This window comes from Taurulus bubalis (genome assembly GCF_910589615.1).
Source record: "Taurulus bubalis genome assembly, chromosome: 7".
In the NCBI taxonomy this organism is placed as follows: domain Eukaryota; kingdom Metazoa; phylum Chordata; class Actinopteri; order Perciformes; family Cottidae; genus Taurulus; species Taurulus bubalis.
This window is the reverse complement of record NC_136595.1, coordinates 21,426,141-21,484,404: the sequence shown is the minus strand read 5'-3', so window position 1 is coordinate 21,484,404 and position 58,264 is coordinate 21,426,141. Positions and strand designations below refer to the sequence as shown.

Genomic DNA, 58,264 nt, shown 5'->3' with positions numbered 1-58,264 from the left:
ATACTGATAATTGTATGCTGTTGTTTTTTTGAAGCATTACCAAGGCATTCAATGTGGGGCTTTGTTAAATCCATGTCTATGAAATTGTATTACATAGTGAAACGTGAAATATTGAACGTCAATCATAGTGTAAGACAAACATATTAGTAACTCTGGTGTTGTGAATAATGTTGTTGAGTTGTTGTAAATAGTGGCTTTAAGTGATTTTGATTGTACGCTAATCTGCATTATCATTGTTCCAACCGAATACCATCCATCGCTGGCCATAGTGCATAAACAAAAAGTGGCTGATAGCAGGACTGTGTCAGTTCTGTGTCTACTGCTGTGTGGCTGCAAAGCCTCATTAAGGTGCTTCCACTCAGAACTTGCTGAGGGTCGGCAGCGCCCCCGCCTTCACCAGCACAGCTGAGAGCAGGTCTGCCGGCCCGGAGGGCTGCGGCACAGTCGTGGCTGAGGGATCTCCATGCTTGTGGTCAGAGTTGATGGGTGCGGGAACCTTCCCTCTATTCAGCGTGGTCTTGCCAGCCCCACTGCCGCCTCCTACACTGGTCTTGCTGTTCTCCACTGTGGGGATGGCCGTGCCCAGATTGAGGTTTCCCGCCACGGGAGTCCCAGTGTGCTCCATGCTGGTCTGACAGCAGCACAGCAGCCTGAAGAAAGCCGCCCTCATTTCCCTGCTGGACAGCGTGTATATCAAAGGGTTGAGGGCAGAGTTGAGCACGGCCAGGGCTATAAACCAGTCCACCTGGTAGAGCACAGGGCACATATCTGGGCTGCAACCAACATCCAGCAGCAGCAGAAGGAAGAGGGGGGTCCAGCACATGACAAACACCCCAAGAACAATGACCACTGTCCGCAGCAGGGCCAGCGAGCGCTCTGAAGGCCGGCTGCTCACCCTGCGGCCGCTAGAGGTCACCAGGCGGTAAATCCTGATGTAGAGGATGATGATGGCCACCAACAGGGCGCTGAACACACTGATGCAGAAGGCCACATAACTCTTAGCATAGAGCGGCAGCACTGTGGAGCAGGAGGCCTTGTTGTCCAGGCAGTTCCAGCCAAGGCTAGGCAGGGCACTGAGCAGCACCGACACAAGCCAGCAAGCTGCCAGCAGTCCGAGAAGTCTCCCCCGACCGGCTGTCTCGCACGGACGCAAACGCACCATAGTCATGTGCCTCTCGATCCCGATGGCCAGGAGGCTGAACGTGGACGCGCTGAGGGCCACGAACATGCTGCCTTCTCTGGCCAGCCACTGCACCGGCGTCAGGAAGTAGGTGTTTCTTCCTGAGGTGAAGATGTTGACCACATAGGCCACGCCGGCCAGCAGGTCCGACAGCGCCAGGTTCCCAATGAGGAAGTACATGCGGCTGTGGAAGCGCTTGTTCCTCCAGAGAGCGAGCAGGACCGTAACGTTCTCCAGAACAATCAGCACGCAGATGAAGAGCAGCAGGGCCATCTTACAGGCCCCGCTGCTGCGAGGCCGGTCCCACTTCCCTGAGTGGTTGTAGTGGCTGACGATGACGGCGTTCATCCCTTCCTCCCACCTGGTTCCCATTCTGCCTGTCCTTCCTGGCCTTCCTCGGTCAAACAGCAGAGGGCGCCCCAGCACTGGACACAGCAGAGGGAGGCGAGGCTGCTCAACCAGGCAGGGTCACGACTGGCATCGTAGAGCCTCCTAAAGGACCTGTTAATAAGAGATCAAATACATGTTTTAAAGTTATATTTAACACTTTAAAGAATAATGTTTACAGGGGGAAACAACTCTAGGACTCCTGGACAATGAAAGTAATTTTAAGGTGGAACATAGAATACAGCAAACTGAAAATATGTTAAATATTAGGCCTACCTAATTCATAATAATGTATCTAACCAGTGAAGTGCATTACTGAGTGTGTCCTAGCCAAGGTAGCAAATTACATATAACACAAAATAAAACAATATGAAGAAATTGAAATAAATAAACACAAGAAGAAGCAGCAGTTGTAACTGAGGAAGTTAACAAGGTAATACTTAACAAACAGCTGTGGTGATTACTGTTGTTCATAAATCACGTGCCATAAATGTTATAATTTCTAGGGAGAGTACTGTGACTTGTAAATGAACGTTGATGCAAAAATATTCCAAAAGTAATCCTTATTAAATTATAGGGTACATTGTAATTATGAAGTTGAGGGAACAGGGTTCTCTCAAAATTAAACTCAATCGTGTGGAGCCCAAATAAATAACACTGTAAAAAATAATAATACAAATATTACAAACACATTTATAAGCTAGTCTAATAATCAAAATAAAATCGTTGGCGACGTTTTTCCAGTATGTCAGTTGACGCAATACGTTTACTCCTGGAGGTCGACCAACTTTCCAGTTTTTTTGGAAAAGTTACTCAAAGTTAAAAGGAGTGCTCATTTGGAAACTAGACCTCGGGTAACCTCGGCAAAATAAAGTGTCCGCCACAGTACAGTCCAGTATTCCTCCTCCACAGTAACGTACCTGTCGGAGTTACTGCTCTCATCTAAACATCCCGGTGGTTGTGGTGAGATTTGAAGGTATTTTGGAAGGTGTGTTTCTCTCTCCTGCGTAACGATGCGCTCGTGTCAAAATACGCGGTTGCCAAAAACGGGTGATCTCCGTCGTGAAGTCAAAAGTCCATCCATGTGTTTACCTCGCCCGTATACAAGTTTCCAATCACAGAAGTATTCGCCTCCAAACGTCCACTTTGTGTTGCGTCCTGAACTTCATCCTTGTGGCGTCCTCCTCGCTCACTGTGACTCCAGCTCGGACAGTCTCGCTCTCCTCACCCCTCCCATCCCGGGGCGGGGTCTCCCCTCACCTCTCCGTTTGGTCAGGATGGAGGTCAGAGTCACGCCATGTGTCGTGGTGCCAGACTAAAATGTTGTTAGGTTGGGTCACTTTGTGTCTATAAAGCCGCTTTGCATTCAAACGAGCAGCCAGAGTGGGTTTGGATTTTAAAGTGTAGTTCAAGGAGTTTTTAGTTTTTGCCTGAGAGCAGCCGACTGTTTCAGACAAGAACACTTAATTTGTCTGTGTCATAAAATTGCTGCACTTACATGTACCAACACATGTGACAGTGTTTTTCCTCAAGGCCTTAAGCGCTAAATTAAGTTGTGTCATCGTCTAATGGATAGATGGTCTACTCTTCTGCTTTGGTTGCATATTTTCAGGGTTGATGATAATGATGGATTCTCAACCAACTATGTCCCCCTTAATTCATTTTGTTGGAGCACAGAAAGCTGAATCCAGATTATGTCATCATTATCTAAACGTTGACCGCAGATTCGTTGCCTTTCTGGGAATGCACCCCCTCCACTGACGGGCCAAGAAGTTGCAACCCGTTGTATGACTCACTGTTTTTCATGTTCAAATAAAAGATGACTCCGAAGGATGACTCCGAAGGAGTGTGAGATAGGTCAAACCTCTCCCATTCGAGCCAATAATGGACGGGAAGGCAAAAGTCACACTTACTTCTCCTTTTATGCACTTACTTAGTGTTATTTGGAAGAAATATGTCGGCGATAAGAACAAGATGGGCGCTAGGAGCACCAGAAGTGCCATATCATTGCATAATCTAAATGAGCAGAAATGGTGATGGACAAATAATATACCGTAGACCCTTTTTTTTAAAAGTGCATACAATGAGATTGGGTGTGATGTGCACAAACATGCACTAAAAGGACGCACGCCCGTCCCGGCTTTGTCAACATAGCAAAGAGAAGCTCAGGTTAACAACACACACCGAGGGAGAGCGCCTTCAGTCTCTGCTCGGGCATTACTCTGCTATATCTTCACTTAGAAAATAGTTGTATGCTGCTTATTAAAACGCTGAATGTCGCTTATCATTCCTTTTAAGTTAAATGCCGTATCCCTGTGGTTAAATGAGGCTTTTCCTACGGCAACTTCCTGCTGCTATGTAACTTGAGAAACTGACGGGTGAAAACACAATGACCACAGCTGAATGTGCATGTATGGAGCTTACTGCGGACCATGTCGGACCCGCTCCCTCCTCCTCTTCACCTCTGCTACTCCAGCACCAACACCCCCCTGCCCCTCTCTGAGCTGGATCTGTTATGTGTTTAAAAAAAACCCAGAACGGAACACATTCCCATCAATTCCCAAAAGCTATTCCAACCTCTGAATGTTGCAATGGGTGGAAACAGATGGGTAGGGGCTGTTACTTCTCATTGTTTATGTGATTTTTACAGTTTTCCCACATGACGGTCACTGGCTTTGGGCACCGTGATTTCCCATTAAGCCTGTGCGATTGAGAAAGAGAGACAGACGACAAAAGAGGGGTCAAAGGACATCTGACCAGGAGCAGAGCAAAAGCAGCTCCAGGGGAACGTTTCAGAGGATAGGCAAAAGAGCGGCAGAGCAGGAGAGAAATGAGGCTACAATTTAGAGGGTCAGCTGTAGGTGCACGTTTTCTCCATGAGTATTTCAAAGGTTAAGTTAATTCTTGACCTATGGAAGAGGTACACCTGGGCTGCTCCATCTGCTGAGGAACATTATGTGACACAAAAGCAGAGTAGCCATTGAATGAACAACATGCTTTTACTTTGAAGCCAAAACTGTCGGTTTTGTGCACATCTTTTATTTATATATAGCAGTACCTCTTCCATGGGTCAAGAATGAACTTTTAATCTAAATTTTTTTCAAACCAACATTGAAGACCTTTGAAATACTCAGACAAAATGGAAAATTGTCTTAAGAACACCTGAATAACTCCATTTTGTTGAGAAACATGTTATAATGATTGGAATCTTAAAAGTAGCTATAGTGGACCTTTTTATGGTGTGATTGTGTCAAAGGTTAAAATGATACCTCGTTGATTACTGCTTGAGGACATAAAAGACAAACGCCCATGCATATACTAATATTTTAGAGAAGAGAGCAGGCTATTGGATGTTTGTATTGATTTAACTCAGTGGTGCTCAATAAAAAGGTGATAGCAAGGTGACCATCTGATCGCATGCTTCAAAATGGCAAATTGTGACTGTGACGTGGTGATTGTGTTTTCTTTCCTCTTTGCTCATGTTTGCTTCGTTTTTCAAACTGTCCATCTCTTCTGTTTTTTGTTTGTTTTCGTGCTCTTTGTTTTTGCTGGATCCAATGGGCTGAAATAGCGTAGAACAGCTATGAGACTATGATGGATGACGGTGCAGGCTAACGGGGACCGACGACATAACAAATGTTAATAAAAAGAAGGCGAGATGGAAAGAGACAAGAACGAGCAGGAGACTAAGGAGCGGTGGCTGACAGTCTCTCTCTCTCTCTTTCTCTCTCCCTCCCTCCCTCCCTCTCCCTCTCTCTCTCTACCTCTCCGTCCCACCGGTATCACCGATTGTGAGAGGTTACAGGCAGTCTGGCCCTCTTGCACATGTCAGCCCAGGCATTGCAGATTAATGAATGACCCCCAGAGCTGTTGACTTTACCCTGAGCAGCAAGAGATGTGCAGGCGTTCTGACAACCCATTTATAACCATATGAAAATACCCCTTGGCTCTGTGTTGTTGCACACTGGATGCAGACTTCCTGGATGTTTGGTGCTGTGGTGGAAAGAGGAAATGTTGCTACAGGTCACCAGATCATAAAAAAAAGCCTTGTTGCCAAGTCCTGTAGAAGTTAGTTGTTTCTGCATCTTTTTGTGTGAGGCTGCTGTGTGTTTGTGTGTACTGTTTACGTGTGCAGCCACATTGTGAGTCAGAGCACACTGACGTAGGCTCGGGTGGTGAGTTCGATGTTCGGGAATGTAAAGTGTGGTGGGAACGAAGGAGAAGCTGCAGCGGTGGAAAAGCAAGGCCTCTCGGGCCGTCACCCCACTGCCCTCCACTCCTGCAGTTTGCCCACACCCGCTGAACAAGATGAAGAATGTTTGCTCAGCTCTACGAGCTGCAGCAGCGGTTCAATATGACATAGATATAGATATACAGTATGTAGATGTACAGAAGATTTACAGTACAGAAGATATACAGTATGTAGATGTACAGTACGTAGATGTACAATATGTAGATTTACAGTAGATATACAGTACAGAAGATATACAGTATGTAGATGTGCAGTATGTAGATGTACAGAAGATGTACAGTATGTAGATGTACAATAGATATACAGTATGTAGATGTACAGTACAGAAGATGTACAATACGTAGATGTACAGTATGTAGATATACAGTACGTAGATGTACAGTACAGAAGATGTACAGTATGTACAGTACAGAAGATGTACAGTACAGAAGATGTACAGTATGTAGATGTACAGTACAGAAGATGTACAGTATGTAGATGTACAGTATGTAGATGTACAGTATGTAGATGTACAGTACAGAAGATGTACAGTATGTAGATGTACAGTACGTAGATGTACAGTACAGAAGATGTACAGTATGTAGATGTACAGTATGTAGATGTACAGTATGTAGATGTACAGTACGTAGCTGTACAGTACAGAAGATGTACAGTATGTAGATGTACAGTATGTAGATGTACAGTATGTAGCTGTACAGTATGTAGCTGTACAGTATGTAGATGTACAGTATGAAGATGTGCAGTAGATGTACAGTATGTAGATGTACAGTATGAAGATGTACAGTAGATATACACTATGTAGATGTACAGGAAGTTTGGGCCAAACAATGTTTGGCTCAACAGTATTTATTGAGACTAGTTTATGAACCTCACAAATGAGCAACGAATGCTCCACTCTATCACTAAGTCCTGATGCTGCTGAGCACAAATTCTATAGGCGCGGGTTCCTCGCAATGATTTGATTCGATGGCCCTGGAACATGTCAAGGAGTATAAATATTTGATGTGCCAAAGATGCTGTTGTTTTAGAGAGACCCAAACTAAAAATAGTGTGCCTGGTGGAACAGAAAAGTGCAAATGAACAAACACATCATCACTGAATGTAGTTGCATCTTGCATACGAGAGAGAAACGGAGAGAAGCTTCATTTCATAAAGATGATTTTTCTGTATATCTCATGTTGGTAACCGTTTTATATATACGGGATTCAATGCATTCATATCGCAGAGCAGAGAATGAAGTTGCTCCTGCTCTTTTTGTGTTGTAATCCCAGTTTATCTGTGCTTTGTTTACATCAAAATAGTTTTAGTGCACATGAGTCTCTTTGTTGTGTCCCACTGGCTAGCTAATAGCTGTGGCTCTGCACTGCTGGTTACCACTGATATCACCGCCTAGGCCAACAGTGTAGTCACGGAAGTGTAGTTTAATCTACAGTACATCTCAGTGTTGTTGTGCATAGTAGGACCTATACAGTTAAAGAAAAGAACTGGTCTTTATAACAGTTACAGAATAACTCTGGATCCAGATCTGTTCATGCCTATCCACTTCATTTCATTCAATGAAATGTAAAAAAAAACAGTCTTGACAAGAGTCAACAAATTCCTCGTCACTTTTACTTCTTTTTTTTCACAGTATGAATCCAATATTCCTGTTCTTCAAGCATAGTTGATATTTTTGTACACAGATAATTATTATAATTGTTATTTGCATTGATGACATTATATAAAAGGTACAAGTTTTGGGTGGACTCCCTGTCACAGTTCTGGATTTGGCAACTAGAGAGTACCTAACACAACTAAATTGTTCTGTTCATAAAAAAACTAATATTTCAATCCTGGAAGAACATGGCACCTGTCTCCAATTCTACATGGTTGCACAGTAACTGTTCATTGGTTTGGGACTAAAGTGGATGGTGATGATGCATTTTCTGTGAAATGAATTGCATTACACTTTAATCAAATGTACTATATAAATCCAGTTGTGTTATTATTCAATAATAATCTCTGCAGGATATTCCAAGAAAATAAAAAAACATTATCTCTATCTCAAGGCCCATCACATATTTTCTTGCATGCAACATGGAGTATGTCTCTGTTGGAGGTCGTGAGTGGAGCTCTGCGGGCTGATAGTGTATCTGGAGCGGTGGAGCTGCTGGTGGGTTATCAGTGGAGCTCTGAGGTCTTTAAGGGCACAAGGTGACTGCCTGTCTAAAGGAACAGCCTTGCTGGTTCTTTTAGATAACCTTTTTTTATCTGCATCCCGCTCAAAATAGAAACATCAAAGGGTGCACAGATAGAAGGATGGATGGATGGATGGAAGACAGATAGATGTACAATGTTTTTGCATGGTAAATTGGCCTTTTTGTTCACTATTTTGTGCATAATACGTATGTTTTCATTCTTTCTCTTTTTCTTTCTTTTTTTTTAGACATGGAAGGCAAAGATTTCTCAATTCCTTAAGCAGTTGTCAGGCGGGACAAAAAGAGCGAAGTTATTAGCAAGGAAGGGGGTGATGTTGATATCTTTATTCTGTATCTTTAATTAAACCAAAATCTAGCGGCCCTAAATGAATAGTCTGGCTTCTCCGCCTCACAACCTTTTGACAGTGTAATTTGGAAATGATTAGAAATGAGAGACAGGATGTCAGATCACTCATGTTGCAATATTTATGTTGAAAGGCTTCATGGCTGGTGATTTAGGCCTTGCAGTAAAACACAGTGAAAACAACATAACGTGCTTGTAAACATGGCTCCATATCTGAATTCTTCATCATGGCTCCTTCATCTTCAACATGTTACCATGTCTGTTCTCAAACAATCACTCTGGAACTTTTTGAAGTCAATATCTTTATGGCGTCATCTATTTTCTTTACAATAGGGGGCCTGGATCACGAAATAGACTTCAAGCCTTTGCTTTGCCAAAATATGTTAAAAATAACTTTGACCTCAGTCATGTAAACAATCATGCCCGATTTTCTCAGAACTGCTTCTCCAATGTCTGGGAACGCTAGAATAAGATTATGTGAGTGTGCGTGTGCACGCTGGTGAATGCAAGTTAATTTGTGCAGAGAATGATTTGCTTTGGGCACGTATTTGTGTTTGTGTGATCGTATCTCCTTCGCACCAGAACCACGACTTAAACATTATGGGGTAGGCCGCCACACAAAGAAGAAAACATGCATCCTTTACGTGCAGGAACTATGCATACTATTTCTGGAAGTTTGTCTTTCTTGGCTATCTTTACTTTGTCTGTCTGCTCTTTTTCTATGAAAGGGTCGAAGGGTTATTTCCCTTGAGACGAGGACGAGTGGTCACATAGTCCACATGTTCCACTGACCCCCAAACTTAAACCCTCTACCGGCCCCAACACCCACCTCCAGTCTCTCGACGCCCACAGACCCCTTGCCCCAACCTCCTCAGCTCCCCAAAGAAATGCAGCAGGAGCCTGAGAAAGAAATAACCCAACGCTGACAGAAGCAGACCAGACTGTGTCTCCAAATAGAATAGTCCACATTTAGAATCAAAAGACAAGCACATGTATTGGTTCTGCCTTAGTGTCTTTATGGCTTAAAAATATTGGTACAACCTGATTCAAGGACAACAGGACCTCACAAAAATACCAAAACCTAAAATTAGACGAATACATACTACATATATATCATACACATATAGCCTACTTATTAAGTGTTGTATACCTACTTCAACATGAACTCATAGGAAGGCGTTTAAAGCAATGTTTAGGCCATTTTGCGTGTCATGTCAAGCATTCTAAGCTTTTTGTGTCATTTAACGCACTTCTCATTCCCAACTCGTCACATACAGTACAGGCACACTTGTTTTAAACGTTGCAGTTTATAACTCGTGGCTAACGTTTTGAATTCAAACAAAACTATTGCTTAGGTACAGGGGAAAGATGATAGTTCGGGGTGTGTGTTATGTTAATTAAGCTACGTACAGATGTTAAGAAGTTTCACACTGGACACGAACACCAGCCTACTTTGACCCAACTGCCTCGTCCAACTCTCTTATGTCTCTCTCTTATACTACGCCACTGGACCTCTGGAGCACTCGTTTATTGCAGTGACGAGGAATCCCAAATGTAGAGCAAAACATTTGTAACACAGCAAATTACTTTAGAAATTGGTGTGCTAATCATACGCCCAGACCAGGCCTACGTACTGTATATCTGCTGAATGCTTACTCACACATATACAAATATGCATGAATACTGTATGGTAACTTGTACTGGAGGCTCCCTTCGAGAAGAAACATATTTTGTTTGTTTGTTTTTTGATTTTGGATCATACATTTCTTGCTACGGGTAATAGGAGTTTATCCATATCAGTTTCCTGTCTGCATGCTACCACCAGCAGTCAGTTAGCTTAAGTTAATGTGCGCGGCCACAACCACAACATGATGTTGCTAAACTGTGCAGATGTACCAATCTATAATGATTTAGGGAGCAATTTATTTAATTAAGTAATTGGTGAGCTTTAAAGGTGCTGGTAGGTAGATTTGTTACCTTTTAGGCTAGCTAGTGTCCCCTCTAGTGCTAAACTCTGCTGGCTGCTGGCTGTCGCCTCATCTTCACCGTACAAACACGAGAGTGCTTTCAACCTGCTCACCTAACTCTTGGCAAAGAGAAACTCAATGAAACGTGTAAATACTCTGCGCTGAGCCCAGAGACGGTGAGAGAATGTTGGCATAAATGCTCAGAGGTATTTTCCCAGCATGTGACCCCTGCCATAGTGGCTGTGTGAAATGAATGGTGGAGGCTATGTTTGTGAATGAATTACTGTGTGAATGGCAATCAGTCACAGCCGGGCTAACAGCCTCTCACTGACAGTGGGCTCTGTGGCCTGTGTGACGCGGCGATGCTCAACAAAAAGAAAGGCTCGATAGAGATCTGCAGAGGTGGTAAAGGCTACCATGGTGACCGCTGAACCAGCAACCACAATAAGACAGGCCAGCCATCGGACGCGGACATCCTAAAGCTCCCTGGCTCCAGAGGCACGCTGGACAAAATAAAGGCTAAAAACACAAACTTCACATTTCATTAGAGCGGGCCACTGTGACAGCTGACGGTCCACTCCACTAAGTATACCCAACAATACGTATAGAAATTATAAAAATAATAATTTTCTATACAGAACTTTAACTTGTAAGAGAATATTTTTTATGTTGTGTTATAAGGCAGGAGAGTCAAATATAACCAGCCCACCAAGGGGTCTATCTGGCCCACTAGAGGACTTTAGTAATAGCAACAGGCCCGATGCTGAATACTATTAGAGATTTCATGTGACCACGTAACGGTTTACGTTAACAACACATTCTCATTCCAGCTCATCACAATCTGACGTTTTGTCAGACCCCTCGGCGTCACTTTCTAACGCACTGGGTAGCCCAGCGCACGGTTGCAGTAAACACGTGGTTATTGTGAATACAAAATACAAAACACTTGTTTAGGCAACAAAACCACTGAGTTGATTTAGGAAAAACATCGGGATTGAGCTTAAACTAACTGCATAAACTGAGTAGAACGTAAGCAACGGAAAGTCACGGAAAATGCTTTACAAACTCTCAAGCTCTAATATTCGGTGACCCCATGAAAGTCATCGTTTCTAAAAAAATACAAGAACTTGCAAAGACAACTGAGAATAGAGAAGATAAATGAATTGTTGGCAGGTTCAAAGAAACAACAGCAATTTGGGTTTTAGTCGTCGCCGAGAGATTAGTGAGACATCTCAGTCTTTTCATCATCTGTTTTTCATCAATTTTTGTAAATTAATTGTTCATAAAAGGAGCAATATACGACATTCAAAGCATTTATATAGAAGCAAACCACTATTTGCTCTGCTTCCTGAGCAGAGAACGAAGTCGCTCTCCCTCTGTCTGTCTGTGTGTGTGTGTGTGTTGCTATGCCAGCTTCTTTTTGCTTTGTTGACATAGCCGGGCCAGTGTAGCGTGCTTTTAGTGCAGGTTCGTGAGCGTACCCCAGTGGTTCGCTCAGGGCCGCCTCTCTGCACTGCTCTCTAACCATACGCTCTCATACGTTTACAGCTGAGAACGCTGTCCTGACCAACAGTGTTTTACTGGTCCAGCATATGCATGTGGCCCATAAAACTAAAATGAACTTGACGCCCCGGAACTTAAAAGAAGGATCTGAGTCCCTCTTTAATCCTATTGAAATAAACTCTTTGTCACTGAGGGATGATCTCAGTCTCTGGACAAGTGCTCCCTGTATGGAATTATCTTCTGCACAAGGCACACGCAGCCATCCAACTCTTTTCAACCACTGTGCACTGTATTTTGGAGCGGCACAGGGGACCTCCGGGGCATATGCTGGTGCAGTGGCGTCACACACACACACACACACACACACACACACACACACACACACACACACACAGACACAGGAGTCCCTGGCCAGCAGGGCTGCGGTCCACCTGTGTTTATAAGTCCAACACATGACGGTCTAGCACATTGCTGCAGTCTCCTCCGCCTCCCAGCCAAACCAGTCATCCCACATCTGTCCTCCTGTTGCTGTCGGTGTTGCCGAAGGGGGTCCAACGGCAGCATGCTTCAACGGGGAACGAGAAAGGGTAACTGTGATGGTCATGGTCTGTTTATTGATGGAGTGTGAAGTGAACAAGGGAGAAGAGAGAGGGGTGGAAGAGGTGAATGAGGGGTTACATAGAGGGAATGTGGTGTGGAAATAAACAAAGAGGTCAGCAAACAGAGGAGCCAACAATGGCGTGTCAGATCCAGGTCTGTCTAAGGTTTATGAGTACTTTGTATAAACACCCCAAATGTGTCTGCTTTATGAGATCATCCTTTCCAACGGTTTGGCCTTTGGGTTGAACCATCACAAACTCAATATCTTCACATCTTTCCAGCAGAGCTAAAGTAAATCTTAGATGCTTAACTTACATTGCTACTGATGAAATGTTCGTTATTGTGCCATTGTACACCTACTGACACACACACACACACACACACACACACACACACACACACACACACACACACACACACACACACACACACACACACTCCTATAACCTTGCTCTTGTGGTCCTCTGGACTGTATTCCCTGGAGTCTAAACCAACACAATCAAACCACCAACACAGGAAAGTGAACATATGTTTCCAAGCCTTTACAAGCCACAACCGATGCCTAAAAACTACTCTGACACACAAACATTTCTCCAACATAGCCCAAGTTCTGGTTTTTATCTTTGAAATATTTTGACATGCAAGATCTGGCAAATTAGATCTTATCTTGTGCATTTAGCTACGTGTTTGGCTACGGCACATATATTTCAACTTCCCCCTGTTACACTGTGACATTCCCCGGGTCCTTCTTCTCATCACCAGGACAACGTTTTATTAAGATGGAGTGAACATAAATATATTTAAACTTGTATTTCAGGCTTTCACCCTGATGGATTGTTTTCCATGGATGCAGACCAAAAGATAAAGGCGTGACCTCTCGGTGGACTGCCGGCTGTATGAGACCGTCACCATGAAGGCACTCGCTCACTTGACATTCTGGCTGCCAAGGAAAATGTCTGTTTAAATATAGCGGGTTGAAAGAGGAACTTTGTGGAAAATTAACAAATAAGTATTGTTGAAAATTATAACTCAGGAAGGCACAGCGTACAGAAGGTTGTTTTTCTTACTTTATAATAAATTACCTCTGGCCAGATCCTCCGTCAATTGATTCAACATCAATAGCCCTTGCACCGCTTTTGTTGTTTGTTAGTCACTGTACATAATTATATACACTTCATATTCTGCATATACTTTGCATTTTTTGACTTTATTGTTTAATTTCCTAAATGACTATGCTCTGCTAATTTGCTGTATATATTGAGTATTTTCATTCCTGATATTTGTTCTATGTAACCTTGCTTGCAACTGTGACAAACAACTTTCACGTTGGGGATGAACAAAGTATACATCTATCTATATATCTATCTATCTTACAATGAGCTTAAAATGTACTATTAACGAATGGTGATGCACTTCAAGAACAAATTGGCCTCATGACTACGAGAGACAAGAGTCATTAGGAAATCAGGCAGTTGCAAAGCATGTGAGCAACATGTACAGCATGTTAAGACCATATGACTTTTGTGATTCAGAGCATCGAAAACCAGTGACCGTTAGTGATGTAACATTTCAAACCGCCCGTATCCACTCTCCACTGTGTGTGTGTGTGTGTGTGTGTGTGTGTGTGTGTGTGTGTGTGTGTGTGTGTGTGTGTGTGTGTGTGTGTGTGTGTGTGTGTGTGTGTGTGTGTGTGCGTGTGTGTGTGTGTGTGTGCGCAGGTAAAAGGGGGCTGGTTATGATCGCAGAATAACCGTGGATTTAAACAGTAGACTGGTTGTGCGCTGTATCTATGTCACGTGTGTGTGTGTGTGCACACACACCGGTGAGTTTTGGGTGTGAAAGGCTCATGTGTCTGGGCGTCACTAACTTAATGACACCACTTACTGGCCTAGTTCACACTCAGGTTCTTGTGCATTTTTGAAAAAAGCCCAACATGGGAGGAAATCCCTCCAACAGAGAATCTGTTGTGTCCGTCAGATTGGAGGTGGACACTTTTCGGGTTTGATGCTTCCTAATTATGGCTATCCTTTCATCCGGCAGACATTGCTTGGCATGCTTTCACATCGGCAACTTGAAAAGTGACACCTTTCAAATACCCAACTTTGCTCTTGAGCTACTTATGTCGTGAATTGGGGCCAAAATTGTAAATATTATGAAAGGAGTGTTTTGGCCGGAGCTTCAGTAACGTCAGAGAGAGAGAGAGAGAGAGTGATACAGGGGTTGGAGGGCGGAGAGAGAGGCTAAAACAGGACAGGACAGGGCAGGGCAGAACCACACACATCTTTCCACTCCTGTGTTTTTATTTGAGCTCATTTTGTCTCACAGGAAATGCCCTCCACTGTGTCCGTGAAAACATGTTCTTCTTCTATGGTAAAACTAAAAGTCAAGGTGACTATTAATAAAAACAGAGAACAAAACAGAACACACTGTTCAGAGAGGGCTTTTCCTGCTGTTGTTTTGTCTTGATCATTCACACAAAAGGGATTTTGCAGTGTTTGGTTATCACTATAATTTATCAAATAATTCTCTGCCAGAACTGAGAAAAAGTCCCACGTTTACTTCTCAGTGCAACTTATTTTTCTCCGACTGCATACAGCACCAAATTGTTCTTTGATACCTCACACTTGCGACATTGTTTTGCAGTGAAACAACTCGTACTCATGATTCAGATCCTGTGCTCCACAAACCACTGCCCAGTCCGCCATCTGATATTAGCTGTGGTGAGTTCACACGCACAGCGGTACAATACACGGAAGCCCAAGTCTCCTGAGTCTCATGATATCACCTTTGAATGTAACTATCATTGTAGCCTGAATTATTAGGCACCATAAAGCACAGCGCTTGGTTCCTCTTGTCTGACAATTATTGCCAATGCATCAGCGGGCACATAAACACATCAGCTCTCATTTTGAGAAGTGGGACACTCAGAGATTTATCTGGTCTCTTCCTTCATATTGTCCCATTCAAGTATCGTCCTGTGCATGTGGGGCTAAGAACCCAATTTGAAATCAAATCATGGAGTGAGGCTTCACTGTTGAGGCAACAGCGGCCCAGGGGGAAGCGCGCCGCTGGCTGCATGACCTCCTGTGTTTTGCCGTCTCTTGTGCGGTGTTGGTTTAGTGGGGAATCCGAATGGAAGCCCTAAATCCCTCTTAATCTGTCACAGCGCTGGGAGAACTGGGCCCTCCAAAGCCACGCTATCTGGTCATCAGCTTTGTACTAGTCTGCTGCCGACAGACCCGCCGAGACACAAACATCCTGTTTAGAGAGGGAGTGGGAGAAACGGAGAGAGAGAAATACCAGTGTAAATGGTCAGTCGATGGTCAAGAAAGGGTTGCAACGTCTGGTAAAAAAAAATAAGCAATGAAAGACCCACAGGTACACACTCACAGTTTGTTTACTCACCCAGTTAAAAAAACTATTTTCTTTCAAAGCCGAATGTGCAAAGAGTAGACAGGAGGGTGTGATGAGTCATATATTAGTATGCATGCAGAAACTGGAGAGCAAACATTGCAGCCAGCAGACTGAAATGTACCCCAATTATGAATCCATTAATCTCTTATGCCATCTGAGCCAGCCAGGCGCAGAAACACAGACGTCAAATATGGAACTAACAAAGGAATGCTCTCAGAATAAAATAACATGACCTTAGTTGGCACTATTTTGACACTTGATTTCAGTGTGCGCCTGGCAAAGTTATTGAAAGAGATGAAGGATGTTGAAGTTTTCAATTCCTGAATCAACCCATGCACAGGACAGCATTGCCCCCTTGTGGTATGGTAGTTATAAAGTTGGAACATTTAATTATGTAAAGTTATACTTTAATTGGATACCGTTTAAAACAGAGGTGCAGTTTTGAGAGTTTGGGCTATTTTGCTTCCATGACAAACAAACAAAACATTCAAAATACACATTTAAGTGTGTATTTTACTATACTTTGGCTATTTGTGTCCGATTGAACATGAACATTTTAGAAAACTTGTAATACAAAAAAATATTATCTTAATGTAAGTAATCAACTGGGAAAGTGTAATGGTGAAATCTATTTAAAGTAGTAACATAAATGTTTTACCCTATTGAGAGATATCTTCACATCCAGACCTATTTTAACTCAGAAAGATGCTGAAATTGCACTTATGCTTTTATTACCAGTCGTTTAGACTATTATTGGTATTGTATAAATCTTTGGTGCAAATCATATTTTTCTTCTTCTATATTTACAAGACAAATTACTAATTTTGGATAAAAGCAATAAGTAAGATAGACAAAAAAACAACAAATAAAATAAAATAGTTGTTCCTATAGGTGCATTTTGTTATTCTACCAGCATGTTAAAGAATGTGTGCAGTTCACACTACTTTCATTGAAATTGCAACCTTTAGATTGTTTTTGAGTGTATATTTTGGCTCGTAGAGTGTTTGTGCGAGTACATTTTAATCTTAAATTGTGAACACAATAAACAACTGTGGCCATCCATAACAAAAGGAACTCTTGCATGTTCTCATGTCATTTGTCATTCTAACATCATGGATGAGCTGCTGTGGGTCGTCTTAGTCCTCTAATGTGAGGAACATGTGCTCTGTGACAAAATTAAAGAGAAAGTAGTGCCAATCACTGAAATTGCACAGTCATTTCCAGGAAGTAACTTGACGAATGAGGAACTAACTCCTGCTATTCTTTTCCAACAAGTTGGTCAAATAAGGAATTACATTATATTATATGTTGTATCATTTTTGATTAATATGGCTGAGCATTTCCCTGCCAAGTCCATTACCCATTTCTTATACTTCTAAAGTCATGAAACAATTATATGAAGTGTCACATGGCGGCATGTCCCGTGATAGCACATTCTTTCGTGACATATGGATGATATTTTGTGGCATGGGTTATTGTGACAGCTCTGTGGTTGCCGTGTTGACTCGTGAACATTCGGGAAGTCAGACATGGATGGATCCTGGAAAAGCTTCCTGCTCCTGGATCTGCCACAGTCCACAAGTCTCTATCCTCTTTTCAAATGCTCACACAATGAAGAGTGATGGAAGCAAATAAAAAGCATGCTTGTTAAAGCATAACAAAACAGGGTGAACCTTCGCACACACTAATGAACAGTTTAAAGTCTGATTGTTTACAGGAGCCGGTTGTATTGTCTTCAGTGTTTCCTCTGTCTATCTGCATTCCTCTCCATTCTTTCTGCTCTATCTTAAGCAAAGAAAGTCCATGAGGCACTGGAATGTAACTATCACTGAGTCTAAGCCATGAACCACAGGCTGAATAATGGAGGCAACCATGATGGAATGTGTTGTGGCTTCTCACATACAGTAACGGCAAAACAGCCGATACTGCAGAACGTACGCGTCACAGGAAATATGCCATGAAGAGAGAAAACTACCATCAGCCATGAGGCATAATCTCAGTTTCACATCTGCTTTTAATCGCTGTACAGGTAGTGCTCTCTGTCACAGCAGGGTGTTATGGGCCGTTGTTCAATGCCCAGTTTCCCATGATGCACTGCCAATTATTCTCTAATATCACAACGTCTGGAACAAATCCATTGTGCACAGTCACATAAAATCAAGATTTGCTCCAGGGAAAAGATTTGCATACTTTGCACGACAGACTAAACCAAGCCTTATATTCATATCAGAATGATAGAAAAGCATGCAAAGTTTTCACTGACAGGTCCTTAAATAAGCGCTCCATGTTTGTGTCATTATGCTCCAGTCTCCTGGGCAGCTGTTACTGCTTACACCGAGTGCATGTCTTCTCCTCGGTGATCTATCGTTTCATATACTGCAAAAGAACAGTGTGTCTGAAGAACTCTTCAAGCAGACCTCTTGCTTCACTAAAGGCCTCACCAACAGATGCTACACTGCTGTATGATGCCAGGACAAATTCACAACACACAGCCCCCTCCCCATGCACACAAACACCGAGGCAAATACATACTGAATGTATGTGGGATGGGGCAACTGTATTTGCTTAATCCCCCATGGTATCTTCAGTAAATTCCTCATTTTACATCACATTGAATAAAGAAGGTAGCACTTTAGTAGCACTTAAATGGCACTTACTTATAGCACTCTGTAGTTTTGCTTTCCTGAAGAAATTGTGCTTTCTTGATTCTTGTTGTTCTGAGTTTGTACTCATGGTTGAATGCACTTATTGTAAGTTACTTTGGATAAAAGCATCAGCTAAATGTAATGTAATCATGTAATTTAATCATACAGCATACCTATGTCATATATTCCTTAATAACCTTCTTTAATGAACCTCTTACTCACTTAATAACAATCTATCCAAAATGACGGTTCACTTACTTGCTTCATCTTGAGCTCTCAACCACAGCACGCAGTTAATCAGTGGTGCTAGATTTTTCACATTTCAGCTGGTATGTCAACCAAATATCTGTATTGTAAAATGTTTGAATGCTCTGGTTAGAAAAGGTTAGACTTTGGTACTATTTTTCAAAAACTATTATGTCCAAGGTCAAGAATGAACGGATGTTAAAGGCCAACATAAACAAAAAGTCTTGAAAGCACTCAAGTGCTATCTTCAGATTTCTTCAAACAACGGAGCAAACTCAAGCCAACAAGTGGACCTTGAGTTGGGTTTGTTTTATTAAAGTTTTTTCCCTCAACTTTTTAAGTATGTTGTAATTTTCAAATAAATGAGACCATAGTTGCAGTATAACTTTCTCAAAATGTCAGTACTCCATTTTTCCAAGTTTTGCATCTCTTGTCTTCTGTCCGAGCCGTCTTCTTTGCTTGTACTGTCCATAATTGTATTGGCAGGTATACTGGGAAGCATTTCATTGGTACCCCATATGTAAAACTAAATGCCATTACATTTCTGGGCTGAAATGTAAAGTAAAACACACAGTACATGCCACCAACAAAGCCTTACAATAAACACCCAAGTGCTCTTTTTGTGAACAGCTTTTCTTATTCACACTAAACACACAAACAGAGTTAAAGACCCTGAAGAAACGGGGGACACAACGGTCCCCTAACCCACTAAAACCCTTTTAACTGAGGGTCATTAAAGAGAGGAGAGGTCTCTCAGATAGGAAAGGAGCTGCCAGTTGAAGAGCACCTTCAATACTGTCACATGTTCTCAGATGCAGATTGATTAAAGAAGCAGATATGTGGCGCATGTCCTCGTATCGAAATCTGCTGTAGGTGAAGCAGCACTGCAACTGACAGTTTGTGTTATGTAAAAAGTCCATGCGTGTCTCTCCAAGTCTACACAGGTCAGCAACTTTTTGTTTTCCTGTCAGCTACACACTGTGACAATTGTGTAGCTCTGAATTGATTTCCAGTAGGTTTGTTCCTATTGTTCTCCACAGTACATCCTGTTTATCCTTTGGTGTTGAAATCCTTATTGCGCAAAACCGACTACCCGGTTACAATTCCTTAAACCCATTCAACTGCATCAAGGAATGAAAGCAGCACAGCTCACCTCTAAACTGACCTGTTGCTGCCCTACACAGAAACGCACCCAAAACGACTTTCTCAGGTGGCGTAAACCTTCTCATGACATTCATTAATACAAAATGTCTACACACTAAAAGTAGACCAAACCAATGTGGTCACAATAACAAATGTGCTTTGTTGTGTTTTTCCTGTGTTGTTTAGTCTTTTGTTGAACACAAAACACAGTTCTTTTCTCTGCAATAAGCTACCTTTTGACACATATTGACTGAGGTGATGTTGACAGCTGGAAAGTTGGAAAACACAGAGTTACAACTGGTTTGATTTCCCTCGAATAAGCCCACCATACAACTGCTTTAAATGTGTGATTCACACTTTGAATACATTAAACACAAGAACATACACAGACACAACAAAAAGCAAACGATCCTCTTTGTGACAAGTGGGTGGGTGTTTTGAAAATGATTTGAAGTTATTTTACAAAGTTACACAGCGTCCTTTTTTCCGTCATGCATTAGAACTTCTTAAGTGAGCCGCTATTACTTTACTTGAATGTCCAGACAAACCCTTTAAAGCCAATAAAATCATGTTGAAGTAGAAGTACATACATGGATATTTCAACACATTTCACGTCAGGCCAGTATGACCCATATAGGGCTAAAAAAAACAAAAATACTGTATCTGTTAAATAAGATCCAGATGTGGAAAAATGAATGAGACCAGTGTGAATGCCTTTTCTCTTTCCTTCAAAATAGATTTAGATATAAATCAGCAAACCTACATATGACTTTGACCAGTCGTCATAAGGATAGGATAGGATATATACTGTATTCATCCCCAAGGAGACATTTGGTTGTGGCAGCAGCAAACAGGGTTACATATAAGACATTTAAGAAAATTAAATAATAAAAGAGCAAAAAATGCAAAGTATATGAATGGTGTAAATAATACATATAATATATACAGTGAAAGTGTTGCTAGGGTTGTTAATGTTGATGTTGCTGATTCAATTGACGGAGGATCTGGCCAGGGGTGATTTATCATACAGTCTTATTGCAGTAGAAAGAAAAAAGCCCAGAAAAAAAGATCCATAATATTGGTTTATTATACAGTAAAACACAATTACAGTGGGTCACTAGTCACAAATGTCAGCGGCCTATATCAGTGAAAGACTTAGAAAAAGAAATACCGACCGACTTATATTCATTTTACATTCACTGTGCTGTCTTTCCCGCTTATTTATGTTAATTTGATAGCTAAACTTAATTGTAGCCTGCACTTTACATATGATAGATTAACTCATCATATGATCTACTTTGTTTATTGTGCCTGCATCGTGTCACATGTTGTCAACCTACACATTAACCCTGCCTCTCCTATCTCTTGAGCGCTGTAAGCTGTCACGGGCCGAGGAAAGACACTTATATCTTTATCTGCTCTGAGCACGTCAAGTCCCCTCCCTCATTGAGCTCGAGCCTATAGTCATGTGTGGACCATATGGGCGAGATGACATTTAAATATAACTTCCATATCGTATTGCCGTACATTATGTTGTTTAAACAAACAAAAAAGGGACAACAAGCGGGTCAATATTTTTATAAATATGTTTATATCAAAGTGATAGGGTATTTATTAAACATTAGTTGTACGTTCTTTTGAAGTATGTTTTTTAAAACATTGCACAAGAGCAGACTTTTTTTTTTGAGTTGATACCGAAAGTGGGAGGGAGATTTAATAAAAAATAACTAGCGGGGGAATTATTTAATGCCGAGACAAAAATAGCCGAATTACTCGGAAATATAGTCAATACTCGAGTCTGCACCTAACTAACTAACAGTCGCTGTTGCTGAATCGTTGCGGCAATAAACGGAGCTGCTGTACAGAGGAGCAGACCTACAACATCCGGGCAATAGTCAGCTTGCGCAGAAACGGAATGGCGGAGGTAAGTGAGAGAAAAAACGAGGAATGTAACGACTCGAATGGTAGAAAAACGGGACCGAATTCGAGACTCGTGTCGCGCCGTACGGTGCACGAGAGCGTCGACGGTTCGGTCGGCCGGTTAACGCCGGCGGAAAGAGGGCTACGGGGGCATTTTAACTGGGAGAGAAATGGAGAACCTCCCCGGCGTATCGCCTCTCTCTCGCTCTCTCTCTCTCTCCGCGTTCTTAGCGTTAAAGACCCATTCCCTCCGCCTTGATAGTAAACCCGTAGAAAACAATAGAGGAGCCGCGGCGGGCTCGAACACGGTGGTGCTGAACTATTTCAGGTGCGGAGTGGATTGAGTGGGCAAAAAGTTTTTTGGGGGGGAGATGTCACGACTTGGCGGGCGGCGGCAAACTCACGACCGTCTCTTTTTCTGGAAATATTGAGAACTACTTATTTCCTTCTCGTGCGACTCGCAGCGAGCTGGGGAGAGGAAGAGACGTTCAGCACCAAGTCACAGGAAAGCGCCCCATGTCAGACAGACAGCACCCGATGGGTTGAGAGAGGCACGCCGCGTGCGCGTTTAGCTTTTCACGGGACTTTTACAACTTCTTCACCCAGGAAGGGTGTGTTGGAGAAGTAGCGTATAATCTAATTCAATGAGTGGGGGGCACTGGATGTGGGCTTGTGTCGGATACATCCCCTCTCACCCCAGAACTATGAAAGTTGTTTTCCACTAAACTCTATTGTGGCCTTAACTGGAATAGCTTCATCAAATACATATGTCCCACTTTAATATTTTATTTCCCCCCCAAAAAAACTATATTGGAAAACATGTTGACACCAAATGTGCTGTCACACTACGTGAAAACAACTATTGGCTGATGTGTTTTGATTTGAGTTTATATTACATTATATCTAAACAAAAACAAATCTGTCAAGTTGTCTGATTGTTCTGTTTAGATTTAGAAAGATTTAAATTACGAATTCTTTGAATGATACTTGTATCCCGACTGCAGGTATCATACATTAAATACATACTAATATAGTTAGTAGCACTTAAATGGCACTTATAGCACTTTGTAGTTTGGCTTTCTTGAAGTAATGGTACTTTCTTTATTCTTGCTGTTCTGAATTTGTACTCATAGTTGAATGCACTTATTTTGAGTCGCTTTGGATAAAAGCGTCAGCGAAATGTAATGTAATGTAAAATACAAAGTTAGGAGTCAGCTGATCTGTACGGGTATGAGCCGGGGATCAGCGGCTACTAGCACTGTGTTTGTTTGCGTCTGCAGGTGGGTGAAGAGACCGTGAGGAGAAGCAGTGTGGCCTAGTGGAGAGTGGATGAGGCACAGTGATGAAGGCCCTCAGCGGGAGAAGCAGAAGAAGTCTTCCCGGGCCGTAAAGGAGTTGGAGGAGAACCTTCGCCCCATGAAGATGGCAGCACAGTCCCACACTGTACGGGTCAGCCATGTCCTTATACGTTAAAGTTGTTGCTGTATGAAAGCCACAGTCTCTTCAACAAAATAATTTTCTTTTGATTACGTGAACCTAACCGCCACAGATCTCCCTGCATCACTCACACACCCACTGTCACAGTATTCTTATTTCTGCTTTGATTTAAACTACAGTGCATTGTTTTTTTGCGATGTACTCCTTCCATTTACAGCATATATTCAAAAACCACCTGACAATGCATCTAGTTTGTTAGCGTTAGACATCTCTGTGTCAGAGCCCACAGTGACACCTGTTGACAGGAGCTACATGTACACACTCAAAAACAGCTCCACATAGTGTCACTGTCTTCCTTTTCTGTCATATAGCACTTATGTGGAGAAGTGTGCAAACGAAACATGGTCTAATCAGCAGCAGCAGATACAGATAATAATTTTGCTTTATACACGTTCCTATGTCCATTGCCACAAAATGCAAAGCAAAGAAAGATCGCATCCTTTTCATCTCGGCAAACGTGGCTAAAAAGCACATTTAAGTAGAGCTGCAACATTTAGTGGACTAAACTATTGGTCAATTGACAAAAACTGTTTCGAGAATTGATTTAATTGTTCAGTAATTTTCCTGCATAAATGGCAGAAAATGCTGTTTTCATTCTCCTTTTCCTGGTTTTAAATGTTTTATATTGTATATAACTGAACATATTTATGGTGGATTGACATGAAAAGCCATCAATTTGGATTTTTGAGAATACCAAAGGATTAATCTAGAACATAATCCACAGATCAATAAAAAATGAAGCGTTCTTTGCAGCCCTACATTTAAGACAGTTGAAACTGTTCGTCCTCTTTCCAAGTTTAATGGATCCAAACAAACGTCCTCTGAACACCCAGCTCTGGAAATGATATAAAACAATCCGCTATTGATGATCACATCTGCAGTCCGCTGTCTCCCTCTGCATCTCTGTGTTTGTAGGCCGGTGAGCTTCCTTTGGAGAAGCTGCTGGCTCTGTGCGGCTACACGGTGTCCGATCCAGAGAAGGAGAGCTGTCACACGGCTGCCGGCCTGCCCGACATGACACTGGACAAGGTGAGATACAACGCTGAGAATTGTTCGTTTACGACATATTATTAGTGCATGCTGTGTAATTGTTTACTGTGCTTTGCTCTACTTTGCTGCTCTATTGCTCTCTTAATTTGTGTTGCACAGGATCAGATAACTGAGGATATCTTTCCTGTGGAGGAGGAAGACGAATCCTTAGCTGATGATCTCACCCCCTCAGTCACCTCAAACACCTCAGATCTACTCCGCCGCCTCCAAGGTAACGCACACATAGACGTCTATTTACACATTACTATATGGCATTTTCAAAGCTTAAAACCATATGTACACTCTGAGCCTTTTTCTTCTGACAAAACTGTACAGTTGCACTGAAAGAAAAGAACATCCCTGGATCCCCTCATTCAATTTAAAATCATTGCTTTGCTGAGACTGCAGCATGTTACTTACAGCGAGGCGGTACATTTCAATACCATGACATGTCAGAGTTTATGATGTCAGGAAATTACATGAACGCTGTGATTTGTTTATTTCTGTGTAATGTGATATGGGAACTTTCTGGTATGGCAGAATGCTCTGCTTTCTGTGTCTGTCTCCCTGTGACTCAATGATGTTAAAGACACTCTAACATTTCTGAACTGAAGGAGTTTAAATATATTCAAACAGCCTTCCCCTGATCTTCACTGCTTTATTCTGAATTTTATTTGATATTGAATTGGATATATTGCATTTTTGTTTTTATTATATAACTTCCATTGCTTCCCATTGCTGTCTTGGGTGGTTTTTAATAATAACAAAAAAACACACACAAAAAAGAAATACAAATCTTTCAAAGTTTCAGAAATATTGTTTGAAGTTACTGTGATGTGTCAGCAGAAATATATGCCAAAAATCTTTAGAAGTGCAGAATGTGTACAGTGTTTCAAAGGATTGGCTGAAACTCGTCTCTGATGTTTTGTCTTTCAGGTGGAGACAAAGACACATTAGTCAGCTCATCAGATGAGGACTCTGACGATACATCTATTCCCTCCAATGAAGAGCACAAGGTAGACCCCCAACACACATCTCACGATCAGTGGGGCCTTTTTGAAACATACACAAGTTGAATTTGTGGGGGTTGTGTCTGAGGTTCTTATACATAGTCGATGTATGACGGTTGGCAACTAAATGTGTTGCAGCCGCAGGAACCCCGGACCCCCCGTTTAATATAGTCAATTCAAGGAACAATTCTGGACCTCAATGTCTAAATTCTGGCTACAGTCTTGTATATTTCCCATTTGAGAGCTGTGGCAGACTTTGTCTTTGATTTCATTCTCAGGAGATCATGGTTGGCTCTTTGTATCAGGCAAAAATCCCTCCACTCGGTTCACATACCTACCAGGAGAGAGGTAAGCAAACTTTTTTTATAAAATCTTCCAAGCACCAAGTCATTTCAGATGATTAAAGCACCTCTGTGTATAATTAGACAAATATAAAGCTGCCTTTTGGGTTGGAGGAATTAATGAAGACAACTGCCTGACACATCTCTATCTACCTTCCCTGTCTCTTAATCAGTTTTCTCTGCCGCCTCCTCTGCATTTACCCTTATTATCTCTCTCTTTTCTTTGATCCTCCAGCCTGCAGCAGCGAGGACCAGTGTCTGTGGAGGCCTGGAGTTCTGCCAATGCAGGAAGTGGAAGAGTTCTTGCTGACCGCACAGAAACCGTATGGCCAGGAGGGGGCAGCAAGCACTGTCCGAGACAACCAACAGGTATGGTCACTTTACATTGTATCCCAGAAGACACGGTCAAGTAGTGTATTCCAGCTGTGCCGCTAGTTACATACTACCTGCTGTCTGAAGATGTGTCGTTTCGATATTCAGTTGTACTGCTTTTGTCACAAAACATGTCCCAATTGTCTCAAGGCTTGAAGAAGTGGTCTTATTTAACCACATCTCCCCTAAATGATTCACCTATTACAACTAAATGCAGTTGATGGAGGATCATGGTTTGTTCAATGTTGAGTGTGTGAATATGAGTTATTCTGTGTGTAAACCTAGAGATCAGATTTGTGTGTTTTCTTTTGTAAAAGTATTAACCTTTTCGGCTCATCCTCCTGTTTTTCTCCTGATTCTCAGGCACTGTATGAACTAGTGAAATGCAACTTCAATGCAGACGAGGCACTGAGACGATTACGCTTCAATGTGAAAGTGTTCAGTGGTAAGAACCTTCCCATTGTCCTACAGTACTTGATATTATACAGATTAATATTCCACTCTGGCAGTGATGAAAACTGATTAAAAAATGTAATTTAAGTTGCTAATGTAGTAGTATATATTTCCCAATATTATTTAGAGTTGGGGTTTGGGTGGACGATATTTAATTGTGCGTCCAACTATTTCTTCAGAAAGAAACTACAAAACTGTTGTTTGGTAGAAGAGTCACTCCCTCCAACAAAGGGAGGCTACCAACAACACAACAAGGGGAATCAATCCTGCCTGCATCTATTGATATAGTTTCAAGCTGCATTTTATGTAAACAACATTTTTTAAGAGCAGTTTATCAACAAGATCAGAAACCAACATTTTGCTCTGCAGATGAATACAATAAGTGACGGTAACAAAGGCTGTTTTTTGATACCATTGTCAGATTTGTTGATGTAGATGCTATGAAGGAGGATTACAGTGGGTTTTAATTTATTCCACTTCATTGAAAGAAGCAGACCTGAACTTGGAGGACTCAGTGGGGATCAGCACATACAGGGTTTAGGCAATAGATAAGAAATTAGGGGATTCTGGGGGACTCTTAAATGCTCAAGTGGATTTCTCCCACAGTACCGAACAGTACTGTATACTGATGGTGTAAAGAGAGGCGCTGCATCCAAGTCCTGTCTCGTAAGAGTCCTATTGCCAAACTGTATGATGAGATCCTAAGCTCCTTGGAAAAGGAGGGAATGCAATTTCCCACAAGTTTTAAAGATAACAACATCCTCAAGAAGTGACATGTTTCAGGAACTCAAAGAACTGAATTGCAGTTGCAACACAATCCTTCTACAGCATGTAGAATCACATCCTTTACAAAGAAAGGAGAAGGTACTGATTCAAAAGTGGAGAATGTATCTTTATTTGGGCTCCTGAAATCAATCATTGAGTTCCATAAACTGCAGAACACAAGGGAATTTTTCCCCACATGGGAAAACCAATATTTTAGGTCTACGAAAGCATTACCGCTGGAGGATCCTACAGAGTATGACTGTATCTGGTACCTTGTCAGTGCAACACCAGCTGCTGACTCCGACACTGCAGAAGAGAAACAGTTCACCTCGTCAACTCTTACTCAGCAGCGAGGCTCCAGTTCAAGTCCAAGACCTCTGTTGTAGTTTGGAGTGAAAAAGAAAACGACCCACTGCGAAGCCAGAGAGCCATACTGATACATTCTGACATATTCCGTACTGGTTGTTCTGCAGCTGGCTTGATTAAGTCAAAACCGGACATAGAGTGGTGACATCATTTTATTTTTTACAGTTTTCATAGGTGATTCAGATTAGAAATCTGCAGAAGGCTTATTTGCTCAATTCATAAAAAAACAATGTTTAAATGGTGTGGTGGAGAATTCTGCGGGTGCAGATTCCGTCTGGTGGAAATCTGCAGCGTAAAGTTGTGATTGCATTGCATTCATACTTTTTTGTAATGTAAATTATGCAAACTATGAATAAAAAGTAGTGCTGAAATACTCCCCGGTGCTTTTCTCTCTCTTTAGAAGAGCTTTGTTCCTGGAGTGAGGAGGAGTGTAGGAGCTTTGAGCAAGGCTATCGGGTTTACGGGAAAAACTTCAACCTCATTCAGGGTAACAAGGTGAGTGCTCAGGAGACAAAATGTTGACATTTTATGTTGAATCTTTCCTGGAGTTTGATGTTGAAACCTGACCTGCTTTAGGCTCATTTTGGCTATTTGATGGGACTTTCTTTTTTTTTTTACTCAAATCAAAAACGTTTTTTTCCTCCTCAGGTTCGAACGCGCTCCGTTGGGGAGTGTGTGGAGTATTACTACATGTGGAAGAAGTCTGACCGCCACGAGTACTTTACCCAGCAGGCCACCAGGCTCAGCCGCAAGAAGTTCAGCCTCCAATCAGGAAACATGTAAGTATACTTAGGGCTGCACCAAATGTCATTTTAAATTGAAGCTTCGATCAAGGTTTGCTTTAAAAAAGATATTACATCATCTTTCTTTAATGAATGTGTGTGTGTGTGTGTGTGTGTGTGTGTGTGTGTGTGTGTGTGTGTGTGTGTGTGTGTGTGTGTGTGTGTGTGTTATTAATGACATACTCGGACGCTGCTTTGTCACCCCCCTGCACCTGTAATATTTTCTAAGCTTACCCGCCCATGCGTCGTCCCACACATTACTACGCAGCCAACACAGGGATCTTATCCTAAATATAGTACATTAGTTCACTTATAATATAGCTTCCTGTAGCTTGATCTTTATGTTCAACCGTGCAGGAAAAAACTGGTTAAACGTGAATGTTATGTTTTCATCTGAACTTCCTAATGAATCCATAACCGTTCTATTCTGAGAACCTATTTAAGTAGTTTATTTAACCAGACCTTGTATAAGGTTATTTATTTTATAATTCCCATTAGTTGTAGCTTTGTCACGCGAGAGTAATCTTTTGGGCATCTTGTTTTTTTAAATCAGTTTTGTGTTTTGCAATACTTCAAGCTGAACATTACAGAATTATTTTAAGCAGATGTTGTTGTTTTTTTCAACATATTTTCAGGTTAAATTATTGCCACTTAACTGGAATTCATACTCATATTTGTATATTTAAAAGCAATGTTGCTGGTGACCTCACACTAATGACACAATAGCACGTGGAGCTGCTGTTTACCAAAGATATTGCCACTATCAACACCTTTGACAGGGTGTTCTTTTGACTATCCAGAGTAACAGGGCCACCATAACAAGTTTCCATTCATCCCCACGGTATTGGGATAACAACAAAGGGTGTATGCCACTGTCATTCTTCTGCTCTGTGTGTGTTAAATCTGATATTGTCTCTCGAAAACTTCCCACCGTTGACGCACACGATGCAACGCTAACAGTGGTTGTGTTGTGTGCTGCAGGGAGGATGGAGAACAGGACGGGGAGGTTGGGGAGCTGGATGGGAGCAGCAACTCCCTCGGCTTGTTGTCTCACAGCTCCATGGACACTGGACAGCTGCAGTCCCCATTACCTCCCCAGTCGAGCCTGGACCCACACAAACAAGGTAAACAAGCACCTGATGTGTTAGCTCAACTACCTCAGTATTTGCTCTCTTATAGACGACCAACGTGACTAATTGTGAATCAAGTGTTACAGCTATTATTATTTCCATTATCTCATGTTTGCATAACGACAGAAGAACCGCTCATAAAACGAGCACATGTGCAATAAAAGCTTAAATTTCCACTCATTTGAAGAGGAAGCTGGTCACAGAGCTGAATCGGAAAGAGATGTGCATCTTTTCTGTGATATAAACCATTCACATACCATGTTGGACACTTATTCCAAATCACATCATGTCTGCTATCCATCATGTTGTACATGCAATTCTATGGATTTCATTTTTGTCCATTGAATGTCTTGTTTGATTACATGCCTTTTTTACTTTGACATCACATACTCATTATCTTATGTTATGAATCATTTTTATGTCTCTCCTCTTGTTTTCCCCACTATTTTCTTTGTCTCTGTGTGTCCTGTGTTGTTGTGTTTGTGTGTGCACGTCTGCATGTGTATACCTGCGTGTGTGCATGCACACCTGTTGACATGGTGCTTCAGAGGAAGAGAGCCGTCCCCGCCGCAGACGAACTCCCCGCTTTCTCTTAAAGCCATGAACTCGGTCCAGAAAGGCCACAGAAAGCAGGCTGGGCCTGCAGGTAAAGAAAGGCAAGAAGAGAGACTTAGAGAGAGAATATGAATAATGTGGTGTTTTGAACTTGCCTGTGGTCGATAATCAAACTCTAATTTTATATATATATATATATATATATATATATTTATGGTTAATAACGGCACCTCTGGCTATTAAATGCCACTAAATATCTATCAGATGCATGCATTTGATCATTTCCATCACATCTGTTCAAAGTGTAACTCTGTTGTATAAAACTAGAAATTATATTCAAGATCAATATTTGTGTCGCAAACCTTTACCGTAGATAAAATTAAAATTAGTTAAAAAAAGTTAAAATTACTTATTTACAATGTAGATTAACACAACTAAATGTTTGAAATAATCATATAACGATGAAGCAGATACATCTTTCACATGCATTTGGAAAGAGAGGGTAACTCAAAAGGCCCTACGCAACTAATTTCTATAAAATCTCAATGTCATCGTACGAGTGGAATAAAAGCAGACATTTACTTGATCGGTCATTTCATGAATTCCTCCATCTTTCCAGATGATGAGCTGGTGATGGGGTCGTCGGACATGTGTGGTGACGGATGTCCTCAGCAGCTGTTTGGCTGTCCCTTCTCCCTCCCGCCCATGGACGACATGGACGGCCTGCGGGATCCTGGCTCAGACAGTTGTTGTCCCTCAGCGCTAGTTCAGCTCCAGTCCCAGCCCTTTCCCCAGAGCTCCCAGTGGGCCGGCGGGAGCCCTCTGTCCTGCCACGACGACCATTGCCTGCCGGGCTCCTGTTTTTACCAGCTACACATGTGCAGTGGACCTTTTGTTTCAGAGGGCCCTGACTGTGACACAGCAGGCAGGGGGACCGGCTCCCACCACGGGGTGCAAGTGGAATTTAGCCTGCCGTCTGCCTCACCGCCCTCATCTTCTGCCCTCCCATCACACTTCCAGGCGCTGGGCAGCCTGCTGCACCCGTCTACCGTCCAGCATCCCCACTCACTCACACAGTGAAGGGGCGTGGGGAAGTCTAAACTGAGTGGTACCTTGAATAGTTTGTCCCCGTGTGGAGATCTTTGATCGGTGTTGGGCTTGAAGAAACCAGGACAAAAAGTGCTTTTACCTAACTTTGTGAAAAAGGATGGACCTACTACCTGTGTCGGGGTTACTCGTCCGTCTGAACCCTCTTTTTAAACGGAGACACTTGAACCCTCTGTCCATTGTGGAATGACGAGTGTTAATCACTACTTTCAGGTGTTTATTATGTTTTCATTAACAGTGTATTGCCACAACCTGCACCAGGGCTGAACTTTTGATTGGCTATGATTTATACTTGTGAAAGCACAGTGCGGGTGATGCGAGCTGCCGAAAGCATGCAAACAACCCCGAAGTGGCTCGCAGTTCGTTATTATTATTATTATTATTATTATTATTATTATTATGAGCAGATCTATGATTGACAATGTTTACCACTGTTTCTTTGTTTTCTTATTTATCAGGATGGCAATGTTTAATTGCAACTCGGATTTAATCAAAACTTCTTCCATGGAGAATCAATCATGTTTCTTTCGGTATGTTCTGCATATCGCTCGGCACTTTGGCCGCTGCAGCCATTTGGGGTTTGTTTTCCGGAGACTGTTACGGTGACACGGTAAAGTCTGTCCATTCAAACTATATGAAGAATACTTTATTTAAACATTAAGTGTTTCTATTTTCTTTGCACTCCTCCACTCCTGTCTGAAAACATTTGGTGGAAGAGTCAAACTGTCTCAAGTATTTTGTTCAAATATAAAGAGCTGAAACTAAAGAATATTTTCTGAGGTTGATATTTGAACGTGGTTGGAGGAAAAAGGAGCTCCATATTTTTGCAGGTTTAATTTTTTGCTTTTGTGAAAGTTTTCATCCTTGTTCATAAGATGTATAAAGGCGCAATACTTTGTCATTTCTGATCACCGTTTCTATGATGTTGAATATTAAGTATCACATAACCTGCAGAATAGGCATACAATAAAACGGACAAATGTACATATACGAACATAGTTAAGTCACTGAATGCAACCACTCTTTCTCAGGTTCTGCAGCTTTAATGATCCCCAACACGTTCATCAGCTGCTATCACTCTGGATCAGATAGGAAAGCTGTTATACTATTAGACGTTTATTGGATTAAGATGCATCTTGTTGGTTTAAGAGTAAAAACATATGCAACTAGAGGCGAGTGCAAAATTCCATCAATGCTGTTAGAAGCCCCTCCCCCTCTCTGTCCACCAAGTTTCCTGAAAATCAGGAAAGGAGTTTTACATAATCCTGCAGGCAAACAAACCAACAAGCCCAACCGAAGACATGAACTCCTGGGTGGAGGTAATGACAGACGTTGGAGTCCAAAGATCATCCTAATATCAAATGTACTGGTTCTGATCTCTTCTGCTGCCTCTTACATTTAAGTAACATCCAATTAGTGAACACGGGTACATTGGTGGTGTTTTTAGTGTCAGAGTGGGACAGAAACACAGATAATCACTGACCTCTACCCGACATAGAGAAATATACGTAAAAATGTCACGTATGTAGAAGCCATAGCATTTCAAATAATAATGTTCATAATGCAAATCTCTGAAAAAGTGCATCACAGATTCTCAACTTCTAGTGTCCCAAACGTCTCATAGCCTCGTCAATTGGATTTGTTAAAGGATGACAAACTTTTACATTGTCAGCACACATTTATCATCCAATATGTTTTCTAAAGCACAGACGGAGCTTCAAGGGAATGATTTCAAAATAAATGATAAACTTACAGTTTCATATCGTAGAGGAATGGGCCACTTACAGGTTGAGAATCGTATTTAGACTCAACATTTTGATGTGATGGTTTAGATATGATAAATAAATATAGATGGATATAAGATTATTACAGCAAATATTTGAATTTAGGTAATCATGCATTGATGAGCTTTAATATGTCTTTGTAGTCATTTCACAAAATCATGTATTGATTTGTGTATCCATTCATATAGTATGTGGTATTTTCTTCTGCATGATATGTCAGTATATTTTGGTCACATGGTACATGTTCATCCTTCCTATTTATTTCATGTTTCCGTCTGTAAATGTGTGAGCTCTTCCTGTAAGTCAAACCGGTTTCAGATCCTATGTTTTGTCTTTGTTTACATTGGGGGCAGGGTGGTGGGGGGGGGAGGGGAGAGCAGGAAAAGGCGATGAATCCACTGCCTTTTATTATTCATTATTTTTACTTTTATTACATTTTTTCTTTATTGCTTCTGTTATGTTTGTTAATAATCTTATTTTAAGAAAAAGAAAAAACAGAAACTATTAAAAGGAGTGAAATATTACATTGCATTTGAACTATTTTGAAAGCTGATGCAGCACCTGCACTTGTTTGTTTACAAAAAGAAATTGCGAAAGTTTAGTAATTCATTTAAAGTTTAAATCCAGATCTCCAGAAAGTGAGATCCAGAAAATATGTCTGTGCCTTTAGTTTCTCGGGTATACGTTGACGTGTCCGAGTAGCAGTACATGCAGAACATGCAGACAAAGCGGAGAGCAAGGTCATCTCTCAGCGCCCCGACTGCTTCCTCTAACATCCGCAGTCCAGGAACAGAAGCCTAAATCATTTCAATGGGTTCAGGAACCAGAACGGACAAAGTCAACCTGACCCATGATGCACTTCACATAGTTGTTTGTGGTGCTGCTGCTAAAAGGTAGAGACAATATGTAACTCTTGTTGTGGTTTTATAATTCTTTAAGCTAGCAAACTAGTCATCAAATTACTCAGAAACTCTGATGTAATCTAGTATTGACAGTCTTATAAAACACATCATATCTTGTGTCAGGTACTTATATGACATGAGCCAAATGTTATTCCCGTCTCTCCTCTGTCCCCTGCAGAGTTCCTCCAGGTCAGCCCCACTGTGTCTTCATGCCTGTGATGAAGTGATATGCCACCGGACAGCAGGGAGGAACTCTCCTGCTACCATGTAAGATATATTATCTACTTAGTTTATCCGTGTAATTTGTGTTTTTTTTTAAATGTTGGTTGGTAAAGCCCTTTGCTAGCATATCTAAAGATATTCATTTATACAAAAACAGGTGTTCCAGAGACAAGTAGTTTTTTTTCTAAGACCACCTGCAGAATTGATTACTGTCGCAAAATGTGCAGTTCAGTCACAGCGAAATTACACTTTTTCTCTCTTTTTCACGGCTTTACGTCAGACGGCCCAGCATGTGCTTTTAGATGGCTGCGGTGCATTGAAATGAATTGTGACTGTGCTCATTTATAATATCAATCTTAGTGAAGTAGCACTTCACTGAAAACTATGTACTTTATGGCCCTGATTCTGGTATGACGGGTATATTTTAAGTAGTTTAATTGTGAACTGATTAGACAATTTCTTTGAAGAAATGCTATTTCTCATCCACAGTTTCTCTAATACGTCCTTCAGAAGATGCATTTGAAGAAAAATGATCTCTCTGCTAGTGTTTATGTCCTTTTGCTGTAGTGTCACCCCAGTAGGAACATTGTTCATGGTAAAGATAGTCAAAATATATTGATATATATATATATAGTGTGTGTGTGTGTGTGTGTGTGTGTGTGTGTGTGTGTGTGTGTGTGTGTGTGTGTGTGATCTCAGATGTAAATATTCTAAGTATGAGAACAGAACATTAGCAGAACGGTCCTACTAGTTTTATGGAGTGTGCTTCCTTGCCTTGAGAAAACAAAGTGAGAACAACAGTGTCTAAACCAGCCATGACTCACTACGTCATTGTCAGTATATCATGGCTCATTAACAACGCCCACATTTTCCAGAGGTTACGGTGTTTTTAAAGTTAGGATAAATGATTTGCATATCTCTTCACCACATTTTGGGATAAACAACTAGAGAAATATAACCAAACATGGATACAAAATGTTGTGTTAAATCATCTGAGTCTGGTGAATTCATTTATCTTTCCTTTTAGTCTCCCCTTCACTCCCCTCTGGCTGGCTCTTTAGCGCCCTCTGCTGGTCAGAAGACAAGTGAAGTTTAAACACGCAGAGACAAGCGGCCAGTAGAACCAACAGCATTATCAAATTGAATAAAAGCTCTTTCAGTGACATGATGCATGAGGCCCTTTGTTGCGTGTGTGTTAACAAATGCATCTGTGTGTTTGTCAGAAGACGACCATTCAGAGAGGAAACCCCCGTGTTTTGTGTCCTTCCACTTGTGTTCCTCGTGGTTTTACTCATCATTGCTGCATGTAGACAAAGGGGAGATGATCTACTAGTTCGGGTCTATTTCAGACAGTATTGGTGTAGTGCGACATAAAAAGTGGTGTAATCTATGACTGTCAAAAAGATTAGTAATCATATTGCAAGATGTTCAGATCTCCAAATCATTATAAGTCATCACAACCATCAGTTTAAGAGAAACAGGCAAAAACATCATTTTTATGCACTGCTACATTTTGAGATGTTGGGCTATTTTGCTTCCATAAGGTGTCCTCTTTAAAACTAGTGTTAATTACCCATATTACAAAAAAGAATGGTCTTAATCAGCTGCGGAAGTTTCATGGTGATATATATGAGTCACATAGCAAAAATGAAAAGGTTTCAGGTCTGCCTAGAAAAAAAAACACTTTCAGGATGATTATTTCTTTGAAATGATGCAGCTGTAATGTCTAACTCTAACCCAAATCATAGCTCAATATGTGAACATTCTCTCTGCAAAGGTTGACTTTGATAAAGTGAAACAGAACAAAGTTAGAGAGGGTTTAGTATGAAATTCAGGCGAGGTCTCATTTGGGCTATTTGAATTTTCTCATGTGCCAAACCATATATTTCACTTGTATATTACTTATGGTGTTCAATGCATCAAAATACAGCAGTTTGGGGCTTTTATATTTAAAAATTCATAAAACAACCTATGATTTACAGTTTTATATAACAATCGCTGGGTTTAGAATTGCTTAACCACAACCGGAAAAAACTACCTCCAGGTGTTACCAAACCAGCAGATGTTCTGCAGGGAACCAAACCGAAAGATAGTTGACTAAGAGAGCAGTAGGGCAGGAAAAGGCCTCATGTGACGTAACTGCAGCTTTGTTTATCTCGTCTGGCCTCCTGCTCTACAGGCCGGGTTTCACTGGCAGATTAAGAGGAGCTTCTGGGACGGCAGCAACATACAGTTATGTTTTATAATTACACAGTTAACAGAAAAACAACGACAAAACATATAATGGCTAGATTCCTTACGAAACAGATAACTAAATGACAAAGTTTCTTTGAATAAAAGTGCAACTTAGAAGCAGACTAATGTTTTCTTTTATTTGCTTAGTCTCCTCTAGTGTGTGACTGAGAATGTAAATCTTTATAGTCTCACACCGTCTCAGTTGACTTTAAAACACCGCCGTCATTACTCTGTTTCACTTCTGCGTGGGGCAGCAGTTCTGGAAAGAGGAGTTTATCTTACTCTTTAGTTCTTGTCCAAAGTCCATGGTCGTTAATATCTGATTTATGCTTATTTCTTTAAAATGGACACGTGACTAATTTGATCTATTGTGTTAGGTCCTAATATTAGATTTGTCTCTTTCATTTGATTCAGTTTCAGATGCAAAAGCCCATGTGTGTCTTGTGCTCCATTTAAGTTCTTAAATCTAATTACCTGAGTTCAAAGGACATAAACTTTATTCAGATTATTGAGAATGCCTTGCTGCTTCCTGTGCGTTCTGATCCGATGCCCACAATGATGCTCAACTTCTCCCTCTGAACCTCTTCATGAACAGACCCCCCGTCACAGTTTCTGTTTTCCCCGTTGAATGAAGCAGAACATCTGGCCTCCAGTGCCGGACCTGCATTCAGCAGTCTGACCGCCCGGATCTCCAACTCCCAACAAATAACAAAAACCTTCTGCTCAGAGGAAGTGGCTCACACTTCATCCTCTAAACTAACGCATGGACGGTGTGATGAAGGAGCATTGCTGAGGAGCATGTGGAGATGCTCGGTGAACTTTTGTCCTTTTGTCAAGGCCAAAATGCAAAGTACTTTGTCCCCAAGTTACTGACAAACATCAGTGGCTTTTCCACAAGTACTTTTTATTTCTATTTTTGTGCAGTTGTCAAACAAATTCCAGCGATTTGGAAGCATTATTCCTCCAACCCTGTGTTTTCCAAGAGAGTGTAGTCCCTTGTGTTTTCATTCTGGCCCTGACAGCAGACAGTAACTCTTTACAGGACTAGATTTTACATTTTCTATTTGTTGTGTGTAAATTAATTATTTTAAGGACATTAATACATTCCAGTTTCCTGACATTGAACTTGTGGATTTGATCATGCTACTGGAAAAGAACCCACCAGATCCTTCTAATTAGACTTTAAGATATTGAGAATGTGTCCACATCTATGTTAATGTGTGTGTATTGGTTTATGGTTATGTCATCTGTGCAGAGTCAAGAAAAAAATGGATGGTTAAGAAGGTCAATCTGACTTTCTACCAGATATTCTGTCTGCTAGAAGTGTTCTGTTTGCTGTTGCCTTTAATTGAACCAGATTCAAGGATATTAATCAATTGCTGCATCTCACTTTTTTTAAATCTTGTTTTCTTCTGCATAATGTTTTAATGGTTTTATGTGAAGCACTTTTTTTTTTAATGTGAATCACCTTGATGTTGAAATGTGCTATACAAATAAACGTGCCTTGCCTTGCTCAGCTTGTTGCTGTTAGAAACCACCAGCAGGGGGCAGAATAAGCTCAGTTTCAAATACATTCTCTCCAGCGTTACCCTGACCACTCCACGCGGTTCCTTCCCACCTGATATTCTTCTGCACGTTATTGTTTCACTCACAAACTCAAGTTGTCATTGGCAGCTGTCCGATGCTAAATACTCTTATTTCAGTGCATGTAATTCTACCTTCTTGTTGCAACTGTGCAGAAAGTCAAACACAGCTGAAAAACAGAGTGTGTTTATGTAAGATTATCGACTAAACTCATTGGTGCTGAACTAATAGAATTGCGGGTAAACGAGGTGTTTGTCATGCAAACACAGTAAACTGTTAATACACACAAATGACTCCAAAGTATACGCACATGGCTGCTGCTGGAGAAACATCCTGACTGCAGGGAGTCATGCTGGTGTTAAGTCATGCTAATGCTGCCACAGTCCCAGCAGGTCTCCCTGCTTTAATTAAAGTGGATGTGTTGTCCTTTATATTGTTCCATCCCCCCCACGTGTGCTCAGTGTGTGTCCACCCCCCAGTGACGCGAAGGTGTTGACTAATGTGTTTGGGCCTGATTTAGAACCTGTTTGCTTTTTAGTCAGCTTCAATACAAATCTCTCTCATACATGGCAGAAGAGTGCACTATGGGAACAGATTAAGTTCTCAACTGAATGTAACAGTTCAAGTGTTTCCCCTCCTGTGGATCTCTCATGGGGTAAATGGAGTGCATGATGGGATGAGATAATATAGCTCTCATCTCTGTGAGGAGTTCAGAAACGGGGGCAGAGCCGAGTCCCCAATTAAAGCCACAGCCGCATCGTAGTGCTTTTAAATCCACTAATTAAATCCAGATTAGTCCAGATTATGAGGTCAGGTGCAATGGCAGTCAAAGGTTTGAGGATTTTACTTTATTCCCAGCGCAGTTTGTGTCAGCTTTACTGCCGCCAGGCACCTCCTCCTGCTCTGATTCGTTCAGTGTTTGAGTCCTCTGCACTCAAAAGACATAAAAACGTTGGTTTGCAAAGCAGCGGAAGAAGAATCTAGCAAAAAAACACTGAAAGGTTTCCTCTCGCTCTTTGCGCGTCTGTGCGTAAAAGACAAACAAATCGAGCCCGGCGATGACCAGACAGCCAGAGAGGAGCCAGACGAGGAAGTCAGGAGGAGGGACCAGCGCAGTGGCGTGGTGAGTGGGGAGAAAACAGTGTGTACCGGATTCTCCCGACGCCTCCAGCGCTGCGAAATCAGAGGATTTCTCCAGTTCTGGTTTCGTACCCAAAGCGGGAGTGCGCGCAGAGAGACGCAGGACTCCAGTGCTGCTGCGGAACTGCTCAGAGACGCTGCCGTTTTAATAAAAAAAAAAAACGCACACCTTTACTGTCAATGTCAGCACAGGTAGGGAAGGGAAGGGGATCCCGGAAGAACTCGTAGTGCCGGTTACCAGGCTGTTTACATAGCCTGCACTTTTATTCTAAAGCGAGCCGACGCCGATGGACTTGTTGGCCTCTTTCACAAAGAAGTAACTCTCCCATTTTTTTGAAGTTATTGATTTTTTTTTTTAAAGTGAATGAACGGAAAGAAGATGAAGGACCCGAGGAAGAAGAAGCTGTACGTGGTGATCGACGTGCTGTGCGTTGTAGTTGGTAAGTTATGGACCCCAGTGCCAAACTATACGTCAGCATAATCTGCCTCTTATCTAAGATCTTATGTTATTGTCGTCAGCGAGACATAGCATACCTGATATTCTGATAAAGATCATATGTTTGTGTTTGCAGCAGTTTCTTGCATGCCGCTTGGTGTGTTATGCACCCATGACAGCAACTGGGGTATTATGTATTTTATTTAGACGTTAAAGTGACACGAAGACATGTGTTTTTAATTAGAGGAAAGATCCGCGGGACAACAACGAACCTATTTCCTCCAGCAAAGGCAAAGCCAATAAAGCAACTGTGTTTCCGGTGCAGTCCAATATTATAAAAGAGCAGTGATCCCGTTTATGCAGATGCCAACTGTAATATGGTCCAGGCTGAAACGTGACATAAAGTGGCACCATGGAGAAACACGAGGGAATGCGTTGATTCCACTCTCAGGCCTGCTGCACGCTCCAAGCTACTCAGCAAAAAGTGTGCTGGGCTTTGCTGAGCCTCAGGAAGCTCAATGTTTGTTTATGGAAATGTGATACGTGTGTGTGTGCGCGCGCGTGTGTGTGTGTGTGTGTGCCTCTTATTCCTTATTTTCGACAATATTTTGTCTGCCAGGAATTTGCTCCAAAATTCTCCCACTTCCCACATACAGTGCATTTCTCAGGATGTGACTACCACATTGCTCCACAAACCATTGTTTTGCTTTAAACTTTTTAAACAGTTTTCCACAGGGTTAGCTTGTTGTTTTCCATTGTTGGAGTAACGACACCACGTGTGTTTGTCTCTTTCCTCCTCTGAGCGATGAACAAATAATGAGGTGTTGTCTTTTGCTCACAGTCTTTATTGAATATGACGTGATATATGGAGGACCACAAGTGTCATGACATTGGTTTTAAAGCCTTCCATTAACTTATGTAATTGTTAATGAAAGGTAATTGTAATTGTCCACACTTCTTACTCATCTACTCCTGGTGTTCTTGTCCAAACCACACCCGTCTTTGTACTCTGAATTCACTGTGATCACAACTACAAACCTGTAAAGTTGTGTATGTCCCCTGACAGACATATAAACACCCGGAAAAGCACTCAAAACCACATCTGTGGTAGTTCCTGTTACAATAGGTGTCACATTTTGCCATGACGACACACACGCATACAATGGCTCAGTGGAAAAGCAATATCAGCCACTCACTATTGCTGCTGATAACAATCAATAGATGCATCATTTAACTTAGATTCATGAATAAAAACCTTTTATATCACACGAAAAACTGTAAAAGTGAGAAGTCCTCACTGCAGGGGATTTTTTTTCTTTTTTCAGCCTCAGAGATTTTGTGTGTATGTGGAATGTACCACTGTGGTGGGACTTTGGGTTTCTGTATTAATGCCTTCAAGCCGTTGACAGACGTGTGTTGCGTAACGGTCTGGCTGGTTCATCCCCTGTTGTGTCTGCAACGGTGATAGTGGTGGAAGTTAGAGGGAGAATGTAGAAAGGATGGCGGCACATGCTTGTGCGGATCTGCTCTGCTGTGCAGTTTCAGTTCCCCCCGACCCCCACCCCCCTGGCCTTTTGGAGAGCTTAGGGGTGTTTTTCTGTCTGTGGGAACATCCACAGACTGCTGAACTTGATAAGCCTCACCATTTTGCTGTCACAAGTCTGGGATTAACGTCTGGGTTTGGTTGATCGGTCAGGTCTGGATCGCGGCATCCCACCCTTTTGCCTCGCCGTTCCCCTTTGCCACCCACGTCAGCCACCCAAAAAAATGTCAAGTCAACCCCAAGCTTATGTGAGGTTGCCCCAGCCATATAATAATAACATGGTAGCGCTTGTAATTATGCTAACCATTAACCTATATGGAAACAGAGTTTTGACTCTGCTCTTAACATCTTCATCTTTTCTTCTACAGTGGCCATTTCTTCTCTAAAGCTGCCTCTAAACATCTCACTCAATCTCCTGTCCTCTACTCATCCAGCCTGGTTTATGTATCTATCTTTTGTTATGTCATACAATCACAGAGCGATCTCTTTGGCGTGCTCTCTGTCATTCACACCCTGCCCTGCACAGGTCCAACTAACAACTGTTGTTGTGCCCTCCTTTATGTTCAAACAGTATCGCTGAACCTCTTAATGGAGAAATCTGATCCAAAATGGTTTGCTGATAACCAAGAAGCAGTTTACTAATACCTCAAAGACAAAGTTTGTTGTATTATCCTTCTATTTTACAGTTAAGAACCCTGTCTGACTCATCAAGGAGGACATTAAATATCAGCCTGGGTCATGAGTTTATTGTTCATTTGAAGCTCGGCCTCCCTTCTTCATTCTTTCTTCATTGTATCCCTCCCTTCTTCTCTCCTCCTCTGTAAGTCTACACTCAGCACAAATAGACGGTGGGTGTTGGCTGAGAGCACAGGGAGGAAAGGCCGGGGTTTAACCTCTCCCTGCTCTCCCATACCTCTCCACGGCTCTGAGTCGTAGGTGCAGTCTGCAGATGAAGCTGGTTCGGGTGTCGGATGAGGAGCGTTTTGCTGTTGTGTTATGCGTGTTGTCGATTGTGTGTTATGAGTAATGTGTTTGATACTCAAAGTAAGTATGCGGGACGAAAAGGCCTCGAGGCAACGAATTGGTGCAAGACACGCTCACGCACAATTTTGTTTTTCCATGTGGCGGCTTTGGTGTTAAGTTTCAAACCAGTTCTGTAAAGTCTGACGCACGCACAGCTTAATTAGTGTTGTGGTTATACTACTCCTGTGTATTTGAGCTTGCAGAGAGTCTTCCCATACATACACACAGTGGGGTTATTACTTTTTTTGTATTAGCATCTTGTTATTGACCTATTAATTACCTGCTCTACAATAGAGTTAGCTCCCAACGCCCCACTGCCGTAAACAAAGAGCTGCTATGTTTTCCTCGCAGTATCTTCCTCCTGTTAGACTGTGGGTGCATGTGAACATCCCCGTGCTCCGCTCTTTGACCTCGCTGGATGTCTGTTAGAGTTTGTTGGTGCTGCAGCGTCTCCGGGGAGCTGGGCCTCTCATGCTGTTGTGTTGGGAAGACGGATTGCCCCGAGTTCTCAGTGAAATGCCGCAAAGACGCTCGATGGGAATTGTTTTCCTCAGGAGAGCTCTGTCATGGAAACTGAAGCCCTTTTAACAAACAGGCACATCCCTCCTGAGAAATATGAGCCTGGCTTCTTCTTCTTCTTTCCCGCAATGACCTTAATTGCTTAAGTCTTTTACCAGTCATGCTCTAAAGTGGATGAGAAATCACATTTTATTTTGAGACCTTCAAGTACACGGATTTTAAAAAGCTCAACAGTGAGCATGTGGGAATTTGAGAGAGAGGCACCATTGTGAGTGTCCCTTTGATGTCATTCTAATAGTAGTTGTTGTTTTAGGACATGAATGAAGAGAAAATTGACAGTTTCAACCACCTTACTTTGTTTCATGAGAAACTTCCTTAAATGCTTTGCACGTAAAAACAGTTAGTGCCTGCTGTTCTTTTGTAGCTTTCCAGTGTCTTTTTAAAGGCAGTTGATTATAAGTCCTGCCAACATGTTTATTCTTTCCAGTAAAGAGAAAATGTGCACACACACAAGGGAAGCCAGAGTAAGCAAAGATTACCTTTTGGACAGGGACCAGAAATTTGGGAAATGTGTTCCTCATTTGGAGAAACACAAACAATATCACTGGTGTCAGGCAACCGCTGAACATAGTGATTTCCATACTGAATAATCAGTGTATATATATATATATATATATATATATATATATATATATATATATATATATATATAGCAATGATGTGCAGACGACACAGCAACACATGTATTAACCTTTCAGAGAAGCTCAGCCCCATTCATGATAGTTCTAACTCTTTCTGCAGACCTTCATGGTCGAGGTTTAAACCTGTGTGGCCGACATCTTTGATCCCCTCCGAAACCCAGACTCTTTGATTGCCGGATTTAGCTGCCCTCCCACCACTACTACGCCCTCGCCTGCCACCCTGTCTCCTTCTGCACTGCTTAGACCTAAGCATGCGTAAATGATGGACGGAGCCAAACGGCAGGATTAAAAATAAAGAATGGGGCACCACCAGCAGCAGCAGCAGGAGGATTTGGTGTGACTGGTAAAGTTGGGCGTTCCTCGTGTGAATTAGAATTCCAGAGGCCAACAGCGGCAGAGGTTGTAGGCTCAGCACATACCTTCCACATTAGTCAGTCCAGCTTGGGGTGAGACAGTCAGAAGGAGGGAGCTTTTTAGTTGTTTTGTTTTGAGCCACCTTGTAAAGGTCTGTAACAGCATGTTGTTAGAGCGTTGGTGCCAAAGGTGTCTTGCTGTCATTTCAAACACGCATGTTTTGAATTGGAAGGAGGAAACAAAAGGGAGCTGGAAAGAAAACAAGTGGAAACATTAAAAAAACAGCCTTCCTCTTTCCTCGTCCACAGTGGGAGGGGAGGACAGTTGGAGGCATATAAGTCAGATTGAGTCACCGATAAAGAGTGACCCAGTGGGTGACAATTAAAGAAAGAATGGCGGTATTGTGAGAGGAAACAATAGCTATCAACAGATGGAAAAGATGGATTGGAAAGGGGGTTGAATATAGAAAGAAGGAACTCCCAGAGTGACCTTCGAGCTGGAAAGACGAGAAATGTGAGTCGAAGAAATGTAGGAGGAGCAAATGTTCCAGCTGTGACCCTAAAGGAAAGTTTGAGACCAAACAGGGCAGTGCTGGGGCAGGAGAACACCCCTGAGACACACACACACACACACACACACACACACACACACACACACACACACACACTCAAGCTTTACACACTTTGAAAATATGCATAATGAAAACCCAGACTGTATGTTTTTCAAATTGAGCAGAATAATTGTCCGTCCACATGGTTTTACAGGTGCAGCAGGTTATGTCAGAGAAAGCAGGGCAAGTAGGTGTGAGGCACTCTCAAACCACTGAACCAACTTCCAGATGATGAAGACGTTGACTTTTTTCTTTAGTGTCAAAAGACTTACTGTGATTAAAAAAAAAACACACAAGCCACAAAAGAAAGAAAGAAAGAAAGAAAGAAAGTGAGCCAGATAGAGGACAGGCTCAGCCCCAGAGTGCTATTGTGGTCCAAATGGTTCTTGGTAATTGCACATCTGCCAGCTAAATAAAGCGCCATCCCATCGAGGCCTCTATATTTACGACAGAAGGAGAAGTGTGTTGGAGGACGCTGCGATCAAGAGAATGACAGGCAGAGAGATGCAGCTCCAGAGAGAAGAATGAATGACATTGAATAAGAGAGAGGGGGGAATTTTTTTTTGCAGAATGCAGGATGTGAATCAGCAGTGGTGGACGAAATGGAAGAAAAGCATATCCCGTCTCTCACTGGCATCTTTGTTTGTCCGTGGTATCAATTAATGCAAAAAAATGTCCGTGATGGTCCTCTGACTGTGTAATGCTCCTCTTGGCACGCAGTCATCATCAGTTACTTGGCTCTCTGTTGCCCTCATGCCCATTTCAGCAGAGGGAGACACCGAGGTGCCTCGGTGGATGAATGCCTATTGGCGACCAGGTCAATGAAAAGCCTTAAAACTTCCCAGAAGCCAACCAAAACCTTTAAAATGGGCCTTCCTTAATCTGAGACAGGAAAGCCTGAGCTCTGCATCCTGCGACTTCAAACAAACTCCCATTTGGGGCTCTGGCAGGAGATTTTTGACTGGCAGATGGAGATTAGCTTCCTGGCTACATTCCAAATTGGCAGCGTTTCCCTGCCTCCGTCCTTAAAAGCAGGTGTCTAAAGAGAAGGTTCTCCTTCATCCCCTCCCCCAACTCTGCTACCTTCCCTCCATGTATATGTTCTTATGTGTTTTCTCAACGGATAAATCCACCACACAAGTCAGAGGCTTGGTCTTTAAGAAAGTGGAGGCAGCTTTGGAGCAGTGTCAGTCTGGGTTGTGGGCTTGTCTCGTGGTTTCCCAGAGACCTACTTTGCCTGCCGAAGGGTCTATTTTTGAGCTGTGTGTGTGTGTGTGTCTACTTTTTAAGAGTGGCTGGTTTGTTCCTTGCAGATATGATCAGAGGCACATGAGACACACTCAGGATGTACCACTCATTCTGCCCATGACGGCAAGCCAATCTTCTAACATCATTCAATTTGAGCGCTTTTATTTTCATCCAAGCTTGTCATTTATTACTATCAAGGTGAAGTCATGTGTCAGCTGAATTAGTGTTTCATTTATGAGCACAGAAATGAAAAAATTCCTCTTTTTTTTTTTTTTTTTACAAGCCATGGGAGGGTTATTTAAGGCCAGGTGCCCTGACTTCACTCATTCCATGAAGTGTGTGGCAAACTGGCAAAATCCAAGTTTAAGAGGATTTAGTAAGAGCAAAGAGACTCATTAAAACCTTTAGCATACGGCTAAATAGATAAATACAAATGACACCCACGAATGTAATGTCGTTGATGTACACGCAGCAGCTTTTCAGCCCTTTGTGAGCGTGTCGGGTTGAAGAAGGTGGTATATTTCATTAGCTGCTGGCACCTCTCTTTGAAGCTTTTCACTTAATTTTTCTCTCGCTCCGCCGTGATAAATGGCCTCGCTCTGGCAGGTGTTAAAAGCTTCATAAAACAGCTTGAAGTTGCTGTACCACATCACCAGAAATAATTATGTCCTTCTGCCATTTTAGAGTGACATTCACCATGCTGGAAAAAGTAAATAAACGTCCCCCGTGACTTTGTCCAGGCCAATCTTACACACAGCTTTAAAACATTATGTAGTAATGATATGTGTTGGATTGCAAGTCTTTCCTTTTGTGTTTGTTTGCAGTTCAATTGCTTTTTAATGTTGTGTTGAATGCAAACGTTCCACTCAGCTTAAAAAGTTGGTATTGGCTGACATAATATCCAGAGTGGAAACAGATTTCCTGTCATAATGCCCCTCAAGCAATGGATTCAACCCTCCAACCCCAAAAACCAATATTTATTTTCATGTCTGATAATATTATGTTATCAAATAGCATATTTGGCATGCCGTGTGAATTTAATTTGTGTCCATACCGGATATATGAAGAGTCTGGAAATGTTTAAGATAATATAACATCAGGGTGGCCATTAAAAGAAAAGCAGTTTAAACATAGTTTAAACATGTTTAAAAGCAAGCAGTTCTAGAGAGATATGCAGTGCTTTACGTTAGTAGTCGTCGTAATAACTCCTGTAATGACTCACTATCAGTTTGGTGAGGTGATGATGAGATAGAAAGGTCTCTTGCCAGCTGGAACCAGGAAGCAGGATACATATGCAGAAGCTGCCACATCAATAAATTCACATCTCAGGGACGTCTGAGGCAGGATGTTCGTTAAATACAAGATAACATATATTGTGCTGTGGTCGTCACAAACAGGACTTTAGTGGTGCTGAAAGGAAAATATGTGGAATATGTCTTTATACACCCGGTTTACCACGTCCTCATATGGCTGGTAGATGTGATAACAGTGACCCAGTAGGCGTCTGGTGGTCGGTGGCTTGTGGGAAGTCGCTGTGCAGGGACAGGTGTCCTCCAGCTGCTGCTGCTCAGATAGAAGAGGGTTTTTAGACAAATAGCGGGGAGAGGCAGTACATGCATTTAAACATGCGTCGGTTGGTGAAATTGCCTGTACTAATTTATTTTTACTGCATGTATTGGTTAAAGCAAGTATGGGCAGTATGTCTATTCACTTTCTGGAGCTGGATGAGAAGATTAGTACCCCTTTCACACAAAACAGGTTGTCACAACAGGATGTTGGTGATGCTAAGAGGAAAACATGTGGACTTAGACTTTGGCCAGCAGCCGGTTAACTTATCTAGTTTGGCTCTGTTTTTATTTTGCATTTCACCCATAATAAACCTGCCAACAAAATATCCAGTTTGTACGGTACACTCAAAACTAAAGGCCATTTTGGATGATAAGACGGGTGTTCTTTTACTTTCACATCCTGTGTTTTAATATAAGATTTGGGAGTTGAGATTCCTCCTCTTTTTTTTTTTAAATGTCAGCAGAAGATTAGAGCTTTTTCCGTGTATAAATACTGTGTTGAAATAAATTGCTCTCTCTATTTGTATTTTTTTTCCTTCCCTGTTTGTCTAGTTTAAACCCAGCTCCTCTTAGGCCGGGTTACCAGGCATCTATGTGTAATGATGTGTTCATCCTATAGAGCGCTATTGTTTACTCTCCTCTCAACACAAAGCTTCTATTTTGCCGCTCTCCTTACAGTCTGTGAGGAACATGTGTGCAGTTGGCATGTAACTAAACAATCCGTACTCATCTCATGTCACGTCCGATAGAAGCGATGTCAGACACGAGGGAGGCACACTGCATGCCTTTGTACAGGTGTTATTGTGTATTGTTTATTGTGAATTATGGCATTTATTAGGGTAATTTCTCTGTTTCATTAGTAAGTCCAGTGTTTACTACAGGGAGTTTTATTCATAATTGCGTGCTTATGAGGGTTTTTTTTCTCAGAATGAGCTACAGTTTTAGTGTCACGTTAACATGTTATGCATCCTTCTTCACATCTTTTTGAACCGCTCAGCCCACTGCTGTAGAATTCAGAAAAAACATGCCATGCGTTTTGTCAAGTGTTCATACATTTACAGTAGGCTGTCGTTTCATAATCCTTTCAGGGTGGAGTTAAACTCTGTGTTTCAGAGTGTTCACCTCAGCTGAATCCTGATCCACCATCCAGTTGTATATTTTCCTTCTAGTCTCAGTCTTCAGCTTGTGGACTCTTGGTCTCTCATCAGTCAGTCTCGCTGGAAGTCCTCCTAGAATTATGTCAGCTGCAGACCTTCTTTTTTTTTTAAAGAATGGGAGGGGTGCACTCCTCGTTTACACAGAAATGTAATACTATTGGTGAGAGCACGTTTCAAGTGTGTGCAGTGTTTTTTTCACGGCTGTTTTTCTTGCCTACAGTATGTGGGCTGAATGGCATTTCCACACTGGCCTCAAGACCTGGCCTCAGTAGGGCTGCAACGTGGTTATTTCCATTTATCAATTAATTTTTTACACTTGTTATGTGTGAAATGTCAAAGATAATGACAGATGGAAATCGCAAGCTGCCAGCCGATGTTTTAAAATCACCTTCTTTTAGCTTTTTTTTCAAGAAAACTTTAAATAAATTGGCCATTTCTGTTTATCAAGTAAGGTCTTTCACACATTTTCAACATTTTCCTTCATTCTACTTCAATTTCGGAGGGGTTTGACTTTATGGACGAAGAGCAAAATGGCAGCTCAAGTATTCATTAGCATGTGATTATAAATACATATTTGTCAAGGGCATGTGCCTTTCACAAAATCAACAGAATGCAGTGAAGTGAGTGTGAATGTGCGTAACAGAGAGAGAAAGATAGGTATTTCTGAGATGATGTGTCCGAACATCTCAAGGACATATATATTCGTGCCCTCAGGAGCCTTGAGCAGCTATATTTGGTCTTATTTTTGCACACAGCCACAGTTGTGTCTGCAGTAGTTTGTGTATCCAGTCTTGGAAGTGTGTGTGTGTACTCTTTGTGTCTGATGAGTATGTGTGTGATGTTTGATTTTTACATATGCCCACATTCCTGTGTATATAAATACTATTTTGTACTGTTTATTTTTGTAATTCCCTGCTGCGCATTTCAACCTGACATTTAACTACTGAATGTTTTTTTTTGTCCTTGTGGGTTGTTTTCATCATTATGTTTTTATACCCTAGAGGTCCAGAGGGAAAGAGAGAAAACAATTTGGCATCCTTAGAGAAACATTTTCACTTCCCAGCTTTTTTAAAATGATGTCATGTCTGCAAAGGCACAAATATGTTATTCCAAAAACATTTTGTCCATTAACTTGGATCGACCTTGTTCCTGGTCTGTGTGCCCGGTTATAACCCAGGCTGTGACAAATGCGTTCATCTTATTTTACCAAAAGCGTCATTTTTCCAAACATAGTAAATAAATCTCATCACACTGTTGTTTCTCTGCTTTGTTGCGGCTACAGCGGCACTGCCCTTCATCGTCATGACCATCCTGTTCAAGCCATATCAAAGAGGAGTTTACTGTGATGACGAGAGCATCATGTACCCCCTAAAACCAGACACCATCACCCATGGCATGCTGGCGGCTGTCACCATCTCCTGCACCGTCATCATTGTACGTTTTACCTCATCACCTTCATCCTTCTAATGATGCTAAAGATTGCCTCAAGAAAGCTGTTTTCATTGTTCTCCCTCTTCCCTAAGATCTCCTCGGGAGAGGCTTACCTGGTCTACAGCAAGAGGGTTTACTCTAATTCTGACTTCAACCAGTATATAGCTGCCCTCTACAAGGTGGTGGGCACCTTCTTGTTTGGAGCCTCTGTTAGCCAGTCGCTCACCGACCTCGCCAAGTTCACCATCGGGCGCCCGAGACCGAACTTCATGGCCGTATGTCTTCCTAAGGTCTGCACGGGATACATGCAGGAGATCAACTGCACTGGCAAGCCTCGTGACGTCACAGAGTCCAGGTAGGAGGACGAGATCCCGGTAATATAGCCGGGGATGCACTGATCCGACTTTTGCAGTCTCGATGCAAATATTAGGACTTTGTGCTGATAAAGAGTACCAGTATTTAATTAATAAGCTGTATGCCTCACTTAAGGGATCAATCTTGTGATCAATCTTTTATCTCATGTATTCAGGCTTGACCTTTCTTTCCAATTATAATAATGATAATAATACATAGACAAATTGTCACAATACCTGATCCAGCTATTTGAGTATCAGCCCGGTGTCCCGTATCGGTGCGTCCCTGATTTATAATAGCATACTTGTATCATTATGCTTAGAGGTGACAATATGTAATTAAAAAATTGAATTAACACTTATTATCTCATGCTCGTGTTAGTCTGGGGGCTGACATTCTAACACATTTACACAATAATGGTGCCAAATGGATTGGGCAGTTCTAAATATCCTGTGCGACGCATTACATTTGATTGTTTCTCTTCTCCAGATTGTCCTTCTACTCCGGTCACTCCTCTTTTGGAATGTACTGCATGCTCTTCCTAGCGGTAAGTACAGCATGTGAGCTTCCTAAAAGCCCTAAAACACAGTGTATGTACAAATCTCTATGTACGGTAAATGAGGAAACGGATATCTCGGTGTGAATTGGGCACAACGGTCCCCAGCTGGATCTGATGACAGGCTTTTGCATTTGGATCCGCACTTGAGGGCTAATTGTTGAGAGGGATTAAAAAAAAGGCTCAGAGAGGCGGTTTGTGCATGTGGACATAAAGGACAAGGCATGAGTTCAGTGGAAGAATATGGACGCTAAAAGAAATGACCTGGAGGCCTCTGCTGCCTTTTTCCCAGCGCTGATGAAGGCAAGGCATGTGTTGTTTTCTGTCTTCCAGGCCTATCCAGTTCATTACCCTTGGCCTCATCCCTTTGTGTTAAAAGCCAGGGACCAGCGCTAGATAGCCAAGCAAAGCAACATTGTTCAGTTCAAAGAACATTTGAAAGAACAGACCGACCACAGTGCCCATTCCTGTCAGTACCTGCTTTGCCAGGCAAATGCTGCAAACTGGGCTGTGATGTCCTACAGTGTTCACTGCAGTGACGAGGGGGTGGGGGAGGGGGTGTAGTGTAGTGTGATGCCATGTCTGCTGTTTTTCAGTAAGAAAGGGGTTTCAGTCCAAAGTGGGCATATATTTGATTCAACAGCGACCCTTTGCAGTTAAATCCAATTTGAGACATAGCAGCCACTGCTTTGGCGAGCTTCATATGAATGGACGTTTCAGTTTTTGGTGTTGGAGTATGAGGCCATCTACCCTGAAACCCCCAGCGTGCTATCTCTTTAAGCAAATACAGAGAGGACTTGTAAAACCGAAATTTGACTGCTGCATTACGTTACTGCTTTGTCAGCATATTTATATACTGGGTTGGGTGGTCTACTTTAATAATATATTTGTGACAATTACTAATTACTAACTGTAATCGGTAACCCAATCCACGTATCCCAATATTAAAGTAACTATTTTCTGTTACTTTTTGGATGACCTCAATACCAATATCATGCCTTCCAGCTGTGAATATGCTCTCATCATCCAAGGACTGGGTTCATTTGGCACATTAGTTTAGCTGGATTTTAACTTGGAGCAGCAGCAGTACCAATATAAATTAAATTAACCAACATGCAAATTTCCCAGCCTGTCCCGTATTATGTTCGCAGGAACACAAATTTGAAGCGGTTGCCCATTTCCTATAAATTCATGTTGCATGTCTTGATGAACTGGAAAGTGCATAAACCATCCTGCTGTTTGTGATGTTGTTCCCTTTTATCTGCATGGCCCACAACATAATGGCAGCGTTTTATCACTTTATTTCCACTCATTGTGTTAGACTTGTGCCACTAAGTGTAACAGTATTGGGATACAGTTCTTATCCTCATAACATAACAGCGTTCCATGTACTCCATTACTCCCCAAGTCTGTTAATATAACACTATCTCAGTGCAAATACTGTAGATGTTGGTCCAAACACCATTTACATTATCCTAATCTTGTATGGTGTGATAACCTTTGATGGAGACCAAAAGTATTTATTTTTTCAGTGTAATAGCAAGTTGACAGTCTCCCCCTTGATCTCTCTCTCTTTTCTGACCCCCCCCCCCCCCCCACCACCATGCTCTTCTTCCACTTCCTACAGCTTTACGTGCAGGCTAGACTGGTGGCCAAGTGGGCCAGACTCCTCCGGCCCACCATTCAGTTCTTCCTGGTGGCCTTTGCGGTGTATGTGGGTTACACCCGAGTCTCTGATTACAAGCACCACTGGAGTGACGTGCTGGTGGGGCTGCTGCAGGGAGCGCTTGTTGCTGTATTCAATGTGAGTCTCCACGGCAACTTCTCTCAAGAGCAAACATTGCAAAATTTAAGATTTCCTACATGCTATTTCCATATCAGACAGTCATAACTTCTGGTCGGGTATCAAGACGCTGAGCTGCTCATACAGTGAATGGAATTTATAGAAAGTTTGAGATCGTGTAGGCCGACAAAAACTAATATATATGTCACTAGCTCAAAGCTATTGAGTTTAAAATTTATCTCTAGAAATACTGGCAACATTCTTTGACATTTAATTATCCGTGAAGAAGCTCCAGCCTCAAACCTGATGACATCTTAAGTTTGAGTCTTACTCCAGTGGTTTCTGGCTCGAGTAAAAGCAAACGGGTGGGTCCAGATCTTTAGAAAATGACATTTAATGGAAATCTTTCTGCTCCTTCAAAGTGCAACAGTCGCTGAAGAATCCATATTTCAGCTTCATTTCAGTCTGGCAGTAAAAAAGGGGAGTGTAGTGTGGCGGCAGCAAAGTGTGACTTGATCCAAAGCAACGCACTGAAGCTGGCAGCGTCTCAGGCAATAAGTCCATTCTGCTCTCTCCATCCAGCTGGACGTCTTTTATTGTTTGGCCACTTCCCTTTTTTTGAGTGAGCCGCTGTCAGCACCGCCTTGTGGATATTCTGAGGGGTGGAGTGTGTGTTAGTGCATGTGTGTGTCCATGTATGATTGATTAGGAAGTGAGCCCGCTTTTTTGGCCTTTGAAATGTTATGAGCCAGTAGAGACCCTCTTGGGCATCGTGTTTTATAGCCTTCAGGGGTTGTGCCTGCTCGCTGTGTGTTCCTCTCAGATGTGTGTGAGTGTGTCACTTAACAGCTGTGCATAGAACTGTCCAGACACATGCAATCAGAGTTTCCAGCCCAGCCCTTACCTTACCTCCTCTGTATCCCTTACACGTTTATACTTAAAAATATTCCCTAAGTGACCAAAGCTAAAGTCCTCTCCTTCCCTTTTCCTTCTCTCCTCTCCTCTGCAGGTGCACTTTGTGTCCGACTTCTTTAAGAAGCGTCCTCCGCGTTGCACAAGGCCAGACAAGGCTGATAGCGAAGAGCCAGCGAGGAAACCCAGCCTGCAGATTGCAGACTCCGAGCACGGCAACCATTACAACTATCACCACAATCCAGGTCCCGTGTGACGGGGGCTGACGCTATAGGGAACAGAGGCTGCAGCCTGCAGACCTCAGACCTGTGTGATGGCGTCCAACTCTGGGGCTTCAACCTCGATTGTGCAGTCAACAGTGTTTAGTTCAGGCAATACCGGGGGTGGGGGTCATCTGCGGTCCTGACTCTGTAGGCTGCCCACTGCAGACTGCTGATGCTATGTGAGAAGTCCTAGGAGTGTAAGATATTAAGTTTGAGAGTGTCAATATGAGTCTGCAACCCTTTGTATGTCTATTTGAAAGGGGTAAAGCTGGAGAGCTTGCAGCCTCCAAGCCCCACTGCTCCCTCCCTCCCTCCCAAACCACTCACACCCCACCTACTCCCCAACCACTGGACTGACTGAGGGGGCGGCATCCCATCGCCAGGTGCCTGAGCCCCCTCTCAAAGACACCTTGATGACCTCCTGTTCTCCTGTAAGAGAGAGAGGAGCATGTTGTTTTGAAGACATCATTGTTGATGTTGAAGCACGTGTGCTTAAAGCTGCATTAAGCGAAAGACTCCAAACCCACAGCAACAAAGCTATGCTATACTATTATATACTATTGCCTTAATAAGTGTTCACAAACAAGTTACACACAGACAAAACAGAGGACCGTGGAGTCCTTTCCTGCCAACTGACAAATGTAAGTCTGATTTTCACTCGCCTTTATGCCTTTATGTCAAGAAATAGGTTCTGGGGTGTTGATTCTCAGTGGGACTCGTACTACAAGCAACTATTTTACTTCCCAAGAGTCTTTTGATTCTATGTAGACATCAAATATATCGCTTAATGTAGCTTTAATAATTTTTATGTTTTTTAATTTCTGTATGTAGAGAACCAAATGTGTTGGCAGTGATGAAAGAAACGAGAGAAGGAAAGACAAGAATGTTAATGAATGTTAGTGAAGGCACAGTTTTTGATTAGCTTCGTCTTAGTGCACCTTAAAATGGCTCCACGCGAGAAGGGTGTTGTAACTCAGACAAATGAATTGAAGTTAGCACCCGATTCACAGTAGATGAGCTCATTCTTCCCTCATATTATGTCATGCTGTTGGCAAAAAGAGACACAAACTCAAAATGTCAGCTGCAGGCCACCCCGAAGCTGCTTTGAAAGGAAACGTATATCAACTTAAACAACATGGGTCAACGTGATCTGAACTTTGCTGACGATACATTTTCGCCAGATGTTCTAACTGCTGCACAAAGAGGGCTGGGTATCTACTCACACAAACAATGTAATGTCTTTAAAAGTGGCCTTACAGGCTCGTCTTGCCAGAGGACCCACGCTACAACTCTCATTCCAAAAAGGAATTTCTACTCCCAGCAATTATTCTTAGTGTTGTGTTGACTCACTTCCCAAGTGTGTTCAGATCGTTGCATCATCTCATTAGTGCCAATTGGTCTGAATCCGAATTAAGTGAAGGATATGGAGTCTTAAACTTTATGTGCAGATTTTATTTCCAGTCTGGGTCAGACTCGCCCTCAACAGTGGCCATGCTTTTCTAAAATGTTAAAATGTAATTGTGGAGTTTGTGAATGATTTATGTTTCCCCTGTGTGAGATGGACTGCAGAGGTAGAAACCATTGATGCAGATAGCTTTCATTACTGTTGGACTTTGTGTCATACCACTACTATATTGCCAATCAAATATTACGCTAATTGGTCTTCTTTTTTCTGTTTTTATTGTGTTTTTCTTTCTCAAACACTATTAATCAAAGAAGGATCAAACACCCATTTAGAAAATGGTGTTTTAATTTATTTTAAATACAAGAAGTTCTTTATTTACTCCTACAAGGTTGGAAATGCCAGCGCTGTTAAGATTTTTGTGCAATCACCCCTGCTTGCCACTATGAGCCACAAACACTGTGTATATACTAATGCTATGAGACATGTTTCATGTTGCATGAAGGATGTATATATATATGCTTGTATGTTTTCATTTCACATGGAGGTGCATTTTAATTTCCCCTGTACAGTGAGCTTTGGCCCTCAGATTGTCAGACTGGTGGCTGTAGGAGTTGCCTCACAAACGGATCCAGTTCCAGGTCCCAACAAATGCCAGATGCCTTGGCAGGGCTTTTAAAGGGCTATTGTAATGAAGGTTTACATACCCAAATGTGTTTTTGAAGCTAGTAACGCTGCGCCATTCCCACTTCAAAGATTTGTCTGTGTTCCTTTTCCCCTTCCTGTGTTGATAGATGAGGTTAATTTGTGAATAAGGTCTCCTGTACAGTTCGGTACAGAATGTGGACCCCTGGAGTACTCGCACCAGATCAGACAGACCACAAACCTGATAGGAAGGGAGGGGGGGGACAGGAAGATGGAGAGAATCTCACCTGGTAGTGATTGTGAGGCCCCGAAGCGGAGCTGGGACTAGAGAAAGGCGTGGCGCTTTAGGGGGTTGAGTGTGGGGTATCCCATGGTGAACCTCGGCCCCTGGAGACTTCTACACATTTAAAACTCACATTTTCAACGAGAAACAGCTGGATCTGGTTGCGGTGAAGTGCTGTGCGAGCTCCTCTCCTGCATCTAAATCATCTGGGTATTACTGCAGCCACACTAATAGCCCCAATGAGGGTGAGGTTCTGGAAACGTCACGGTGTTAAATGCCCCTCCAGCTTCACCGAGGTTCTCAGCTGGTCATGTGGCTCCATTTGTTGTTGTGCTTTATTGGATGTGTGCCTTAAAGTAGACTCACTGCTTGGCCAATCTCCTGTTTATATGTCCACTTGTAGGTATGATTCACGTTGTTTGCTTTTTTTGTATATAGATTATATCTATAGGCTCTAAACCAGAGAATTTTAAATAAAGATATAATCATTCAGTTGCATCGCTTTGTTTGAATTTATTCATTTAATGTCACTGATGTCATGATGAAATTACACCGGGCTTTCTAAATTGTTGATGCAAAGATTTGCAGCATAATGTGTGTCATGTACTTGATAGATGGGGATGGTAAACACATTTCCCGCAGAAAGGAACTTTTCCCCTATTTTAGAAATGAGAAGATTATGATGATGATAAAATACGTTGTTGCAGAATCAAGATTCCAAGATGTTCTTGGCGAGTACACTGTAATCCTGATAGCAAGCATTTTTTCATTGGAAGGATGAGGAATGTTCAGCCCACATCCAAAAGGTCAACACAAATTGTTACAAATTGTTGTATCAAGATGTGGTGGGCACCGCACCGTTGGCTTAATTTACTGCTCGTTATCCACCAGGTATTTTTTTTTTTTTATCAGCCCAGGCTTTGAGATATCCATCTTTTAGTACTGCATCCATCCCAGTACAATAAAGGAATAGAAATGTAATGTTTGATGCTAAAAGTTACCCCAGAAAATTATATTTTGAAAATTCCACAGACAGTTTCTTTGTTACTTTGGTCGATCCACTGAGCACATGTGTTTCTGTAATTTGGGTGAACTGACCCTGTGACCCAGAGAAATATGAATAATCCAGAATCAAGGAATGTTCCAGCACAAGTTTTGAGACGGATGCAGCATCAAATGGTTTGAGCGCATGTGCACGATGTGCAAGATTCACAGTTTTTCCTCTGGACTGATTCATGACACCACTTTCTTGTGCATTAAACAATTTTTTTTGTGACAAGAATAATGAAAACCAAGTGCTGAGGATTCCGGCGGGGTTAATCAGGGCTCCCATGCTGCCTCAGCGTGTCCAGGCTGGAGAATGGATGCCGCTCCACAAAAATAAACCCATGTATTTATAACGAAATAAACACTGACTGGACCCATGGGGACGTTTGTGGGAGTTTCTTTGGCAGCGGCATTGAAAACCACTGTCATCCCTCATTTAAAACGATATTACTCACTTGCACGTTGTGAAAGTCGTACATACGAGGGCCCATATTTTACTGGGGTGTCAAAATAACTGGGAATGGAAAACATGAAGGTATTTTATATACATGACTATTAAGCCATTTAGCTTCTTCTTCTTCAGGGTGATGTACAATGTGTGAGTTCAAAGCTTTCTCTTTAATTTCTCCAGAGATGCATATTATACCCTAGCTGAATATATTATCCTTAATGCCTTACAGTAAATTTACCTTGTTACATTATAAGAGATGATCTCTGTGGTAACTAGGGCATTTCTGAGCTTGCTAACCAGTATATCTGCCTGTGGTTGTAAACGGTAAGACCTTATTTATCTGAAAGGCGTTATCTCACACATATATCACATCTACCATCTGCCTGAGGGGTTAATGAGGCAGATGAAATGGATACTCGTGGATAGATACATTCCTATGGCTTTGGTCACCACTTCCTCTTGGCCTTGTTGACCGTCACTCTGCGAAAAACCTTAGAAATTTGGAATAACTACATTCTGACATGAAATGTCGTTCAAAATAATGTGGTATGTCTGTTCTGCTGAGTGTCGACAAAAACCCAGCAAACAGGGAAACCATCACAAATCATGACTGGTTCGGTCCCTAGGGGAGGAATTCTGTGAATGACCTGGAGTCTGGTGGTGAGAAGTGGCTCTTGAGAGGAGCGGTTTTGGGAAAACCTCAGCACTGGAAGCAATAAAGCGTGACAGAAAAGACGCGGCTGCCAGTATTTTGATGCTGCGGTATAAACTACGCTGAATGCTGTATACTCGACCGTATAGCCCACTTTTTGTGGGCGACGGCCATATAAGTTCAAGCTGGAATTTCTGGACCAGAAACAGAAGAGAAGAATGAAATAAATTGTGATTTTTGTTTTCAAACTTTTC

General features: G+C 42.0%; 3 protein-coding genes across 3 annotated transcripts; 2 read left to right on the top strand and 1 right to left on the bottom strand.

The window, feature by feature from the left end:
- Positions 1-325: 325 nt before the first annotated feature.
- Positions 326-1,552, bottom strand: s1pr3a (sphingosine-1-phosphate receptor 3a; the record flags this gene model as incomplete). The annotated part of the gene is made up of 1 exon (XM_079221487.1): positions 326-1,552. The coding sequence occupies one exon, from the start codon at positions 1,550-1,552 to the stop codon at positions 359-361; it is 1,194 nt and encodes a 397-aa protein (XP_079077613.1). The 3' UTR covers positions 326-358.
- Positions 1,553-23,214: 21,662 nt separating this feature from the next.
- Positions 23,215-32,176, top strand: mier2 (mesoderm induction early response 1, family member 2; the record flags this gene model as incomplete). The annotated part of the gene is made up of 11 exons (XM_079220620.1): positions 23,215-23,241; positions 24,211-24,324; positions 24,445-24,556; positions 25,261-25,340; positions 25,613-25,682; positions 25,911-26,044; positions 26,411-26,492; positions 28,032-28,126; positions 28,280-28,410; positions 29,395-29,537; positions 30,718-32,176. 11 exons carry the CDS (start codon positions 23,215-23,217, stop codon positions 31,176-31,178), a joined length of 1,449 nt encoding a protein of 482 aa, XP_079076746.1. The 3' UTR covers positions 31,179-32,176.
- A 7,260-nt stretch (positions 32,177-39,436) lies between these two features.
- Positions 39,437-53,642, top strand: plpp2b (phospholipid phosphatase 2b; the record flags this gene model as incomplete). The annotated part of the gene is made up of 6 exons (XM_079220549.1): positions 39,437-39,512; positions 49,514-49,665; positions 49,755-50,017; positions 50,506-50,563; positions 52,200-52,376; positions 53,365-53,642. The coding sequence occupies 6 exons, from the start codon at positions 39,437-39,439 to the stop codon at positions 53,521-53,523; spliced, it is 885 nt and encodes a 294-aa protein (XP_079076675.1). The 3' UTR covers positions 53,524-53,642.
- Positions 53,643-58,264: the final 4,622 nt, after the last annotated feature.